The sequence below is a fragment of the Lissotriton vulgaris genome, chromosome 7, assembly GCF_964263255.1.
Source record: "Lissotriton vulgaris chromosome 7, aLisVul1.2, whole genome shotgun sequence".
Taxonomy (NCBI): domain Eukaryota; kingdom Metazoa; phylum Chordata; class Amphibia; order Caudata; family Salamandridae; genus Lissotriton; species Lissotriton vulgaris.
Window position 1 is genome coordinate 676,541,194 of NC_141695.1, and position 72,089 is coordinate 676,613,282.

The 72,089-nt window shown below is 44.2% G+C and overlaps 1 non-coding gene across 1 annotated transcript; it reads left to right on the forward strand.

The window, feature by feature from the left end:
• Positions 1 to 41,066: 41,066 nt before the first annotated feature.
• Positions 41,067 to 41,138, forward strand: TRNAT-CGU (transfer RNA threonine (anticodon CGU)). The gene has a single exon. It is a non-coding gene; the product is annotated as a tRNA-Thr (tRNA).
• Positions 41,139 to 72,089: the final 30,951 nt, after the last annotated feature.

Consider the following 72,089-nt stretch of genomic DNA (forward strand, 5'->3'; position numbering starts at 1 on the left):
CTCTCCATGACCTCATCATCGAATGAGTCCAACTCAGAAGAGCAGGAGATAACAATGTCTCCACTACTACAGGACTCATCATAGGCAATCGCTCTGTGATCTCCTTTTGTGGCCTTTATAGCCTTTCCATACAACTTCTTTGAGGCAAGCCTTTCTTTGCTTTTCTAAGAAAAGGCCCCTTTTTCTTTGCTGAGTTTGTCATTACTCAAGTGATTCCTTTTCTGCGTTGCCTTTTTACCATTACCACTAACAGGCGGTACCGCCTCCAACGACCAGGACTAATCTTCATCAATCTTCCTTGCAAATGTCCCCTCTAATCTATCCATACAATTATCTAATTTCTTGCCTAACTGAGAAGCCAGGACAGAAACAGTCTTATCCACACATTCCTGGACTCTCCCTTTAACGTCTCCCTCAAGTATCCTATCTTTCTCCTTTTTATAAAAATGGTATTATTAAAATAATAATATATTTCTAAATCTAAAAGTGCCTAAACACAAGAAACAACATTGTTAAACCCTTCTCGCTGCCTAAAATAGCCCAAAGATACAAATGTTACCTTCCTCAGAGAAAAAAAACAACTACCTCGAACTGTCACACAAAGTTAACTGACTCCTGAGGAGAAAAAACAAATCAGAGCACAAATCAAAGTCAAAACAAGCTTTAGTTGGTATATAAAAGAATATCCATAAAAACATTCTACATAGTAAAAACAAATTGTCAGGAATTATAAAGCAGTCAATGGTTATTTCATTGAAGTACATTCTCCTATAACCTAATTTCTCCCCTGATAATTTTTTTTTAAAAGACGTACATATTTCAACAATAATATATAAACACCGTAGCAGTCAATTAATTGTTCATAGAGCACATAAAACTTAAAAAAACCTTAAAAATACATGATATGTTTAGAGAGGTTAGTGATTTTTATAAACTATTCAGATTCATAGACAAGTGATTACAGATATGAGAGCTTTTTCCTTCGCTTGATGGCTAGTCGGGTGAAGGCAATTACCGAGTTACAAACCGAAACATGTTCTAGGTTACAAATAAAGTAAAATGCGGTTTTATAGGAGTATAAACTATTGGAAATAAAGGGTGGACGTAAAAATTAATTTCCTTAAATCCCTATAAAAATTACAGAATAGTACAAAGTGGAATGTGCTTTGGGCAGATTTACCCTCACACAGGCACATTGGAAGGTTTACGTTCCATTTACCCATCTTTGGGAATGCTATCTGATAACGCAGCGTTCTCAGCCTTAATCTAATCAAACAAAATCTATGTTGCGTATTTCTAATAAGAATAAGATAAGGCTGGGTGCCCAGTGATAAAGGCCCTTCACAGTATAATCTAACATTTGATTTAGTACACAACCTGGCTTCCCTTATTGTTTTTTCCTAGATCTAAGGAGTCTCGGTTTCAGCTGCCCCTTACTAAAATTCTCGATACTCGTTGGATCTCTAAAATCAGGTTTGACATCACACTCAATAAGGAAATCATGTATATATTTTAACCATGGTATTTTCTTCGAGTGATCAAGAGTTAAAGAGTCACGTATTATTTCCTTAGTGTAATGGGTTTCTTCCTTTATCCAAATTCGATGCCATAAACTTATAGTAGATATGCTAATTAGGTCACTTAGAAAAGGAACATCTGTTTCTCTGTGGAAAATATAGGTAGCAGTGGAATTAGGGACTGATCTCACTCTACGTAAGAATTTATTTTCCAATGTTTGTAATATAGAGGTGTCTGCCATCCCCCATAATACTCCACCATAGCATACCCCTGATATACATTTACTCCCGTATAATTTTAAAATCTCTCGCACTGGCTTGTTACCTATTTTTTGTGAAAATCTAAAAGTAGCCTCACTTGCCGTTAAAAAATTTTAAGTTAATATGTGCATTCCAGGTACCTTTACAGTTAAAAAGTAATCCTAAATAAGAAAAGGTTGAAGTCCTTTAAATTGGTGCACCATCAATGAAATGGGTACAGATTTTAGTTTTACTTTTCCCAAATGTCATGACCAGGGCTTTGGACAAATTAATCGCTAGGTCTTTATCAGTCATAAACTTTGTAAAATTGTCGATCAGGAGTTGAAGACCGTTGGCAGTCCTGGAAATCAGGACTGCATCGTCAGCATATAATAGGACAGGTGTTGCACGTTCACCTACAGTAGGGGCATCAGCCTTTAAACCCTGCAGTAAAAAATCAACTCCATTAATGTATAATGAATATAAAAGTAGAGCAAGAACTCAACCTTGTCTGATCCCTTGGGTAACTCTAAAGTGCGTTGTGCATTCCCCATTCTGTCCGTATCGTATCTTTGATATTAAATGGGCGTAGATTTGGGACAAGAGACTAATGATGTCATGTGGGGCACCCATCCCTTCCAGCGTTTCCCATAACATAGTATGGTTTTCTAGATCGAACGCGCTGGAAAGGTCAACAAAGCAAAGGCGGAGTAAGCCCACCTTTGCACGGGTATACTTCCCTATAAGCAAGTCTAAATTAATACACTGTTCAACCGTACCGATTCCCTTTCTGAAGCCTTATTGTGCTTCAGTTAATATATTCCCATTCTTGACCCAAGATTCCAATCTGGCTAGCAGAATTCTACCCATGAGTTTAAATGTGGAGTCAAGGAGGGAAATCAGATGGTACATTTGGCACTAGCTCTATTACCTTTTTTGAAAATCGGGACGATCACACTTTCGACCCAGGTTGGGACACCCCATCAGTAACAGCGTTTAAAAAATTTACTAAAATGGGGGACCAAAAATCAGTATTATGTTTAAAAATGTCTTTCGGGACCCCATCCGGGCCAGCAGCCTTCCCACTGGCACTATCTTGTGAGGCAATTCCAATCTCATCTGCAGTAATAGTATTGATTTTGCTAATTTTTAATAAGATGATATTGCCATTGTTATCCTTTTTATTACAACATTAAGTGGGATTAAAGATTTCCTCAAAATGCAGTAGCCAATCTTCTGGTGTTACTACAGTGTCAACCCCTGCTGCATCCTTAAACAGGGGTTGGTCTATAGTTTTCCAGAAGAGAGTGGAGTTCTTAGCCTAGGCTGCCTGAACCAGGTTTTCCCAAGCGATCTCTCTAATCTCTATTTTCCTTGCTTGTTTATATTATCTTCTAAGGTTTCTAATTTTGTCCCAATTTCTGGGTTTACTTTCAACGCGTCCTTCAAATCTCTATTCAGTTTCGAGCATTCTTGGTTAAACCATCGTGGGCAATAATCCCTTTTATTTTTATGGTTCTTATTTTTTATCTCAGATCCTTATCTATACCTATAGAGATATTATTAAAAGCAGTAACAGCCTCAGAGGATCCATCTAGGCAGATTTCTATATACTTGCAATTAAATTTTCCATAAAATTAACGGGATTAACACCAGAGCACTTATAAATATCCAATTTTCTCCTTGGGTTCTTATATTAGCTGATGAAACACATATTTTTTCAATAGAATATAAGCTGGATTTTAACGTCAACAGAAGAGGATGGTGATCACTAAGTAAGCTATGCGGTATAATATAGTCATTCACAAAAGGCCTACCATTACTTGACATCAGGAAGTGGTCGATACATGAAGAATATCTAGCCCCCTCATAGGTATATAAGTTAACAGCCCCATTGTTGGCACCCAACTTCATTACTTACAGGCCATATTTATACATGACACAGTTAAGTGATTCACCATAAGCATTATGTAAAAAGAGAGTAATATGGTCCCCAAAATCATCTATGTGGCCACATTTATCCGTTGTCGTTGACTTATACAATTCAATGGTAAAATCACCACCCCATATAACTATGTACTCATCTCCCAGCCTTTTCAGAAAGGTATTAAGTTCCTCCTCCAACGTAGTGATTACTCCTTAACTTGTGTTATTAAAAATATGATTAGCTTTCTGTTAACACTGAGTAGTAAGAACTGAAAGGGCTGTGAATTAGTAAAAGTTTTCTTTAGGATCAGCGGGGAAGTTACAGTGAGTAATAGAGCCAGGCCTCCACTCCCTCTTCCAGCCTTGGATCGAATTGCTTTAGTAAAAATGGTTTTGAGCCATTTACATAGAAAGGTTCTACAAGCCAGGTTTCCTGCATTAAAATCAAATTACGGTTCTGTATGCAGTCAAGCCATGATGGGTCAGACAGTTTGTTTTAACCCCTGCAACATTCCACGAAAGAAATTGCTGTGATCCGACTGGCTGACTACCTACTGAATCGATACCAGAGCAGTTGCTAAAAGAGATGGGTTCATAATTGGTGCAAAACGGTATGCCTTCTGTTACTGGCATAACTTCAAAGCTAATAGAATGAGGGGGAGAGTTGCATTTGGCTGATATAATCTTAATATCATTGGGAAGAAGACAGATTGCTTCATCCGAATAGGGTACATCTGGATAGGTTGTTTCTATAGGGCTACTCAAAGGTCTTCTAATTGGCTGACAGTCATCCATTAGTGTTGTTTTTATGTTCAGTCAATTCACCTTGCTACAACTTCTCAAAAGTTCAAAACTGTTTAGCATGGGTGGAATTGTTTTATTAGTAGTGCTATATCGTACTCTGCTGGATTTAATATGTTGCTCAATTTCAGGTCTATAAACGTACCCAAGTAATGGCAACATATTCATGTTGACCATCCTTGTTTTGTTAAAACCTCATCTAATAAGCGAGCCACCAGATCTTGATGTCGAACGTTTACAAAAATACAGTCCCTCTCACAACTTTTATCCATGCTACCCACCCAGCTCACTCTCCTTAGCATTATTATTTCATGAGTCAGGAGCCCAGTGTTGCAATGAGTATTGACAGCAAACTAAAGAACCACACGATTTTTCAGTGATTCCCATGTTTCTGTGCGGTTTTCAGGCAATTTGGGAACATTTTTTAAAACAATGACATAGGGGGTGGCCTGTGGGGGCAAGTTTAAGGAGACACCATGATACTTCTTAGGCTGTCGATAGATTTCAAAACCAATCTCATTGATAGAGCGTTTTGTAAGCTTCCATTTATCCCTGTATCAGTAGTACTCAAAACAGATGAACCAGATTACCCCACCTCATGATTCACAGAGTGCTTCTCAGGGGCCACCTTCCCTATTTCAATGTCAATTACTTTACTTTTGTTAGGTAGGGTTCGCTTAACAGTGTCTCTCTTTGGGAGGGTTTCTGTACATGATCTGGGGGTATTTTGTTGCCTCAAGTCTGTAATCAGTTCTGTCAATTGGCAGATATCTTTTTGTACAGATTTTATTTCAGACATGATACACATTTCAATAGTGTCAATTTTTCCATGAAGTTTCTTAAAGAGGATATCAATAGCAGGCATGTTTAACGGTAAATCCCCGTCTCCAGTCCCTATGCTCCTTCCATCATGATTTGTGCTTTTCCCTTTTTTAAATTTATTTTTCTTAGGGCAAGTCTTTACCGGTGCAGTGTGTTTGCTTCTTTTGGCCAGTGGTGAGGCCTGATCAATTGCGTCAGATACTGTTGAAATTTTCAAAGGGGAATGTAACACACATGGCCCCGAAATTTCTGTGGGGTTGCCTTAGGGGTATTGGGAGTATTGCTCTGTTCACTACTATTCCTTTGAACATGGTCCTGTGCCACACCCCCGAGCTCTCTGGGCCATGTTTTAGAAAAAAGAACCTGTCAATCCAAGCAATAACTGCAAGGCTTACTTACCTTTCTGATTGAGCACCAGAACAGACTATTGTGGTGAAGTGCAGGGTGAACATGGATAATATTCATCATTGGTAAGGGGGCTCTCTTTTGCAGAGATAATTGTCACTCAGACCTTATGGGCTTTCATACAGGCGCATCATGCACAAGGATGTCAGGAATAAAGTTCTCTCTATAGCTTTGTGAAACAATATCACCCTGCTGTTTTATGATTTTGGACAGACTGTGTTTTCCTCCAGTGATCTTGACAGTCATCAAAGCCACTGGTAGTTCTCCTTTCATGTACATTTTTATCTTTCCCCAAACTGTGCCCTTATTGCATGAGGGCGGCTACTACCCATACTATACTATAACTGATGGTGGCTTTACGGGTTATTTATGGGCTTGGGCATTTCTACACTTGCACCTGTAAGGAAACTGCCTACAAACTCTTCGATGGTGAAGGTCTGTGCAGTCTGCCATGACGGGGATCCTTCGCCTTCATCATATCCAGGACATAGATGAAGATAGGCTGTAAACTGTGACGTATCTGTGTATTACTGGACTGGTGAGTACTGAGGTCCTTGAGACAGTACATTATGTAGCCTGCACAAGATGGTAGTCTCCTTTGTGCTGTTCTGCTTATGTGCAAACGTACACACTTAACTTTGCCCCTATATGAAGCTGGTGCACCTGGTGAGTGAATAGGTAATCGCTCATCTCTTATTACAGGTTAATACTGAATGAATGAAGCCCATCTCTTTCTTTTTCCTGTCTTGTGGTCAGCTGTCCTGACAAAAGCACTCCATTTGAAGGCTAATCCAGAAAACACTCACGCCCACCCAAACTACCCTATATTAATAATAGAATGTATTGCCCTGTCTGTGCTATTGAGCACCTTCAACTGGGTTTGGTGGGCGTAGACTGGTCAGTGTGGCCCTAATACAATCCATGTGCTCTCCGCAGTGCATCTGCAAATTTGTGCGTGTCCTTGGGAGTACACATTGTTGAAAGAAGGTATGGCTGTTTGAAGCCTTCAGTCACAGTACCACTGTGCAGGCAGCAACTTGGCATACATTATAAAGAGGGGTGTCTAAGGGGATGGTGGGTTGATTGTACTTACATTCCGTCCTTTAATGGGGTGCCCTAGGAGGGATGGGCTCACTGATTATGAGCTTCAATGTGCACTCTGACCGCTCCTTTGCATCTGTGCCTGCAAAATGGTGTGGGCTAAAAGCCAAAATGGTTCCTCTTTTGCATGTGGTCACATCCTCATTCAAATGAGGGAGCACCTCTTTCAGATCACACCAGTGCATATCTAGTGCTGGCGAAATATGTATTACAAAAGGAGCCAGCAAACATCTGCGACCTCTTCTGTAATACCCAAGTTTCCTGGGTGTGCAGAAGGCGGGCACAAACATCACTTACATTTCTGTAGTACTTACTGTAATATGGCCCCTTGACTCAATGTCAACACAAGGATTGAAGGAGTCTTTTTGTAGCTGAGCTTGATATGGGGTACCTTTTAGCTGAAGAGAGGTAATAGAATTCCTCCTACCAGGTAATCACCATTTGAATATAATTGTTCTTCTGCGATATGTATGTCGTGCTCTGTTGGGGGATGAGTCTATATTGCACACAAATGGTGACAAGATAATAAGTGGTTTATGATTTTTGTTTATATTACAGATGAGATGGTGTATTCATCACCCACCATATGAACGGACTACAAACCTTTGACAGCCAGTATAATCATCTGTGAAGAGCTATGTATGTTTTTGTTTGATCACTTTCACTTTTGCAGAGTGACTAGTTTTCGTTTTGGTCCTGAGGAATGCCCATGAACTCCGGCTGGAGTCAAGCTATGGCAGAAACATGTTGACCTCTAGTAGGGGTATATTTGTTGTTAACTCCAGTCCTCTTTGTTTTGAATCCTGTATTAGGGTACCATTGAATAAAGTTATTGGGTCCCCTTAAGAAAGTTTTAACATCCTTTCACTTCATTCGCACGCTGCCCCACACTCACCGCCTTCTTCAGTCTCCCCTATTGAAAACACCTTAGCTCCTCTTCACAGACATTTTTTGAAGAGTTATAGCCCACACCTGGGACCTTGTAGCCCTGGTGTAAGGAGGGAGCCCTATGATGAAGCATGTCACCCTTGGGTGAGTGAGGGTTCTCGTCCCTAAAGATAAGGTCTTCCTTCCTTCATCCCTCATTTTCTGACATTTCTTAGAAGGCGGTTACTATTTAACAGCTACTTTCACAATATTTTTTTTTAGAGAGAACGTATCTTTTGTGGTTTTCTATATTGATAGGGAGTGATATCAATATCAATATAGAAACCCACAAAAGATACTTTCTAAAAAAATATATTGTGAAAGTAGCTGCTAAATAGCAATCGCCTTCTAAGAAGTGTCAGAAAAATGGGGGCTGAAGGAAGGAAGACCCTATCTGTAAGTCCTTCAGACTATCCAGATGGATATTTAAAGGTGAACACCAACAAAGGCAATGATTGTGCAGACACATGTAAAAAATCTCAGGGTTAGGAATAAGTCCTAGGACGGCAAGGGGAAACGGCCGCTCCGTCATACCGGGAGGAACAACATCAACCGCAAGAGTATACTCCGGACGAGTTGGAGCGAGAAGAGCTTTTAAAGACATCGGAAAGTCGGCCGCAGACGCTGAGATCAATTTTGTGAGGCCCTCATAAAAAATAAAGGAGAAACTGGCCGAAATCGTCAGAACCTGGTGCGGCAGGGAAGAAAGGAAAATGCCGCCACAAAGTGAAACTCAACAAAGTGAAACTCTACCAAGTGGAGCTGGGGACCGGAGCAGAGCCGGAGAGACGTAGTGGAACCTTACCCCACCAGGTACCGCCAGATTGCTACCAGACCTGTTAATACCGCAGCAGCATTTTTGACAAAAAAAGCTGGCAGAGCTAAGAGGGGCAAAACCCAGCGAGCGAAGAAAATATGGACGGGCGAAACGTGGCGAGTGGAAGGTCAACATGAGGACAGACCCTAGAGTAGCCGCTGTCATGCTAGATCGGTACAAAAGGGGGTGGTGATGGACGGAGCATCTGAATCAATCAAACACTCACACCCAGTCAAAAGATCTGGGTTTAATCCATCACTGTTCTTTAGCCCACTCTGCCACCCCAGTTCAGACATGGCTATATGCAAATCCGTCTCACCCTGTGCCTCATGGGAACTGTCCAGCCCGAACTGCCAAGCCATGTCTTCCCTGGACCGGAAACAAGCTTCCGGGGACCGGTTTCTGGCATTCCAGCCATCTTCAGCCCGGCTTGCTTGAATCCAGTTGCAAAGTGAGCAAGGGAATCACGTCTGAGCATACCCTGCCACACTTATGGCGGCCAAAAGCGGTACAAAAGGGGGTGGTGATGGACGGAGCATCTGAATCAATCAAACACTCACACCCAGTCAAAAGATCTGGGTTTAATCCATCGCCGTTCTTTAGCCCACTCTGCCACCCCAGTTCAGACATGGCTATATGCAAATCAGTCTGACCCTGTGCCTCATGGGAACAGTCCAGCCCGAACTGCCAAGCCATGTCTTCCTTGGACCGGAAACAAGCTTCCGGGGACCGGTTTCTGGCATTCCAGCCGTCTTCAGCCCGGCTTGCTTTAATCTAGTGGCAAAGTGAGCAAGGGACTCACGTCTGAGCATACCCTGCCACACTTATGGCGGCCAAAAGCGGTACAAAAGGGGGTGGTGATGGATGGAGCATCTGAATCAATCAAACACTCACACCCAGTCAAAAGATCTGGGTTTAATCAATCACTGTTCTTTAGCCCACTCTGCCACCCCAGTTCAGACATGGCTATATGCAAATCAGTCTGACCCTGTGCCTCATGGGAACTGTCCAGCCCGAACTGCCAAGCCATGTCTTCCCTGGACCGGAAACAAGCTTCCGGGGACCGGTTTCTGGCATTCCAGCCATCTTCAGCCCGGCTTGCTTGAATCCAGTTGCAAAGTGAGCAAGGGAATCACGTCTGAGCATACCCTGCCACACTTATGGCGGCCAAAAGCGGTACAAAAGGGGGTGGTGATGGACGGAGCATCTGAATCAATCAAACACTCACACCCAGTCAAAAGATCTGGGTTTAATCCATCGCCGTTCTTTAGCCCACTCTGCCACCCCAGTTCAGACATGGCTATATGCAAATCAGTCTGACCCTGTGCCTCATGGGAACAGTCCAGCCCGAACTGCCAAGCCATGTCTTCCTTGGACCGGAAACAAGCTTCCGGGGACCGGTTTCTGGCATTCCAGCCGTCTTCAGCCCGGCTTGCTTTAATCTAGTGGCAAAGTGAGCAAGGGACTCACGTCTGAGCATACCCTGCCACACTTATGGCGGCCAAAAGCGGTACAAAAGGGGGTGGTGATGGATGGAGCATCTGAATCAATCAAACACTCACACCCAGTCAAAAGATCTGGGTTTAATCAATCACTGTTCTTTAGCCCACTCTGCCACCCCAGTTCAGACATGGCTATATGCAAATCAGTCTGACCCTGTGCCTCATGGGAACAGTCCAGCCCAAACTGCCAAGCCATGTCTTCCCTGGACCGGAAACAAGCTTCCGGGGACCGGTTTCTGGCACTCCAGCCGTCTTCAGCCCGGCTTGCTTGAATCCAGTGGCAAAGTGAGCAAGGGACTCACGTATGAGCATACCCTGCCACACTTATGGCGGCCAAAAGCGGTACAAAAGGGGGTGGTGATGGACGGAGCATCTGAATCAATCAAACACTCACACCCAGTCAAAAGATCTGGGTTTAATCCATCACCGTTCTTTAGCCCACTCTGCCACCCCAGTTCAGACATGGCTATATGCAAATCAGTCTGACCCTGTGCCTCATGGGAACAGTCCAGCCCGAACTGCCAAGCCATGTCTTCCCTGGACCGGAAACAAGCTTCCGGGGACCGGTTTCTGGCATTCCAGCCATTTTCAGCCCGGCTTGCTTGAATCCAGTGGCAAAGTGAGCAAGGGACTCACGTCTGAGCATACCCTGCCACACTTATGGCGGCCAAAAGCGGTACAAAAGGGGGTGGTGATGGACGGAGCATCTGAATCAATCAAACACTCACACCCAGTCAAAAGATCTGGGTTTAATCCATCACCGTTCTTTAGCCCACTCTGCCACCCCAGTTCAGACATGGCTATATGCAAATCAGTCTGACCCTGTGCCTCATGGGAACAGTCCAGCCCGAACTGCCAAGCCATGTCTTCCCTGGACCGGAAACAAGCTTCCGGGGACCGGTTTCTGGCACTCCAGCCGTCTTCAGCCCGGCTTGCTTGAATCCAGTGGCAAAGTGAGCAAGGGACTCACGTATGAGCATACCCTGCCACACTTATGGCGGCCAAAAGCGGTACAAAAGGGGGTGGTGATGGACGGAGCATCTGAATCAATCAAACACTCACACCCAGTCAAAAGATCTGGGTTTAATCCATCACCGTTCTTTAGCCCACTCTGCCACCCCAGTTCAGACATGGCTATATGCAAATCAGTCTGACCCTGTGCCTCATGGGAACAGTCCAGCCCGAACTGCCAAGCCATGTCTTCCCTGGACCGGAAACAAGCTTCCGGGGACCGGTTTCTGGCATTCCAGCCGTCTTCAGCCCGGCTTGCTTGAATCCAGTGGCAAAGTGAGCAAGGGACTCACGTCTGAGCATACCCTGCCACACTTATGGCGGCCAAAAGCGGTACAAAAGGGGGTGGTGATGGATGGAGCATCTGAATCAATCAAACACTCACACCCAGTCAAAAGATCTGGGTTTAATCAATCACTGTTCTTTAGCCCACTCTGCCACCCCAGTTCAGACATGGCTATATGCAAATCAGTCTGACCCTGTGCCTCATGGGAACAGTCCAGCCCAAACTGCCAAGCCATGTCTTCCCTGGACCGGAAACAAGCTTCCGGGGACCGGTTTCTGGCACTCCAGCCGTCTTCAGCCCGGCTTGCTTGAATCCAGTGGCAAAGTGAGCAAGGGACTCACGTCTGAGCATACCCTGCCACACTTATGGCGGCCAAAAGCGGTACAAAAGGGGGTGGTGATGGACGGAGCATCTGAATCAATCAAACACTCACACCCAGTCAAAAGATCTGGGTTTAATCCATCACCGTTCTTTAGCCCACTCTGCCACCCCAGTTCAGACATGGCTATATGCAAATCAGTCTGACCCTGTGCCTCATGGGAACAGTCCAGCCCGAACTGCCAAGCCATGTCTTCCCTGGACCGGAAACAAGCTTCCGGGGACCGGTTTCTGGCATTCCAGCCATTTTCAGCCGGGCTTGCTTGAATCCAGTGGCAAAGTGAGCAAGGGACTCACGTCTGAGCATACCCTGCCACACTTATGGCGGCCAAAAGCGGTACAAAAGGGGGTGGTGATGGACGGAGCATCTGAATCAATCAAACACTCACACCCAGTCAAAAGATCTGGGTTTAATCCATCACCGTTCTTTAGCCCACTCTGCCACCCCAGTTCAGACATGGCTATATGCAAATCAGTCTGACCCTGTGCCTCATGGGAACAGTCCAGCCCGAACTGCCAAGCCATGTCTTCCCTGGACCGGAAACAAGCTTCCGGGGACCGGTTTCTGGCATTCCAGCGGTCTTCAGCCTGGCTTGCTTGAATCCAGTGGCAAAGTGAGCAAGGGACTCACGTCTGAGCATACCCTGCCACACTTATGGCGGCCAAAAGCGTTACAAAAGGGGGTGGTGATGGACGGAGCATCTGAATCAATCAAACACTCACACCCAGTCAAAAGATCTGGGTTTAATCCATCACCGTTCTTTAGCCCACTCTGCCACCCCAGTTCAGACATGGCTATATGCAAATCAGTCTGACCCTGTGCCTCATGGGAACAGTCCAGCCCGAACTGCCAAGCCATGTCTTCCCTGGACCGGAAACAAGCTTCCGGGGACCGGTTTCTGGCATTCCAGCCGTCTTCAGCCCGGCTTGCTTGAATCCAGTGGCAAAGTGAGCAAGGGACTCACGTCTGAGCATACCCTGCCACATTTATGGCGGCCAAAAGCGGTACAAAAGGGGCTGGTGATGGACGGAGCATCTGAATCAATCAAACACTCACACCCAGTCAAAAGATCTGGGTTTAATCCATCACCGTTCTTTAGCCCACTCTGCCACCCCAGTTCAGACATGGCTATATGCAAATCAGTCAGTGCTAGATCGAGCGGGCGGTGAAGATATAGATGAGCCAGCGAGAGAAACAAAAAAGAGAGCGCTGCACGCTGATTCATCCCAAGCAAACGACCATCAAGGAACTGCCAGGACAAGGGGGAAGGCACTGAAAGCGATGGTGTCATGAGCAAAAAGAGATAAAAATCAGCCTATGCATGAAAAAAACAACAAACTAACTGCGTTGTTCTGGTGGTTAATGGGGGTGTAAATGAAACTGAAACCCGGAAAGGGCATTCGGATCGACGGCTGCCGTCTTAGGTGGGTGTGTTAGATCAGAGGGAACAGACTCCTTCGTAGCTGAGAAACCAGGTGGTGTGTGACACCCACGCAGCAGAGGGAGTGTATCGCTGCGAGGAGGCAACCCCTCCGCCCAAGTTTTGCCCCCACACAAATGGTGAGAGCTGAGGAGATCTCAGAACGGAGCTGGCGTGGTGAGCTGGACAGGCCAGGCACAGCGCTCATTGAACTTACCTTCCGCCAAATCTTCCCTTGAGAGCACCCACAAAGCACCCATAAGCTGGCGAGGTCCCTTCACATGAACAAAAGGTCCGGGCCACACGTAGGAACACCAGCTTGTAAAGGAGCAAGAGTGCCTGAAGAGCAGACACAACATTGAGAAAACGGAGACCAGAGAGTAAAACCGCCAGATTACAGCCCATGCGACCTACCCTCCCCCGGTACAGCGCACCACAGTATCATGGAGAGAATCGCGGAGAGGGGCACCACGGAAGCACAGCCAGATTTCGAACCAACTACACAAGTTGGTGATGGAGGGGAGCGCACTCCACAAATGCGACATAAGAAGGGGGAGGGATATACCACAACAGTGCAGAGCACCTACACAGCGCCAAAGAACAGTGGCGAGAGTAGAGAAGGAAAAGCCTAACAGAGCTGTGAGCCAAGGAGGAAGAATTGCCACTGCCACCTGGTGAGCAAAAAAGTATGGATACAGATCCCCCCTCCCCGAAAGACAACAGCCAGCAGAACCAACAATGTGGATCAGACAGACCCTCCATCCACAACAGGGGATAACTCACGATCCTTAAGGATTGCCCGCATCACCAAGAAGAGAGGGAAGATTTGAGCTGCAACAGGAGAAGAGAGGACAAACAAACATGGCGAGGAGCGAAACGTCACTAACAGCAATTAAAAAAGAACAAGGGTGAACCCGCACTAACAGACTCACTAATCAAACAGAAGCCGGGCATGAATAGCACACTAGAGACGATCCTAAAAAAGCTAGCAGATGTTCACGACCTGGTCAAAACTACAAAACAGACTACTGATGCAATTCAGCTAGAACTAGCGGCAGTAACAGCTGATATGCACGCTGCAAACAACAGACTTATAGCAGACTTATAGCTGCAGTTAAGCAAAGTCCTAAAAGCTCTAACCAAAGCTATAGCAGCACTCCAAAAACAAACAGCGGAGTTGGACGACCGGAACAGAAGGGGCAACATAAGAATCCTAGGCATGCAGGAGGGAGCATAAGATAAAGCAGGGTCCTGCCTGTCCTTCATCGAGGACATGATACCTAAAATCCCAAACCTCAAATTTGACCAGCCCTTCAAGCTAGACAGACCCTATAGAGTCCCCACATTCAGGTCAGCTACAAAGTCTGGGGCTCGTCTAATAATATGCAAACCACTAAGATCACAACACACAGATGAAATCTTTACCTATGCGTGGAAAAACCAGCTCATCACGTGGAATGGCCAAAGGATAATACTAACGCAGGACTACTCAAAGCCAACAGTGGACGTCAGAAAGGGCTTCCTGGCCCTACGCGTCAAGATGAGGAAGAAAAACATCCTCTTCTCTTTCACCGGCCCGACAAGATTTCGGATAAGTGACAATGGACGAACACAAATCTTCGAAGACCTAAGAGAACTAAGCAGATACCTGGATGGCCCAGCACAACAAGAAATGGAGACCTCACAAACAGGCGCCAGCAAGAGAAGTGCATCACCGGAACTGAGGGTGGAATGAGCGAACTGCAAGACCCTTGCAGGACAACGTTGATAACGTACTATAACAACCATAACTACCTCATAACCATAATGACCTCATAACTACCTCACAAGCTAGGTGTAGGTGTGCTTGTACATAGCCCTACGCGGCTGCACTGGTCCCACTCAGCGCTCATCACGAAGGAGAAGAATGCCATATCCCTTTTTCCTTACCCAGCTGGATTTACACAGGGTGGCGGGGTGGGGAGGAGGCGTACACAGTCGCTTATTACTGTACGTAAAGTGTTATCAAAGTGCCTATATATATACATATATATATGTATATATATATATATATATATATATATATATATATATATATATATATATATATATTCCTAAGGACTGTAGAGGAGTACTCAAGAGAAGGACAAATCATAGAACAGTAATAGCAAACTCCCGGGGAGATGGAAAGGCGATCCTGTCGTCGCACGTTTAGCATACAATGTTTTTAAGCAGGGGGTGGGGAGGGGGGTGAGTGGTTCAACTGTCTTGTCTTCTTTTACCTTTCCTCTAGCTACCATTCTTTTTGTACCTTTTTACTTATATATCTCTGCACAAGAAGCTACACTATGACCAATGCAGGAATGGAAAGCGGTAGGCCTAACTCTGGGACAGGAAAAGGACAGGCACCAGCAATACACCAGGCAATAAAGCATAGTGGGAGGGGCTAGTGCGCATTACACAAGAGCTGGAGACACAGAATAGACATAACAGCGCCTACCCACGACAGTCAATGACTCCCACCAACAAGCTTAACCGGTTATCTGACCTAAAGATAGTCTCCCTGAATGTAAAGGGCGGGCCTCAACCACCCAGTAAAGAGGAAAAAGATAGTTGACTATTTAGCTAAAAGTAAAGGGGATGTGGTATTGCTACAAGAAACCAAATTATCCCTAGAGGATATCAAACTAGTGAAAGCCAACTGGAAATCCCAGGCGGCGTGCACACCAGCAGAAGGGAAAAAGCAAGGGGTAATTACGTTGATAAATAAGAGCTCCAATCTAACTGTACCATGATGAGACAGGCAGATTACTAATAACACACTTTAGAAGGGGGAGGAGCTAATCCACGTTGTAAACATGTACAGCCCTAACACAGACAACACCACGTTTTGGGAGGGGGTATCACACAGGCTAGACGATATACTGCAGAACGACCTCACTGTGGTGGCGGGAGACTTCAACATAGCTCTTGACCACATACTCAACAGACAATCACACTGCCACTCCCAACCCCCAAGCGCACATGCCACACTAAAGCACATCTGTGCCAGATTCAACCTCAAAGACCCATGGCGACTTCAACACCCGGACACTAGAGATTACACCTTTTACTCCAACCCGCACAACTCGTACAGCAGGATAGACTGCATACTTATCACGGGACCACACACACATTTAATTGAACACACAGACATAGCCCCGAGGCTACTCTCAGACCACTCGTGCATCAGCCCAAAGTTGAGCGGGTGCCACAATGAAGACATCCCCAGAAGTTGGCGCTTAAACAGAGACGTCTTGACCGACCCAGTAAACAAAGCAAAGATAGAGGAGGCCATAAAAGAGTACTTTAGATACAATGACATACAAGAGATGGACCCCACTACATTATGGGATGCACTCAAGGCGACAGTCAGGGGCACAATGATCAACATCAAGTCCAAAATCCACAAAAGCGCAAACCAGCGACTGACCCAACTCGAACAGGACATCAAAAGGCTAGAATCTGCACTCGCCAGTGCAATACAGGCCTCTAGCTTCCTAACAGACATCACCAGGAAAAAGTATGAGTATAACAAAATACTGAGTGAGAGGGCCGGACTGTTGGTTAACAAGTACCCCCTTTATATGACTTCCTGGGATCCCAAGAGTGGAACTGGACAGATGAATGTATGATAAGCAGCCTAACAATTGCACAAAGCCCTTGTTGAAGCGCCCTACAGTGGCAAGCCCAGAAGTCACATTGCCAGTCTATGTTTCGTTTATGATCACAGAAAATTCAATTGCATACATTCTGTTCCAGATGTTTGGAAACAAAGCATTAATGTAGTCTTTGCCTCACAGTTGCTCAAAATGGTTGAACTGAAATACTCTTCGGTGAAAAAACTGTGTTGTGTCTTTACTGGGAAATCCAGAAATTCTAATACTTGATTGCTGGATCAGACATTATCATCAAAACACACTATATGCCACTCAAAGTGTTGTTTAATTGCGCTATTCCTTTGGGAAATGTTAGAAGTGTGTGCAGCGGCGGCACCTTCTTTTAAGGTAGAGGAGCGTCCCTCCCCCCCCCCCCCCCCCCCCCCCCGACACAACCCTCAAATAAAACTATAATACAACTGGTTTTAATCTGATTTTATCATTGTTTTATTTTAATTCCCTGGAGGACCCACCCCCAGGGCTCCGACAAGTTTTGGGGGTGGGTCCAGGGGCAATGACACTGCTGGTGGAGGACTGGTAGTGCACTCCCTTCTCTGCACATGAGGGTTTGGCCGGCCGTCTCCGGCTGGCCAAACCCTCATGCGCAGTGAAGCTCTCTCCAGCCACAGCTGTGTTGCTCCAGCTGGAGAGAGCAGGCACAGGCTGCCAGTCTACCTGGGTGCGCAAGTTGCCTGTGCTCAGGCCAATCGTGATGCTGCTTTCATGCAGCGTCAGAAAGCAGCGGTAGGATTGGCTGCAGTGTAGTTGGAAGCCTGTGCCCCAGATGCAGGAAGAGAATAATGCGTGGGCGATGGCGGTGTTCAGGTAGGTTTTTATAATTTTTTATTTGTTTTTGTCCATAAAACCCCGCCACCCAATTTCCATCCCCACCTAGCTCCTCTGTCCGCCACGCATCTTTGCCTGAGGGATGGGCCGCTACTGAGTGTGTGTATAGCCAAATAGATAGTCACCCTTAGTAATAACACCATTAGATAGAACATTTTCTAGATAGTGGCACCCCAGGAATACGTATGTTGAGCCAGAGAGAAGTCTGTCGTTGAAGCAAAGTGTTTAAAAGATACCGGTGTTTAAAAGCTACCCCGAAGACAAAGGAACTCCAGGCCTCCCATGTTTGCCTGACTCATTCAATACCAAGGAGGTTTCGGATTATAGGTTCAATATCCCAGCACCCTCAATGGAACTGAAATCACACACACACCATACAGAGAGAAACTGGTAACGGATCAGTTCAAGTGCAGAAGTGGTAGCAATGTTACTCGCCCAAGAACCTGCCAACCAGCATTTACCAGCGTGTGTTCCATCACTGTTGATTCTGATTTTGTATTCCCAGGGGGCGTGTTTTACCTGAAATGGTGAGAACAACAAGTTTAGGGAAATGGCTGCTTCTATTGTGACATTTTCAAATTTATGGTAGAAAATTATTAACTGGGTTTGTTCTCTTACACAAGTAAATATGGTAAAATTCAGAGCATGCACGTAAACAGGCCTTTATATACACAGAAAAACAACCTCTACCTTTGGGAATAATGGCACCTGTGGCACCTGTGTCACATGCCAAGGCATGGATGATAAATGCCAACTATCAACACCTCAGGATTGCATAAGAACACGATTCAGTCCTGAGACTCATGTTAGACCAACCACGTACACAAGAGATAAAGACAATTTACGGGTATGGTTCTTGCATTTTTTTTGGGCAAATTGCATAATATGACAAAGACAACGATTTCCTGATGCTGTAAACGAGGAACGTGCAGCTAAGGAAGATGTCTAATGGAAAGTGAAAGATGTGCAAAATATGGTACCTAATAAACTGAAAACCCTATTTCTACATTGGACTTATGGACAGTTGGCACATTTTAAAAGCAACGCCACCGAAGATGCACTACTGCCACTTGGTTGGTGACAATCATAAAGGAAAAAATGTGCATGCACATATTTATTGACTGATGCATGCATTGCCATGGACATTACAAACAGTTAAAATTGAAGACAGAAGAATTTTGAATAAACCCGCTCCATGGAGCACAATCTACATAGACAATGTGAGACACCGACTCAGGAAAAAAGGAAGGGAATAAATATATTCTCGTGGCTGTGGACTCATTTTCACAATAGCCAGAAGCCTTTCCAACATGGAAGACTACAGCGCTCACAACATGCAAAATGTAGGTGTGCGATATTTCCTTTGACTGGCGGCTAGTATTAACAAGAGAAGGGGGCGTTGCACTACCAGCATTGGGCACAGTGGCGTAACAAAACTTGAGGGGGGCCCCCTGCAAACTACATGGAGGCCCCCCCCCATTCTCCGTGCCAGTCTAGAGCTCTCAGGCCAGCGACCCGCCATACTGCAGGGGATGCGGGCTATTGTTACGCCACTGTCACCAATACAGCCGTGATAAGTAACACTGGATGGTGGAGTTAAAGGTTGGGCTTAGTCTGTCCGCAGGCTATCATAGGTGGTGGTCCAATCATTACAGGGTCCCTGCCATCAGTAGGCCGGGGAAGTTTGCTCAATTTTAGGTGGGTTTCCTGAAGCAGACTCCTGTCATGATATACAACATCGACAAAAGTGCATCCACTGCTCCTTCTCCTTTCCGTTTTAAAACATTAGACAATGCGACAATGCAGTATTTCAAAAGCAGATGTAACTACAAAGAGCACATTTTGATAATACATTTTTATTAGTAGACAATAGCAATCTTAAGAGGCATTGCATAGCTTCATACACACTTTGACCCCAATTCCATCACAGTCTCTCTCTCTCTCTCTCTCTCTCTCTCTCTCTCTCTCTCTCTCTCACTCTCTCTCTCTCTGTCAGTCTCTCTCTCTTAGTCAGTCAGTCTCTCTCTCTCAGTCAGTCAGTCTATCTCTCTCTGTCATTCAGTCTCTCTCTGTCATTCAGTCTCTCTCTGTCATTCAGTCTCTCTCAGTCAGTCAGTCTCTCTCAGACAGTCAGTCAATCAGTCTCTCTCTCTCTCTCTCTCTGTGAGTCTGTCATTCAGTCGGTCTCTCTCTGTCAGTCTCTCTGTCAGTCTCTCTCCCTGTCAGTCCCTCTGTCTGTCAGTCTCTCTATCTCTCTTTTTCTGTCAGTCTCTCTCAGTCAGTCAGTTTCTCTCTTAGTCAGTCTCTCTCTTTCTGTCAGTCAGTCTCTCCCTTTCTGTCAGTCAGTTTTTCACAGTCTCTCTCTGTCAGTTTCTCTCAGTTAGCCAGTCTCTCTCTCTCAGTCAGCCAGTCTCTGTCTCTCATTCAGCCAGTCTCTCTCTCTGTCAGAGTCCCAGTCTCTCTCTCTCTCTCTGTCAGTCTCTCTCTCTGTCAATCTCTCTCTCAATCAGTCTCTCTCAATCAGTCACTCTCAGTCAGTCAGTCTCAGTCAGTCAGTATCTCTCTCTTAGTCTCTCTCTCAGTCAGTCTCTCTCTCTCAGTCAGTACCTCTCTCTGTCAGTCTCTCTCTCTGTCAGTCTCTCTCTCTCTCAGTCTCTCTCTCTCTCAGTCTCTCTCTCTCAGTCAGTCAGTCTTCCAGACAGTCTCACTCTCCCTCTGTCAGTCTCTCTCAGTCAGTCATTCTCTCTCTCTCTCGGTCAGCCAGTCTCTCTCAGTCAGTCTCTCTCTATCTCAGTCAGTGACTCTCTCTGTCAGTCTCGCTCTCTGTCAGTCAGTCTCTCTCTCTGTCAGTCAGTCTCTCTCTCTGTCAGTCAGTCTCTCCTCTGTGAGTCTCTCTCAGTCAGTCTCTCTCTCTGTCGGTCAGTCAGTCTCTCTTTCTCTGTCAGTCTCTCAGTCTCTCTCTGTCAGTCAGTCTCTCAGTCTCTCTCTGTCAGTCAGTCTCTCTGTCTCTCTGTCAGTCTCTCTCTCTGTCAGTCTCTCTCTCAGCCAGTCAGTCTCTCAGTCTCTCTCGCTCTCACTCTTAGTCTCTCTCTCTGTCAGTCAGTCAGTCTCTCTCTCTCCCAGTCAGTCAGTCTCTCTTAGTCAGTCAGTCTCTCTCTACATCAATCAGTCTCTCTCTCTCTCTCTGTCAGTCTCTCTCCCTGTCAATCTCTCTCTCTGTCAATCTCTCTCTCAGTCAGTCTCTCACGCAGTCAATCAGTCTATTTCTCTCAGTCAGTCAGTCTCTGCCTCTCTCTCTCTCAGTCTCTCTCGGTCAGTCAGTATCTCTCTACCTCAGTCAGTCGGTCTCTGTCAGTCAGTCAGCCTCTCTCGAACTGTCAGTCAGTCTCACTCTCAATCATTCTCTCTCTCTCTGTCAGTCAGTAAGTCACTCTATCAGTCAGCCAGTCTCTCTCTCTCTGTCAGTTTCTCAGCCAGTCAGTCTCTCGGTCAGTCAGTATTCAGTCTCTGAGTCAGTCAGTCTCTACTCTCTCTCCACTGTGTCTCCACTGTGTCTCCACGGTCTCTCTCGCCACTTTCTCTCTCTCTACTCTTTCTCTACTCTCTCACTCTCTCTCTCACTCTCCACTCTCTCTCCACTGCCTCCCTCCACTGTCCTCCTCCACTGTCTCCACCCTCTCTCCCTTCTCTCCCTCTCTACTCTCTCTCCACTCTCTCTTTCTCTGTCCACTCTCTCTCCACTCTCTCTTTCTCTGTCCACTCTCTCTCCACTCTCTCTTTCTCTGTCCACTCTCTCTCCACTCTTTCTCTCTCCACTCTTTCTCTCTCCACTCTTTCTCTCTCCACTCTTTCTCTCTCCACTCTTTCTCTCTCCACTCTCTCTCTCTCCACTCTCTCTCCACTCTCTCTATCTCCACTCTCTCTCTCCACTCTCTCTCTCCACTCTCTCTCTCCACTCTCTCTCTCCACTCTCTCCCTCCACTCTCTCCCTCCACTCTCTCCCTCCACTCTCTCTCCACTATCTCTCTCTCTCTCCACTCTCTCTCTCCACTCTCTCTCTCCACTCTCTCTCTCCACTCTCTCTCCACTCTCTCTCCACTCTCTATCTCTCTCTCCACTCTCTCTCGCTCACTCTCTCTCCACTCTCTCTCTCTACTCTCTCTCTCTCTACTCTCTCTCTCTACTCTCTCTCTCTCTCTCTCTCTCTCTCTCTCTCTCTCTACTCTCTCTCTCTCTCCACTCTCTCGCACTCACTCTCTCCACTGTCTCTCCACGCTCTCTCCACTGTCTCTCTCTCCACTGTCTATCTCCACTCTCTCTCTCTCTACTCTCTCTCCACTTTCTCTCTCTCCACTGTCTCTCTCTCCACTGTCTCTCTCTTCACTGTCTATCTCCTCTCTCTCCCTCTACTCTCTCTCCACTTTCTATCTCTCCACTCTCTCTCCACTGTCTCTCTCTCCACTCTCTACTCTCTCTCTCTCTACTCTCTCTCCACTCCCTCTCTCCACTCTCTCTCTCTACTCGCTCTCCCCACTCTCTCTCCCCACTCTCTCTCTCCACTCTCTCTCTCCACTCTCTCTCTCCACTCTCTCTCTCCACTCTCTCTCTCTCTACTCTCTCTCTCTCTACTCTCTCTCTCTCCACTCTCTCTCTCTCTCCACGCTCTCAGCACTGTCTCCCTCCACTCTCTCTACTCTCTCTCCACTGTCTCTCTCTCCACTCTCTACTCTCTCTCTCTCCACTCTCTCCCCACTGTCACTCCAGCTGCAGCATTTTATTTCATCACATCTAGATTTATTATAAATATCCTAAATGAATTTATATTTATATTTTATATTTCAATATTTTCATTTTTTTTAATTAAAAATAAGCTTTAATAATTTCCCTATACTTCCTCATAGGAACATCTCCACTACAGTGGTGGAAATCACTACCTACGAGTGAAAAGTTACTAGTAGTTAGACTCATAAATCCTATTGAAGGAAAGTTCACTAGTGGGTGTAAACATGTAAGTTTACACTTCGGTGTAAATCTACAGTAGGAAATCCTGGACGGCAAAAAGGTTTAGATTTACACCTAGGTGCAGGGGTTTACAGGATTAAATGCAGAGTTCGAGTCGGGGTACCATGCGGGTGGACGGTGTCCCCCCACTTATTTTACCGGGATCTCGATAACTGGAGCAAATGGAGCCACACATTCACTTTTTGGCCTCTCTGGGGCGAGATCGGAGATCATTCAGAACGCTGCTCACGCGCTGGCTTCTCTGATGCAATCGCATCTAAGGGGTGAGCGAGGGGAGGCAATGAGTCTGATTGTGCAAGCCACCTTTCGTGATGTCACTTTCGTGTCGTGACGACAGCACCCTCCACTTCTTTTTTTAGGACTTGTGCCCTGAGTAAATGTACATGTGTAAACTTACCTTTGCGAAGAGGCCCCAATGAATTTCACACCGTGTGCCTAATTGTGCCTACTTAATGGAGATAATTGCTTTGGCTTTTGTGTAGTGAGAAGTTTATGGAATGAAGTAGGCATCTTAAGTTATAGCGCTTTGACTGTACCTTTTCAAATACATTCTGGGCACGGAGTTAAGGGGATTTCATGTGAAAACGTAGGCTAAAAAGATAAGCTGCGAGACAGTGAATAAATATTAGTGCTGGCCAAGGAGTCTGAACCTTTCCATCAACTACTTGAGGGGGACAGACGTACACACGAGGGCAGTGCACGGAGCTGGCACTGCTGGGCATTGGTGCACCGTGTGGTATAGGTGGCATCACTGTACAGGAACTGGCACTGGGCAGGAGTGTAGCAAACATGGGCAGTGTGAGCAGCTGTCACTGGTGGTGTAAGAGGCTGTCACTGGTGGCAGAGTGTGAGGCTGGCACAAGTGGGTAGTGACTGAAGCTGGCACTGGTGGGTAGTCGGAGGAGCTCAGCTGCCACAGGTGGCAGTGTGAGAGGCTGGCACTGGTGGGTAGTGGCTGAAGCTGGCACTGGTTGTAGTGTGAGAGGCTGGCACTGGTGACAGAGTGAGAGGCTGGCACTGGTGATAGTGTGAGAGGGTGGCACTGGTGGCAGAGTGAGAGGCTGGCACTAGTGGCAGAGTAAGCGGCAGGCACTGGTGGCAGTGTGAGAGGCTGGCACTGGTGGCAGAGCGAGAGGCTGGCACTGGTGGCAGAGCGAGAGGTTAGCACTGGTGGTAGAGTGAGAGGCTGGCACTGGTGCAGAGTGAGCAGCTGGCACTGGTGGCAGTGTGAGGGGCTGGCACTGGTGGCAGAGTGAGAGGCTGGCACTGGTGGCAGACTGAGCGGCAGGCACTGGTAGCAGTATGAGAGGCTGGCACTGGTGGCAGAGTAAGAGGCTGTCACTTGTGGGAGTGTGAGAGGCTGGCACTGGTGCAGAGTGAGCGGCTGGCACTGGTGGGAAGTGGGAGGGTCTGACACTGGTGGCAGTATGAGAGGCTGGCACTGGTGGCAGAGTGAGAGGTTGGCACTGGTGGGAAGTGTGAGAGGCTGGCACTGGTGGTAGAGTGAGAGACTGCCAATGGTGGGAGTGTGCGAGGCTGGCACTGGTGGGAAGTGGGAGTAGCTGATACTAGTGGCAGTGTGAGAAGCTGACACTGGTGGCAGAGTGAGTGGCTGCCAATGGTGGGAGTGTGAGAGGCTGGCACTGGTGGCAGTGTGAGTGGCAGAGTGAGTGGCTGCCAATGGTGGGAGTGTGAGAGGCTGGCACTGGTGGCAGTGTGAGAAGCTGGCATGGGTGGGCAGTGGCTGAAGCTGGCACTGTTGGCAGTGTGAGAGGCTGGCACTGGTGGCAGACTGAGAGGTTGGCACTGGTGGCAGAGTGAGCGGTAGGCACTGGTGGCAGTGTGAGAGGCTGGCACTGGTGGCAGAGTGAGCGGCAGGCACTGGTGGCAGAGTGAGAGGCTGGCACTGGTGGCAGAGTGAGAGGCTGGCACTGGTGGCAGAGTGAGAGGCTGGCACTAGTGAGAAGTGGGAGGAGCTGGCACTGGTGACAGTGTGAGATTGGCACTGGTGGGAAGTGGGAGTAGCTGATACGTCTCAGAGGAGCAGAGCCCTGTGGGGAATACTGTCTCTGGGGCCCCCACCCCACCCTTGTTCGGGCCTGGCTCTGACTGAAGAGAAACAATGTCAGTTGAAACATTGTTTCTCTTCAGTCAGAGGGAGGGGGCGAGGGGCTCAGAGCAGGCTGCAGACAGCCTGCACGGCTTTGGAGGGAGAGAGGCTTGCTTCAGCGCAAGCCTCTCTCACAGAAGAGCTGAGGGGACCGGGGCCCCCTTCATTTACTGAAGAGAGTGGGGCTCCCCCACCACGGTGGCTGTGGGGGCGTTTGTTACGCCCCCAATCGGGCAGGAGCCAAAAGGGTGAAGAATGAACACCATGGAGACACTTTAAAAGAAGTGCTCACTGCTTGATGCTTCCCCGTGAAACGATTTAAAATCTTCTTTTGTGCTCGAAGTCCTCCTGCGCATGTTCTGGCTGGGCGAGGACCATTCCTCGCCCTCGAGGCACAAGCCAGGAGGGTGACATCAGCCTTGTGGGAGTGGCTACATAAAGCGGCAGTGCATGGATTTCAAATGAGGTGCTTAGGAAATGGCCCAGCGAGTGGTCAGTAGAGTGTCAATGGGAAGGTGCAGGGCTGACACAAAGTGCAGGGGGTGGTAACAATTGCAGCACTCCTTTCGGCTCCATGAATTAGGCTTCCTAATTGGATAATGCAAGCTGGGGGAGTGTGGTATGCATGAGTTTGGCAGCTCCTATTTCCGGGACACTACACATACCAGTTGTTGGGAAAAGAAAGGCACCTGCAGCCGTGGTAACAAACGAGCACACAGCAGGTTTGTTTTTTCTAGTTACCGAGAGCTGAATTGGAGATCGGGCTGCTATCAATTATAAAAAACGTGCTGAGTCTTCCTGCTTGCCATATTCTATATGTACAAATAAACCAACCATGGCCCATTTAGGCGACAGTGAGCTATCCAGGCACACAAAATTCACCCTGTGATGAAGCCTGGTGCAGGTTACGTGTTTGGGGCGAATACAACATTACAGCAGCACACAGGGTCAAATGTGTCATTCCGCAATGGTTAATGTAAAGGTAGTTTGAATGTGGGAGTGTCACACATTACATTTACGCCTCGCCACTTCCAAAAGTCACAGGCCGCCACTTTCTTTCATTTTACAAAACCGCATTCTATTTATATCGACAATATCCAACATTTGTGGTGGACATAAACAGATACATGTACCAACATTTAGGCATTTATCAGAGAGACCACATTCCTTACAGGCCTCAAAGTGCAGGGAAAGTGGGACGATTGAATGCTGAGTTGAAAAAGGAGGAGTATTGGATGTGCATGTGCACTATGTACTTCAAGAGGTATGTGCACAAAACACTCAGGAATAGGCACAAGCCTCTGTCACTGACTTTTTGGGAGATGAGTGCAAGGGTGAGTTTATTTTGGCAGTCCTACAGTTGTATATGCGCCACAAGAATGGAAAGTTGTGTCAGAAGCATTTGTGCAGGAAATGATTAACAGACTAGCCGCATGCAGCCATAGCCTCCGCAGACCAACAGGTAAGAGAAGAGCTCAGACTCCGACATGACATTCATTCACACATCTGAGAGATGAATATTGGAGATAAATGTATAGTTAGCTGTTCTGATAAATGCACCCCCTTTCCGCTTTTCTGAATTACAGAATACCAAGCATGTTTCCACGTTTACCATAATTTTCTTTTTTACACATTACTTCAATAGGCACATATGGTATTACTATCTACCCACTAAAGGGAGCTCATTTTTGACCTTGAGTAAATGCAAGGGAGGATATGTGACCTAATGGCCATAATGGCTGATCTTAGACCTCAGGATGCAGGTGCGAGTCCTGGCCTGTGTCCTGTGTAGGGGGCTCAAAGAAACCCCATTGAGTTTGAGAGTAAGAAAGATTGAAGCAGACCTGCCTACATTGCAAACATTCATAGAGTTTGATCCTCTAACAGTTGTGCAGGGTGTTGTGGGAGAAAATTAATGTAATGCTTACAATAACAGTGGGTCATCCCCCAAAAAACTGCTACAAATGGGGAGCACATCACACTATTTTCTAAATGTGTTAGTTTAAAAACACTGTTTTTAGAAGGTGTTCTGCACTGGAGTTCCTAAAATATTCCAACACTACCTGCGCTGCCATAGTACCCAAAAACACAAATTTTCTGTAGAATCGCATCCATCTGTAGGCTGGAAGGATAGTTCAGTGAGCTGAATGCTCGCCTTATAAACTGAGCACTATTAAATTAGGTAATAGTAACGCCTCTTCCATATACTGCTTAGGAATGGCAGGTGTGGTATGATATCCAATATAAGAAATGCATTGTTACTTTGTGTCAATTTGAAAATCAAACACACTTTTTTCTAGGAGTTTTGACCAAGTATTAAAACGTGCCACGTCTATTTTCAGTTTCTTGTCCTGATCTTTCAATTTAGTATTGCTTGACATCTGATGTAAAGCATATATGTTATAACCAGATGTGCGAAGTTCCTGGAATTCGGTTTCCGAAGGACTGGGGCAATTCTCTCACACTCCTTCATATGTATTTCCACTGAATGTGTACCAAACTTGAATTTCTACATTACATTTGTTTCATGCTCATAGCTTTGTTAGTTTGTTATGGGTAAGGAGTGACAGCTCTTTTTACAATCATCCTTTCATTTGTCCAGCTTTGCTTAGTTCCAAGTGACAAGGCAACACATTTCAATTGAAGCACATTGAAAAGTTCAGTGTTATTTTCCCTGATCGTTATTTCCCATAGCCTCACTATCACAGCTGCGCCCTCTGGGCACACCCAGAGATTCAGGGAGCCAGGCTGCTGGATTTGTCAACATGAGTACATTTGAGGCTGGGTGCCACACTGCACAGCATTTGTTTATCTGATGAGTGTCATGGTGCACAAAAGTAACAAACAACAAGAAATAGGCAAAGCCAATAGGTCAGACTTATCAATGCACTGTCAAGCCAGACCTAAAAATCACTGTGGGTTAATGACTGCCCTCCTCATATATCTGCTGCCAGAGAGAAACACCATCAATTATCCTGTTATATAAGACACCTAATAGCATCACAGTGTTATGCATTAGCCCCTGAAAATTCAATCTCAGGCAGCAGGATAAATAAACAAAACACAGCTGTGTGAAGGGCAAGCACTTTTTTTGACGCATGTGACCCAATAGAATGCACGCCTGGCTCCTAACATGTAGGAGGAGCCAAAGCCCCTTTCTAGTGAAGCTCTCATACCTGTCTGGTGACAGCTGCACTGTCAAGCCAGACCATACAAATGCATCTGCTAACTCGGCCAACCGTTTCTACAACGTCACAGTGAATACTTGCTACCTCTCCATGGCATCTGGGCTGTTTAAAAGTCCCAGAAGCACATGGGAGCCTCCAGGATTTTGGTGACCGTACCACAAGGCACATCTGGTGAGGGTTGTGAGGAAGTGTCATTGGTACAGGGTGGTAGCCGGTCAGACATTGGGCAAACTGCTGACTGACATTGTACTGGGATTGTTTTTACCCAATATATGAAGCTGAGAAGGCATACATAGTGCTGGGTCCTATTCATCTCACTAGCCAGGGGGCAACTTGTTCTGAAGCATGTGTGAACGGTACCAAGTGTGCAGTTCTCACCCCTGAGTCTACCACGAGCTCATTTTCAGGCAAAGCAGTCACTATGTGTGGATGAAGTGATCTCAGAGCTTGTGCTGGGAATTTTGCAGGAAAGCCAATAGGCTTATGGCGCCACCTCCCATGACTCATTCAGAGGGGGTATAACCTATCCGCAGCCACTGTAATTATGTGACAGGGGAGGACCAAATTATGCTGCAGTGCAATCAAACTATGCAGCAAAAAAGGCACATTATACAGCATAATGTGGCACATTTTGTGATAGTACTACCTTATTATTTTGCAATTTTTTCACCTTTCAACCCTCTGTGGGCAACAGTTTCAACTTAATAGTACCGGCTTGACACCACAATACAGAAATAATTAACAGAAAGGTGACCAGTCAACCTTTATGAAGAGCCTACCACTGCACTGCAAATCGTGCAGCCATATATTAAGTAACGTTTTATTAATTTCAGCTACAAACTTTTTAAAAAAAATCTGACTCATCAATCCATTCACCCTCTGACAGAACCATAAAAAAAACATAGAAACTCAACAACATTCGCCCAATAAATTAAGAGAACAAAAGTAGAAAAAAAAAGGAAAAACATGCTGCTTTCTAAACACAGTGGGCCTATTTTTTAAATAACAAAACTAAATATAGCAGCAGGTGCATAAGGTATTGTACATAATTTATCCCTGTTTTAAAGTTCAAGCATGGCCCCAACATTTAGAAACAAGGTGTTGGCCATTTTGTAATAGTAATACAATGATACACTCTGAACAACAGCATTCCACAGTCATCTCCTGGTTTAGAGGACGTGGCCACATGGAATGTGGCAAACTGCAGATGAAATGCGCTGCAATCTGTTAGAACAGCCTGGCATACTGTAGTATCCTCTTAAAAAACATTAAGATAAAAAGAGAAGCAAAGAAATGAAATGGGAACTATAAAAGGAGTAAAATCTAAACTAAAGGTCTGGCCCATCAGACTTGATGCTGAAGTACATTCATTTTCTGGTGGCTGTACACACGAGATCAGAAAATGCAATCATTAACAGGAAAAAAAGCTACTGACTGATGCAAAAGGAACCATTACTCCATGCAGTTCTGTTAAAACTGTAAGGTGCTCTTCCCCCACGTTCTTTGCATTTATTTAATTTTTGTTGGCTCTAGTACTCCGTGCACTTTACCGCTGATAACCAGTGTTAAAGTGTTTGTGCTCTCGCCTTTAAACATGGTAAACCTGGCTTACACCTGATTGGCATATTTAATTTATTTATAAGTCTCTTGTAGAGTGGAATGCCATATAACAGGGGTCTGTAAATTAAATGCTACTGATAGACCTGCATCCCTTATTGGGACACCCATTTAAATAGCTCCTTAAAAGATGCCCCAGGTCTACCATTTTAGTCTGAATGCCGTTTTAAACTGCCAATTCGACTTGGTAATAGAAATTTTGCATGACAAAATACCTAGCTGTAGGCTTTAATACAAAGAAATATCAATCTACACATAAATGCCTATTAACTTTAACATATGCTATTCACAATAAATATGCCAAGCCTACTGCATTTATTATAACTTTCCATAATAAACAGATCAGACCTATGGCACTGGAAATATTTTTTCTAGTGAACCAATAAAGCCTCTAGCTGTTATCACTGGCTTGTTGTTATGCATAACTCAGACCAACTGTGTAGTTTTGCAATCCTTTCCAGAATGCAACCATCAGGTACACCATACTAAAACTACAAATATGTACAAAATACAGTTCTCCAAAGAATTCAAAATCCCTGCTAATAAGAGCCTGATATGGTTTACAATGTTGCTAATATTTTAGCGCAATGGTTTCTTCAGGTGGGTCACCAACATCAAAATCCGCCCCTATGAAGTAATCTGGAAGAGTCCATGTAACAAACTGCCTGCCCACAGGTTTTAACGAAATGTAACTATCCACCTGTAACATCTATTTATCTTTAACACAAGCTTTTAACAATATGTAAATAAGGCCTATTAGCTTTCTTATAACTTGTATAATAAACAGATCACTCCAAAAGTATCTGACATCACTCTTCACAATTAACTGATAATGCCTCTAACATTCAGCAATGGCTAGAAACGATATAAAACTCAGGCCTACAGAAGCACACAGAAGCTAGCAAACATAAAGCATACATTTCCAACATTATAAATATGTACAGAAATACAGTTTGCAAAGCAATATACATCCCCTCTCAATAAGGCCCAACAAGAATTCTCACAGGGAAATTCTACTCCCAGGGTTTGATTTGTCAGAGTCGGTTCCCAACACCATAACCCTTGCCCTCTAAGGTAATCTATGAGATTCCATGTTACAAAAACCCTATATGCAGTCTTGAAAATGCTAACAACAACCTTTAAATGCCTATTGATTTTAATATATGCTTTTCACAATCAATGGTTGGCCTACTGCCTTTAGTGAAACTTTTCATAAAAAACAATTAGGCATGTTGCCTTTATCATACAGTCCTACGCCAACTCCAAACCATCCAGAACGCCACCACCAGACCCATCCTGAACATTCAACTATAACCACAACCAAAAGAGGTAAGTTCAAGGTACTCACCCACGCCTGCAAAACTCTCCTCAACACCAGTCCAGCTTACCTCAACCACTGCCTCAACTTCTACCAACCCACCCAACACTTTCAGTCTGAGTCCCAGGAAAAAGCACACCTGCTCGCATCAAGAAGACCAGAAGCAGAGAATGCTCATTCTCAAACCTTGCAGCCAAGACCTTGACCAACCTCCCAAAACACCTCAGAACCTCCCCCTCCCTCATGGACTTCTGAAAGGAACTTCAAGAAATGGCTCTTCCAGACAAAACAGGCATGATCTCCTCCCCCCTGAGGCCTGCCCTTTTCAGCACCTGGACGCGCTCCTGGATGATTAACCATGCACTACATATTCACATAACACAACATCTAGTGTCACCATAACCATCTTAAGCCAATTGTACTGAGCATAAGCTTTCCACAATGCAACCATCTGGCATTCAGTCATAACAGTACAAATGTATATAAAAATATATTTGGGAAAACAAAATATTATCTCTTCCAAGAGATCCTAGTAAGGATTATTGCAGTGTGTATTTTCTTTACCCACATTTTCTTTGGGTAGATCACCATCACCAAAAACCCATACCTATTAGAGTAAACTGTGAAAATTAAGGGTAGCAATGTCCCTGCCTATATGCTTTCACACAGTGTTATACCAATCAATGTATAAAAGTATATTGACATGAATGCATGCTTTTCACAATAAATAAGTCAGGCCTGCTAGATTTATAACACTCTTCCATAAAAAAACAGATCAAACCTATGAAATCTGGCATAATTTTCTCAATGACATGTTGAAGTTTTTACCCCTTTGGCTTTGGCTTTACACTTTACCCAACACAGGCCTGTTCAAGTGCACATAAATTGCCAACCATCATGCGTATAGTTATAAAACTATAAATATGTAGAAAAATACAGCTTGCAAAACAATATAGAACTCCTCTTAACAGGGCCCCCAACGAATCATAACAGTGAAACCCACCATGATCTGCATAATTGGTGGTCAATGTCAAAATCCTTGCCTACTACTGTATCTTTGAGATTCCATGCAACAAAATACCTATCTGTAGGCTTTACTATATAGAAATAATTCACACCTAAATGTTTATTGGTTTTGGAAGTACTTTTCACAATAAATACCTCAGACCTAGTGCAAGGGTGTCTGCGTTGAGGGGAAGATTGTTTAAATGCAGAAGGGTCTCCCTCCCTGCACATAAACAATCTTTAAATACTGTTTAGTAACTTCTATGTGTGCTGCTTAATTCAGCAAACAAGGACACATCAATATGTCCGCACAGGGAACAAGACTGACGGTCAGTGGGTCTGGTTGCCTCATATTCAGAAGCCCAATTCGGAGGGGGTGAGGGGTAGTTTTGGATTGAATCAGGAGAAGACCTCAAATCTTACGCAACAGCATTTTTCTGTTAATAGTGTGCAGAAGAATAATTTTGGGCTGGCCCAGAAGGCGGGCCACGGAGTTTCTGCTCTTCCTCAAACGGCACATTGTACGGTTGCCAACAAACATCACTTGGTGGTTGGCGGGTCAAGTGCGGATTCTCTTGAAGCGGGCAGACCTAAGGAGCGGAGGTCTGTTATGGATTGGCGCCATTTTGACGGTGGTATAGGCGACGGTGCTTGCCCTGGTAGTAGTAATCAACAGTTTACTTGGTGTAACGAGGACGTCATGTTTGGCGTAGAAGACAATGCTATGGAGTGTGGTTCTGTGAAAACGGGCCTCGTTACGTAAGGTTATGGTTCAGTCAGGATTTTGGTGATGTCGAACCGTATTTAGTGAGTGCGGCTAATGTGTAGTGAATTCGTCACCTTAGCTAGCGAGTACATTACGTATTTGGAAATTTCGTCCCGAACATGGGTTCCATTTTGTTTGAGCCTCCATTTTGTCTTGCCATCACGCAGGCCGACAAGTGTGGTCGAATGAACGAAGCGGCCTGGCCTTCATGTATTGGTATACATTAACAGGGTCTTTCTTGATTCCGAGGTGAATTGCAAGGATCTGATTCCTTCACCTAAAGCTGACCCTGCCGAGTCAATTTCCCTGGTTTGATCGTTGTCTGAGATTGTCAAACACTGTTCAGGACATCGTTAACTTTTAGTCTCCTTACACATGCCTTATCTTGCTCACTATCAGACATTGTTTCCTTTTCTATGCTCTTCATTACATGCATTGTGCTTTTCAATTATGGGTTTGTCCTGCTTGTGAAGATTGGATTTGGGACATTCCCAATGATTAACTTTGGGTTGGGATATTGCAAACTGAGCTTTTCGTCTTGTGATACTTTGTTTGAGAATGTACCCCATTGGTTGGAATTTTGCGCAGTGGGTGTATGTTCTAAATGTGAATATTGTGTATAAAAGGAGATGTCTTGCTCTACGAATTTGAGCAGTCTCCGGAAATACCCCCATGCTGTATTTCTAGGATCACTGTTACTGGCTGCAGCTAATAAACTTGGTCTCTGACGCCACCCAGAAGTATTCCGTGTCTCTGTAAACCAAGACAGGTGAATCCGAAGACTTTGGGCGTGCCCCTGGCGCCACTGGGTTCTAAAAAGCCCAGTTCTTCAGGAGGAAGGGGAATTGTGTGATTTATCTGGTGATGTTGAGTGGGTTGTTGAAGGGAGAGATTTGTGTGGGTTTTGGAGGGGGCATCCTGTTCTTCTCATTCATTGCAAAAGTCAAGAGCGGACCTGTCAATCATAGACCAGCTGCCTCAACTACGACAAGAGCGGAATGTCCTGCGAGAATTTCAGGAAAGAGCGGATCAAATTCCTAAAGGTAGGCAGCAATGGTGGGCGGCTTGGTATGCTAATTTTCAATCTGTACTTATACAAAAAATTACCATCTGCACATTTCTTTTATGTCTCGAATTTGAGCACTACAAACCGATATCCATTTAAGTTTGTAAGGTACACTTTATTCATACCTATTTTATTTCATTATTTTTCATTGTTTCCGTTTTTTTCATATCTAAGAAAAACACTATACATATTTATTTACAAATGTACAAAACAAATCAACATATATATTCAAAAACATTCAACAATATATAGAGACAATTTCATCACATAGAAACAATTTCATCAACAGACATCAATTACTGGGAGGTGCCCTATAGTGACACCAAATAACAAAGCTACGTCACATTTCACTAGCTATTTCATCCATAACAAACTAATGCAGGAAAAAAGTAAGAAATACTCAAAGCTAAATTATTCTGAAAGACCACACATGAATTGATTAGTCTATTGGACTTCCAAGTCAATTGCTTCTAAATGTGCCGACGCGTTTCGAACCCTATAACGTCAATTTTCGGGTTCTCATCAGGGCTCTGTTTTTTCTACTTGTCTGTGAAAGATACATAAAAACGACATTGTTTTAGTTCACTACTCTTCCTAATAGTGTCAAATATATGTGCTTTTCACATTATAGTTTTACCTGTTTTTCCAGCTAAAAGCGGTCCACAGAGTCACTTTATTTTCTATGAGGGAGAGGTGTCCTTCTACTCTGCTACCTACAATAAAAGTGTTAGTTATCATTACTATATGTAGGGGCCAGCAGCTAAGTGTCTTAGATGCCGAAGCTTTTTCTTGGACGTACCTGCCTTTGGTGTCTTTTGCACAGGCAGGCCTCTTAGTGCATGTGCATGTGCTTACACCTTTTATTTCTTTTTCAGGAATTTTCTTCCTGGAAATAACAAATTATGTTTTGAGTGTCTTATCAGAATTTGCGTTCCTAACACGGTCACGCTGGTCAAAGCATACCTGTTTATTCTTTAATCGGATGCTCAATGATCCTCTCGTAGTTGTTCGGCCCGTTTAGACAATCTTTTCGACAATTGGCCACTAGTTTTACCAACTCCTGGATTAAAAAACAACAAGGTGAAGTAATTTTTAGAGGAACTAATCTGTTTTTAGACAAATTACATTTTACTCGCACTTGCCCGGATTACGGTGCATACTTGGCGGTGGGCTCGCGGAAGCCGCCCAATCTTCGTGTTGCTCAACGCTCGCTTGTCCGCGTCTTATTCAGGGGGCCATTGTCACTACTGTATCTCTACAAAGAGGGTGTTCTTTTTAGAAAACGGGTCAACGCGCTACGTATTTTCAATAGATTTAGACAAATCTGGCAGCAGCTTACCTATTTCTTCAGCTAACCGGAACTCTCTGAATCTGTCTCTGGGCACGGCGGCCATCTTTTAGTGTCTATTTATACTCTCAGATTTACTGTCATGTGTGTCGGCCATCTTTGAACGTGGTCCGTTTTACATGATTAATGCAAAAGGGGGGTTTACCCGTACCTCAAATGGACACAGTCTGCGCTTACAGTCGTGAAATTTCAGACAGGGCATTGAGGCCACTCATTGCACTGTCGAACTTCAGGATTAGATACGCTTCTTTTTTTAAAAGTGTTTTTTCGACATCGGCAGAGCTTTGTTGGTGATTTATTGTGAACAATACTGTCCACTTAAACTCATTATCTCCATGCTGTTTTTCCCTAAAATGGTCAACAGCATGGAGATAATGAGTTTAAGTGGACAGTATTGTTCACAATAAATCACCAACAAAGCTCTGCCGATGTCGAAAAAACACTTTTAAAAAAAGAAGCGTATCTAATCCTGAAGTTCGACAGTGCAATGAGTGGCCTCAATACCCTGTCTGAAATTTCACGACTGTAAGCGCAGACTGTGTCCATTTGAGGTACAGGTAAAACCCCTTTTGCATTAATCATGTAAAACGGAGCACGTTCAAAGATGGCCGACACACATGACAGTAAATCTGAGAGTATAAATAGACACTAAAAGATGGCCGCCGTTCCCAGAGACAGATTCAGAGAGTCCCGGTTAGCTGAAGAAATAGGTAAACTGCTGCCAGATTTGTCTAAATCTATTGAAAATACGTAGCGCGTAGACCCGTTTTCTAAAAAGAACACCCTCTTTGTAGAGATACAGTAGTGACAATGGCCCCCTGAATAAGACGCGGACAAGCGAGCGTTGAGCAACACGAAGATTGGGCGGCTTCCGCGAACCCACCTCCAGGTATGCACCGTAATCCGGGCAAGTGCGAGTAAAATGTAATTTGTCTAAAAACAGATTAGTTCCTCTAAAAATTACTTCGCCTTGTTGTTTTTTAATCCAGGAGTTGTTAAAACTAGTCACCATTTGTCGAAAAGATTGTTTAAACGGGCCGAACAACTACGAGAGGATCATTGAGCATCCGATTAAAGAATAAACAGGTATGCTTTGACCAGCGTGACCGTGTTAGGAACGCAAAATTCGGATAAGACACTCAAAACATAATTTGTTGCTTCCAGGAAGAAAATTCCAGAAAAAGAAATAAAAGGTGTAAGCACATGCACATGCACTAAGAGGCCTGCCTGTGCAAAAGACACCGAAGGCAGGTACGTCCAAGAAAAAGCTTCGGCATCTAAGACACTTAGCTGCTGGCCCCTACATATAGCGATGATAACTCACACTTTTATTGTAGATAGCAGAGTAGAAGGACACCTCTCCCTCATAGAAAATAAAGCGACTCTGTGGACCGCTATTAGCTGGGAAAACAGGATAAACTATAATGTGAAAAGCAAATATATGGGACACTATTAGTAAGAGTAGTAAACTAAAACAATGTCGTTTTTATGTACATTTCACAGACAAGTAGAAAAAACAGAGCCCTGGTGAGAACCCGAAAAGTGACATTATAGGGTTTGAAACGCGTCGGCACATTTAGAAGCAATTGACTTGGAAGTCCAATAGACTAATCAATTCATGTTTGGTCTTTCAGAATAATTTTGCTTTGAGTATTTCTTACTTTTTTCCTGCATTACTTTGTTATGGATGAAATATCTAATGAAATGTGACGCAGCTTTGTTATTTGGTGTCACTATAGGGCACCTCCTAGTAATTGATGTCTGTTGATGAAATTGTTTCTATGTGATGAAATTGTCTCTATATATTGTTGAATGTTTTTGAAAATATATGTTGATTTGTTTTGTACATTTGTAAATAAATATGTATTGTGTTTTTCTTAGATATGAAAAAAAGGAAACAATGAAAAATAATGAAATAAAATAGGTATGAATAAAGCGTACCTTACAAACTTAAATGGATATTGGTTTGTAGTGCTCAAATTCGAGACATAAAAGAAATGTGCAGATGGTAATTTTTTGTATAAGTATTCAATAATGGTCATCCAACTGCACGTCCCACGACCTAACTCCTTAAAATGAAATTTTCAATCTGTAGGCACACCAAATAGTGAGCTGTTAGAGGGTTGAGACGAGCAGGTAAGGTCAGGTGCTAAGAAAATTGGTAATTTGGGTAATGACAAAGATGTAGTGTCCATTGCCACTGTTGGAGAAGGGGGTGATGTGGTGGGCAAGCAAGCTGAGTTGCAGCCACTAACTAGTACACCCAAGTCAGAAGTGTCTATTCACAAAGGGCTTCCATACATGGGTTTGGATATGCCGCAGGGAACCCATTTATCTTTGAGGACGAAACAGAGAATTTGGGACCATGAATACGTTGATGTTTTTAAGCTGTTGCATAGGGAGGTGCAAGCTAAGGAAGGGTCAAAAGAAGAAGAGTGGGAGTTAGCGCGACGTCCCAGAGTCCCTCGTAATATTTAGAATTGGACATCGGCATTCCTTATTTTTGCGAGTATTTACTCAGAAAAATATCCTGAGAGGGCAGTGTCTCTTTTTAATTACATGGATATAGTTCGTAAAGCCCAGATGCACTTTGGAGGCTTTTCATGGCTCAATTACGAGGAGGAATTTCGGGCCAGAATGGGTTTATGTAAGGAAAAACCTTGGGGGTCATTGATGCAGAGTTGTGGCTGCAATGGATGTCCTCTTCACATCCACTGGCAACAACCCATACTGCTATTGGTTTACCGGTTACATATCGGCCCTTTCTGCCGCGTCCCGCCCAAGCAGGGGCGGGTGCCACAGGTAGAGGTCAGATGGCGGGATTTGGAACATGCTGGAATTTTAATAGAGGATACTGCAATAGACCAGTTTGCCGTTTCAAACACACATGTTCCCAATGCGGGGGCCGTCATGCCATTACCCAATGCTTCACAAATCAGTCAGCGGCGGGAGGGCAAAGATTGCAGGACTCCAGCTTCGCCACTAGAGCTAGGTGAGCCACATTTCCAATGGTTTAAAAGGGCGGATACACCAATTAAGTTAGAAGCGATGGTACCCCGACTGGCAAGCAGCAAATAAATTGTATTGGGGATTTCTGGTAGGATTAGTTATCAGGGACCTAGGGTTAGACGTTGGGCGGATAACGTAAAGTCAACTAAGGAATTTCCAGAAATAGTTCGAGAGAAATTGACTGAGGAAGTAGCGTTGGGCAGAGTTACGGGCCCTTTCCAGCAGTGTCCATTGCCTAATTTGATTGTCTCTCCGTTGGGCGTTATCCCAAAGAAAACGCCTGGTGATTTTAGACTTATCCAAAACTTGTCTTGGCCAGATGGACAGTCAGTCAATGATTTTATTTCTCCTGTCGATACCATGGTCTCGTATGCGTCTGTTGACGAGGCTTTAAAAATGGTTCAATGATTTAGGAAAAGGCACAGAGTTAGCCAAGTGCGATGTTAAATCAGCTTTTAGGTTGTTGCCAATCCACCCGGCAGATTTTGAATTGCTAGGAATGTTTTTTGATGAGGCCTATTATGTGGATAAAATGCTCCCCATGGGTTGTGCGGTGTCGTGTGCACTATTTGAGTTATTCGGCACCTTTCTACACTGGGTGTTTTCTCAGATATGGCAACAAGGGGCTACTTGTCACTACTTAGATGATTTTCTTTTCATGGGAAAAGCACGGACACAAGATTGTCAGAAGACATTGCAAAAATTTCAAGAATTGACTAGCGAGTTGGGTGTACCACTAGCGACGGAAAAAACTGTGGGCCCTGGTACGATGTTAACCTTCTTGGGCATCGAAATAGACACAGTTGAAATTATAGCCCGTTTGCCACAGGACAAGCGGCAGGAGATTGCAGCTTGTGTAGCTAGTGCTTTGGGTACTTGAGCTGAGACAGGTGCAACAATTGTTGGGTTACTTAAATTTTGCATGCCGAGTCATTAGAGCAGGATGTACTTTTTGTACAACATTAGGCATGGCTAGGTCAGGTACTTACCTGCCACACCACAGGATTCGCATTTCTGGCAAGTGAGGGAGGATTTGAAGGTTTGGTTGCTTTTTCTTCATGAGTTTAATGGAGTTCCAATGCATTTCATAGACAAGCAGTTTGTGTGGTAGGGGCAGCTGTATTCTGATGCAGCAGGTTCCAAAGGTTTTGGCATTTTTTGGGACGGGCGGTGGTGCGCCGAACGTTGGCCTGAGAATTGGAACATACAAGGGAGGAGTATCGCCTTTTTAGAGTTTTTAATTGTGGCACTCATAGTTTGGGGCAGGGAATTTCAGAATAGGTCGGTACTTTTCCACGTTGATAACATGGCAGTAGTGAATCAAGTCAACCATCAAAAAGCTAAAGACTTAAGGGTTTTGCGCCTGCTTAGGGAGTTCATGTTATTTAGTCTGCGATGCAACATTGTTTTGAAGGCAAAATACATCCCGGGAGTTAATAACTGCATTGCTGATGCCCTGTCTCGTTTTAATTGGCAGCGATTTCATGCTTTGGCGCCAGGGGCAGAGGCAAGCAAAACACCAATTCCAGACGAAATTTGGGCCTTAGGGTATTGAGAATTACTCAGCTGATAGAAAACTCCTTGGCCGACACCACTAAGAGGACATACAGACAGGCATGGTCGGATTTCATCAGTTATGTACAGACTGTTCACCCCAGGAGCCACACACAAGTACCGACTCCTATTATAATGGTTTGAAGGAATGGTTACAATTTATGGTTGATGGTTTCAGTCAGAAATGCTAAAGTTTTAAAAGTATGAGAATTTTAAAGGTTTTGGCCCAATTTTACTAAATTTTTGATGAATTGCCTGAATTTGAGTTTACCTGATCTAAAAGAAAGGTGGCCTTTTTTGCTATTTGAAACAAGTGTCTGGGTCTGTTTATTTTGGGCGAATGTCTTCTTCAGCATCAGCAGGCTGCCACCGAGAGGTGATAATGAATGTTCACCTGGCACCCGTGTGGTATTTGTCAGGACTACAGCAGCGGAATAGGTATTATTTATTTATTTAATTATACCTATTCCATTGCATTATATGTCAGCTTCCCCGCCCACCCCACAGCGTTTACCTGTGCCAGTTGTCGCTGGTTTTCCGGAATCACAAATGTGGTTCACACGAGTTCAGACTACAAACTGAAACTGCAAGTAGGTGAAACCACAAAACGCACGGCAAATGGACTACCTCCTAAAAAAATAATCAAAAATATTGTTAATAATTAGTTTTGGGATGCAGCTCTACTTGTTTCTGTAAGCTGGGAAAATGGTGACCCTAATATACAGCAAACCATTTGTTTTGACGTTTTGCTGAAAAGAAAAAAAACCGAGGGAAAGCCTAGAAGTCACGTTGTTAATTATAAAACTTATTTTAAGTTAAAACTAATGAAAAATGTTAATTTAAGAAAGCCTTTTGAAGTAAATTACAACTTGCCTCTTTTAATTTAACTCCCCGCCTCCAATTTCCAGCTCCTCCAACAAGCAATGATCTTTTGGCGCCACCTCGTGGAAAAAGGAAACTCGTCCTTTTATACTTAACAAAACATGTACGTCACGGCAGCAAGAAATTCGGAGAAAAAACATAATCCGTCGAAAAACAACAGATTCCGACGCACTCCGTAAATCCTAAACGGGAAAAAACCTAATATCGATGGCGCAAGCAGGTAATTTGTTTATTGAACCATTGTGTGGCGTTCTACGCAGCCTGCTGTTGATGTTACTCCTTTCTGTTTTAAAGTCCGCGCTACTGCATGCTGACGTTTTCTTTTTGGTTGCGAATATGCTCTTCTCTGTATTTTCTGTACCGTACTTTTTCATGAGGTATTTTTACTTTTTGTTTTCGCTTTTATGTGTGTGCTATTTTATTTCCATCTGTGTACCACATCTGAGCTGTGACACGGACGCAGTGCACTTCCAGTGACTAACCCAGCCTCCTGCTAGCCCGTCAGGCGCGGTGGCCAAGTGGTAAGGCGTCGGTCTCGTAAACCGAAGATCGCGGGTTCGAACCCCGTCCGTGCCTACAAACCGCGGGAGTGGATCCTGGCCTCTTTTTAAAAATAAATGCTATTTTATGCGGCTGACACACTAAAATAATGTATGTAAAAAAATTATAAGAATAAATATGAATGCTGGAGTTTGTTTCCCCGGACACGGTGGTGCCGTTGTTTACTTCCTGATCCTGCAGACTCTTCCTTCGAATGAACGTCCGTAAACCGTGCGTTATTTGAATTAGTGTGTAGAGGAGTTTACATAAATCTTTAGTAAGAACTAATCAGCACAGTATAGCTGTACTCACTGTGGAATTGTCACATTTTTATGTTTAGGCAGAAAACAATATATGCGAATTCATCACGTGTTTTGGGGCTCTAAGGCCCTCCTTTGGATTTAGCTCAGAAAATTTAGCGGTAATATACTGCAAATCAGTAATAAAGTTAAAGCAGATTTAGCGTTAAATTGGGACTGACTTGGAGAAACTCAAGCATATTCTGTGGTCGAAGTTCATTAAAAAACAGTATGGGATTGGAACTGTGATGCTGCACGAAATGGAGGCGGGGTTAGTGAGCGTGGGGGCGGAGTCAAGGAGTGGCTAACAAAACATTCTATTACTTTTTTGGTATTTCACCTTCACGTAAATATATATAAAATAAGGCAGAGATTACATTAAAACAAATGCACGTTAATTTAAACATTGATAAATGTACTATCGTACATTATGAACCTCTGTTAGATAATGCATTGCAGAGAGCCGTCTGAAACAAGAAAACCTCATACTTGAATCATGGTTGATCGAGTGGAGAATAGAGACTTGCATATGTTTAGTGCTACGTACAAGTCTGTGACGAAATGCAGTAGGAATATGTTTCATTATTTAAAACATGCATCCCACAATATAGGATAGGCTGATACCAAATGTGCAAAAAGGTTGAATAGAAAGTGCTTCCGAAAAAATATAGATTTTAGTAGTTATACCCCATATTGTACAAATTGATATTTTTTTAAACTGTCCAATAAAAACACACACTTCAAAGCTCAGTGCTGTGCTGCTGGGGCGATTGTTTATGTGCAGGAAAGGACTCCGCCCTACACATAAACAATCAATAATGGCAAGTTTCTATTTGTGCTGCAGAATGCAGCATACATGGAAAGAGCAAAAAACGAGGAGAAATTAATAATATCTCCTTGCATCACCATTCTAAAGCCTGGTAATCCATGGTGTTAGAATGGTGCTGTTTTTGGCGCTGCCTCTGTCTTGTAAATCTGGGGCAGTGTCAAAATGCAATGGGTGTTGCGGTGGAACACCCACAATAACACCCATTGCACACCCATTTGCTACAGAGGACTGCAGTGGAAAAGGGCACATTTACAAGGTGGCACTGAGCCGCAGTAAGTGACTTAGTGCCACCTTGTAAATATGGGCAATGGCGCTATGCCAACGGAATGTCAAAAAAACTGATGTCCCGGTGGCGAAAGGGGCTTGAAAATATGCATCAATGGGTGTTGCGGTGGAACGCCCACAGTAACACACATTGCACGCCCCTTTGCCACAGAGGACTGCAACAGAAAGGGGCATATTTCCAAGGTGGAGGTAAGCCACGTGATTTGGCTTAGCGACACCTTGTAAATATAGGAAATGGCACTATGCCACTGGAGTGTCAAAAAAGTGACGCTCCAGTGGCGATAGGGGCTTGTAAATATGCCCCATATCTAAATGTTTACAATGCCATACATCTTAGCTGCTAAGTGGACCAATATCTTATGTGACTTCACCAGCAAGCCCTTTTTTGTTAAATACAGTCATATTTTTAACTTTCAAATTTTGATTTGGGGATCCAACATCACAGCAGGCTAAGTCCATTTGGTTGTAATTTAAGAACTGTGTTGTATCTTGAGTCCCATGTTATGTTTGCCCTCTTTGTGGAATCTTGATGTGATGTCACCTTACAGAATGTTGGGAGTCAAGTAGTCACAGTTGGTTTGCTGAGCAGCATGCTGGCTGCTCCTGGTGGGGTCTCGCTGTGATCTTGTACCATCTTGAATAAACCTCTTTGAAACACCTGAACCTGTGTGGACTTGATCACTACAACTTTTGGCGACGATCCTGAAGCGAACCTGCGTCTGTCACCTCTTCAAACCTCAAGTAACTCCAAGTGCAGACTCTACAGTAACTAAAGCTAGCATCTATCTCAACTGGCATCCTTGATCCCACCAGTGACCTCCCATCGGTCGCCCACATCAGCATGCCAGCTGTTCCTGTGCGTCTGGGGAAGTGCCACTACAGGGGCTGCCCATTCAAGCTTGGGCGTCTACTCCCCACTAACTCTACGCATCTTGTGCTGTGCCTGCATCCTGTGCTGTGCCTTCAGTGAGGAGCCTGCTTGCCAACTTCTACGTTTTGTGCTGTGCTTCAGTGAGGGTAAGCCTGCCATTCACAAACTTCTGCACTCTACTTGTCTTGTGCTGTGCCTTCAATTACCACACAAGAACGCCTATACTGTCTGGTAAAGAAGTGTGGTATTATATGTGTGCGCTAGCCATGCCATTTTGTCTGCACCTCTCCTGACATTAACCTCTCTCAGTTTCTCAACCTGTGTGGGAGAGTCGTGGTCTGACAGCTTGAATTTTTCCTCATTCTTACGTGGGACTGTATCGTCGTTTGTACTAATTGGGGCAAGAGGAGTGCTACTGGCTCAAATCTACATTGTCTGCCTTTTCCAAGTGGTGATGCTGCGTGACTAATCTTCTACCACTGGATTAAGCTCAAGATTTTATTTTTGCTCTACCTGCTTGGTTTATGCTGCCTACATGTTGCTTATGTCCCCACAGCCCCCGTGTGAAAGTGCGCAGTCTGCCTATCTATTTCACTGTACCAGAAACTGTCTTTCTACGTTTTCCGTTGATTGCAGGAATTTTTGATACCAAAAGGTGTTACCTCTGCACTCTAACAGGTACAGCAGGTAGCATTGTAGAGACAGACTTGGGGCACATGCATCCGTGCTGTTTGACAAGTGCATGTGAAGAAACGGGATTTAAACCCAGCGGCGCCAGGGACACGCCCAAAGTCTTCGGGTTCACCTGTCTTAGAATACAGAGACACGGGATACTTCTTGGTGGCGTCAAAGATCAAATTTATTAGCTGCAGCCAGTAACAGAGGTCCTAGAAGTACCACACGGTGTATGTTCTCAGGAGACTGCTCAACTTTACAAAGCAAGCCATCCCTTTTTATACAAAAAAAGTGCTTCAGGCAAACATTCCTTATTTACAGTTTGACCACTCACATGTTTCCTCGACAAAAAGCATTGCATGATGACAAACCCATTTTTCAGTTTGTCCAGCCCATAATTAATCATCAAACAAACCCATAATAAACATTCTTCTTTAGACGAGCCGGACAAACCCATAATAAAAAGGACCACAACCCACATCATAAATAGACCATAAAGGAAAGAAACAGAAACAGATAGAAGTAGGATAAGGCATGTTAGTGTGTGGTAAAACTTAACAATGTCCTGTGCTCTGATCCTTAATCTTGATCAGCTAAAGGGCAAGAACTGGTTTGGCAAGGTCAGCTTCAGGCAACAGGGTCAGTTCACTCAGGTCAAACAGAAGTCAGCACAAACTCAAGCTAAGGTGTACGTGTCCTAAAGACGCGTTTGGCCACAGTCATCAGCCTATGTGAGGACAACCACAAAATGGCTGCCATGCACAAAATGGAACCTGAGGGTACAGAACGAAATCTTCAAATACACAGGGAATCCATTGGTGTAACATGACGAAAACACTCATACTTGCTGAACTCACTGTTTACGGTTCGCTGTTACCAAAATCGTAACAGAACCACGACCTTTATGACCCAGGTTCAGAATTCACGGAACCTCAGACCCTCCTTTTGCCCTTACATAGGCAATCACTCAGTCTATATCTGAATCGATGTCAATATTCATCAGGTCATGAAGGTGTTGTTGGAGCATCATCCTATCTCTCTGTACTTCTCTTGAGACAGGCGGTCTCCTTTCACATGTAGTAGCACAAAGGCCACATATGGCGGGACCACACTGTACACAAAGACAACACGAGAAAAGAATCGCTAAAGCCACACCAATGACCTTCAGAGTCTTTCATCCCCACGCGGATAACAGTTCCCAAAACCATCCAGTTAACGACCAATCTCCTTTGTCCACATGTATTGACTCGGAGATCTTATGTAACCTGTAAATGGCCTGGTACACTGTCGGAGCATTATCTGGAATGAAAATGCAGCAACTTGATTGGATCACTTTACATACTCCACCTCGATCCGCAAGTATGACATCTAAAACCATACGATTCTGTAATATCATAAGGCGATCCGCTTGAAGCTCAGCTGTCAAATTACTAAGGGCACCGGCAGTTTCGTTTACAGTGGACTCAACCACTCTTGTCAATTGCCGCAGATTTCTACTGTTAACCATAGGCCCCCAAAACGGTAGGAAACCCTTAAAGAAGTCTCCCACTTCTTGTCCAGCGGTATCTTCCTGATCGAAGACACCTCTAACAACTCTCGTCTTGTGGTAATCTGCTGCAGCAGTATACGTAGGAGGCAACAGATATCCAACATAACATGTTCCCGAAAAATCAGGGGGCAACCATGTATATGCTCTGTTGTAGCAAACAAAATACGTACCCTTAGCTGCCAAAAAGGGCGGGGAAGACTGAGACACAAAAACGTACTTCTGAGTACAAACACTCTTCCCTAACTGAGCTTTCGGATTCTTGCCATTACCTTGCAGACAAAAATGACCTCGGTGGGGTACGATCCAAATTGGAGGTGACCTCTTTCGTCTCTGCTTCTCACTCAGACTAATACTATATCCGGTCGCTTTCCAACCAACATAAGCTAACAACTCATCCTTGGGAATGGTCTTATACGTATTAATATCTCTACTCATATTCGTAATTCCCTTCACCAAGGCTTTATTACTTGAGTTATCTCTCGTGGAACGCAGGGGATAGAATTCGAAGGCATAAATGGACATTGTCTGGAAAGCCCATAAAGACCCATTCTGATTATGGCAGAACCAGATAGGGAATACCTCTATCCGTAGTATGTGGCATAAGACCACACACCCAACAATAAGTGGTGTTCACTACCAACTGGTGTTGATGCAGGACCTGTACAAAAGAATTGTTTACGAATTCTGATCTTCTAACCTGCTCATGTTCAGGAAAAGGGTGAAAAGAATGCAAAGAAGCAGTAGTAGGAAAATACATAGGTTGGGAAGTGGGTGCAGAAGTCAATTGGGTAGCAAAAACAATCCCACCCACCAAAGCTAACGCCATACTAAGGCACATCAGAATACATGTGATCAGGAAACATTTGCTATGCATTATACTACGCATTTTCATTTTCAAGTTCATATTCTCAACAGCTCTCTCAATCTCAAAAAACTCCATCCTCTAACCGTGCTGTTCGCGGCGGTTGGGTCTTCCGTGCTAAGGAATGCGTCTGTCAGTCCAGGGAACACCCTAAGACCAACCAGAACCTTGACCTTGTGTCTTCGGCTGGCACTCCCAAGTCTTTACACCGCGACCCTACAGCTGAACCCGGATGGCGGTTCGAAAAATAAAAATAGGTCAAAACAGTTTCTTGGCTGAGAGAGTGCAGTTATCAAAAGGAAAAAGGAAAGATTATTTATTTACTTGTCCATTTTTCTCTATCTCAAGTTATAACGATCTTTGCCAGGTACTGTATGATCTCGGAACAAAGTTTCCGGCTCAGTGGTGTCCAGTCTCAAAGATGAAGACACAGCTGCTTGCAAGACATCATTATCCTCTTTCTCAGACCTCGTCCATATCAAGTGTGCATCATTAAAAGGCATAAACTTCGGCACACGCTCTGTTTCTGAATCACCAATTCCTTTCTGGACCCACTGGTCGTACGGCAGAGGTAAAGGTACCCTCTTACAGTGTACGTCGTGGATCCAGTTTCTTTTACCGAAGACCTTCACAGATGTTCTCGTGGACAAAAGCACTTGATGAGGGCCTGTCCAACGGGGCTGATCATTCTTGGTCTGCTGAAAATTGCGCGTTAACACCCAGTCACCTGGATTGATGGTGTGACCTGGGTCCACAGACGCGGGTGGGAGGCTATCATGAACCTGTTGATGTAAGACACGCAATTTAGCCGTCAGGTCATACAGATAGTCCGCCAACACAGGATACTCAATGTCACTAAATTTTGTTGGTCTCGGCACTCCCCACACATTTGCCGGGCGACCGAACACAATTTCATATGGGCTAAGCCCAATTCGGGAATGCACTATGGTTCTAGTTGACAAAAGTGCCAACGGCAAAGCATCGGGCCATTGGAGACCAGAACTCGCCTGAATCTTAGCCAGCTTCAGCTTTAGGGTGCCATTATAGCATTCCACCAAACCAGCTGATTGGGGATGATTAGCAGCATGACATTTCTGTCATATGCCCAAACCCTCACACACTCTCTTCATGATCTTCCCCACAAACTCACTTCCGTTATCACTCCACACCATCCGTGGCAAACCAAATCTGAGGAAGTACTCCTTGAGCAAGACTTTTGCTGTGGACAGGGCAGTATTATCTTTTAGGGGATATGCCTCTACCCATCTAGAAAAGGCACAGACAACTACAAGGACGTATTTCAAATTGTTACACCTTTCCATGTGGATAAAATCCAATTGCAAAACCTCAAACGGATACGTCGGAGGTGCAAAATGACCAGCTGGAGTTGGGGTTCCCTTGCCAGGATTATGCATCAAACAAACCATACAATTCTTAACCACATTCTCCGCACATTTAGGAATCCCATCATTCTCCCACACTGGAGCCAACAACTTACAAATCCCTTTCACACTAATGTGAGACATTCCATGTGCCATCGTAACCACTGCAAGCACATACGCATCAGGTAACATCCATCTTTGGTGTTCCGACAACTCAACCCAAACACCATTTGGATCCAATCTTCCCGTAGTCTCTCTCTACACATTCTTCTCCCTCTCAGTAGCTTCAGCTTGAATTGATTTCACACTCTCGATCGTATCCTCACACATTCCAGCTGCACCAATCCATCTTGCAGGGCCTGCAATATACATTCAACCCAACACATTCCTCGCTGTTTCTTTCGCAATTTCATCCGCAAACGCATTACCACGGCCAGCATCATCCGTAACCTTCCGGTGAGCACTACATTTCACAATCCCAACTTGCTTCGGCAAAGTAAGTGATTCAAGAAGCTCATTCACCAACTGTCCATGCTGAATCTTAGTGCCATGGGATGTGAGGAATCCCCTTTCTTTCCACAAGTGTCCAAAACTATGGGCAACACCAAACACATACTGACTATCGGTATACACATTTACTCTTTTTCCCTCAGACAAAACACACGCTCTTGTTAATGCAATCAATTCCGCTGCTTGCGCAGAATTGGGACTAATTCGTGCAGTTTTCACAATCGTACTCAATGTCGTCTCCGCATATGCTGCAGTCACATCACCATTCGGAAGCTTATAGCATGAATCGTCAACCCATAGCGTACCATCCGGATCTGAAAGAGGAGTGTCCTAAGAAAGCAATCATGCTGTTGCTGACCATCTGTATCTACAGAAATCGGCAACAATGTCGCAGGATTCAATACATTGCACTGCTTTATATACACATGACTAGCTAAAAGCGTCAATTCATAACCCGACAACCTCGCACTAGTAAGATGCTGAGTCTTTGTTCTATTCAATAAGATATCCACTGCATGTGGAACCGTTACAACCTGCTAATTATCCGTCACCAAACCAGCAGACTGTCGGATAGAAACAGCCGCTGCCGCTGTAGCTCTCAAGCAACTCTGCAACGCTCTAGCTACCGGATCCAAAGTCGACGAGAAATAAGCACATGGACGCTGCTTTTCGCCGAATGTTTGTGTCAAAACTGACAATGCGCAACCCTCTCTTTCGTGAACACAGAGTGTAAATGGCTTACTGTAGTCAGGAGTACCCAACACCGGAGCAGAACACTATGCATCACGCAATTCAGAAAAACTTTTCTGACAATCGTCAGACCAAGGAAGAGGATTTGGTGTATCCTTACATGTCAAAGCCAACAAAGGCTTCGCCCACAGAGAAATATTTGGGATCCATTGTCTACAGTGCGATGTGATACCCAAGAAAGCACGCACTTCTCTCTGTGTGCTTGGCACAGTCATTTGAGCAATCGCTCGAATTCGTTCTGCAGTCAACCTTCTTCCCTCCTTCGACAAGAGATGACCTAAATAGGTCACTTCTTGGCGACAATACTGCAACTTCGAAGGTGACACTTTATGATGCAAGTCAGACAAATGTCGCAACTAAGAAAGAGTAGCTTCTTTACAAGTTTCCTCATCATCAGCAGCAACTAACAGATCATCCACATACTGAATAAGAGCAGCACCAGCTGGCAACACAAGAGTATCAAGCTGAGTTTTCAAAGCCTGACTATAGATAGAGGGACTTTCGCAGTACCCCTGAGGAGCGCGCTTAAATCGGAAGCTTCGTCCTCCTAAAGAGAAGCCAAAAATGTCTCTACTTTCTTCGGCAATCGGAATGCTAAAGAAAGCATTCTTTAAGTCTATAACTGAAAACCAGGCTGCTGAAGCAGGAATCAAAGTCAAGAAAGCAGTAATGTCCGGAACAACAGGAAACTGTGGCACGACAATCTTATTAACCTCTCGAAGATCGATCACAAACCTATACACAGGCGGCTGAGAAGAATCTGTACACTTCAAGACAGGCAGAACGGGACTGTTACACACGTTACCTCTCGTTTCTTCAATCACACCTTTCTCAATCAGATCATAGATGATCGCTAGAAGCGCTTGTTCACCATCACTCGAAATCCAATATTGGGGAATACGTGGCAATTTAACATTCGATTTGAGCGTCACAACATATGGTGGAATCTCCAAAAGACCCACGTCGTTAGGACCAGTAGCCCAAAGAGTATCAGGGAGAGAATGCAATTCCAGTGGAAGCCGATCTTTAGACAGATACATCGGAGAGATCACTTTCTTACCCAATGTAAGATGTACTCCCGAAGGAGAACAATACAATGTCGCGTGCAATCTCTTTAACAAATCCAGACCCAAAAAATTCTCACCACAACCTGTCGTCAGAATGAGGGGTGCTTCCAATTCACAAGGTCCAATAGAAAGAGACAAGGGACTAGAAACTGGGTTACGAACTGGGGCGCCAGACAATCCTACTGAAACATTCGTTAAGCCAGAAAAAGGTGCGCCAGGGAGTTTAGAGTGCATGATAGAACTCTTCGCTACACCAGTATCCAAAAGAAAAGGCTCTACCACACCCGATGTAACTACTGCAACATAAGGTCCACTCTGATCTACTGGAACTGACACTACTCCCTCTCTTCGTCCTTGGCTGTGCTAGTAATCACTATAATCAATACTCTCACTCTCAACATGGTAATCATCAGCGTAATACTGTGGAGATCTACCAGTCTGTACATTCTGTTGATCAAAATAATTCATTGAATTCTGTGGGGGAAAAGAACGTTCGTTCTGAGGAAACGCACCACGTCCTCTACCCCTAGACACTTGCTGGAAACCACCACGACCTCGCGGAACCGACATACCACTCGCACGTTGGCGCAAAGCAGGACACTCATTCTTGTAATGACCTTCCTCTCTACAATACGCACACTGATTCAAACCTAACGGAGGCCGTGGACGTTGCTGTGACTCCTGCTGAGTCGAGCGGGATGGATACTCCTGCTGTAAAAGAACCTTAGTCTTTAAATCTTTTGTCTTTTTCTCTACTCTCTCTTTCTCGTCCTTATCCCTATTCTCGTAGAACTGAGCAGTCGCTAGTATCTGGGCCGACGAAGAAACAGCCCAAGAACTCTCAGAATCTTTCAAGTTATTACACGGTTCAGGAAGTAAGTTAAAGACAAACTTATCCACGAACAATCTTTGGCCACCTTCCGTACTCATATCCTGACCACTGTGATCTACAAATGTTTCTTCAAACCTAGTGAAGAAATCAGACACGCTTTCGTCCTTTTTCTGCTTACATGCTGACAACTTGTCCCAATTTACTCGCAACGCTGGCATCATCGTTTTCATATGATCTATAATTCTGACAGGTAAATTTGCCACTAAAGGCTCAGGTTTAGAACCACCAACTTGTCTAGCATCTGCAGCAGTAATATTGTCCCATGAGTCGCCTAATTCTATCGCATGATCCTCATGACGAATCTTAGCCCACAAAGGTTGAGGAACTACATTACCCAACAGCATATCTATGTCGGCTAAATTCATGATGCATGCACCAACTGTCTGGGACAATTCCTTGTAATAGCCAGCTGGATTCTTACGGGGATCAGGTAAAGACTGTTTAAGAGGCAAAACCTCAGCTCTCTTCCACGGAACATGTACCCATACCCTCTGAAAATGTGGCAGAATAGGTGGATTAGCGGCTGCATCTCCTTCTCTCCAAACTGGGGGAACCTCTGTGGAAATGCCCGGTGCCCGCAACGGCCAGGCCTGCCCTGGGTATCACACATGGCACGCGCTAGATAGGAACTATGTACAATGGACTACATCATGGTTATGAGGTAGCCCCAATTCTAGGATACAGGTGTGTCAAAAGTTTTTTTTTCTAAGTTAAAACAAGAATATTCAAAGCCAATGAGTCTGGCTATGGCACGCTAGTGCAGTTGTTTTTTTATTTTTTATTGCAGGCATATGCAAAAAAAAGTAAAAGAAGAATAAAGTAAAAATGTTATGGCACCTAAGCATGGTGGCCACATGCTTACAGTAAAACTTTCAGATGTAATAAACAATAACCATTGCATATCATTGTAATGGACGAGTAAGGATGTTTTCTAACAGGCGGGTGTACTTAGAACAGGTGTGGAAACCCTTTTTAGTTCAAATGCATATTATAGGACTCTTATTGGCATACAAATGTACTGTTGGTGTTGAATTATTGTAATCAGAAGGTATAGTTTAAACTTGCAAGTGCGATTCATAATTAAAAAATAAGGAATGGAAAGAAAAAAAACATTAGCAAAATAAAGTGTGGGTCGACCAGGCTTGGCACTGAAGGGCACTCATTTTAGGTCCAAAGCAAAATGTGAATAACAGTTCAATAAACCAATGGGTGAAGAGGGCTGACCCAAAGCCTTTCTAGGTATGAAAATATTTAAGCAGGTTTCTTTTATTTATTGTTTTTTTGTGTGAGGCCAGTAGTATAGCTAACACAATCTCTAACCAACACATAAGAAGTGGCTGCATTTGAGAAATCTAATCTGAAAAGGGAAAAAGGCGGTGGGGTGTAACCTGTTGCACAGTCTCAGCAACTGTGCAGCAGGTTACAACAAGCATTTCTTGCTTGTCTAACTATAGTGCAGTGAATCACATATACTCAACATTTCTTGGTTTACGGATAGAATCCATTCTATAAATAAAGAGGAGCCACTGCACAGCACTTGTGAGTCCACGTTCTTATCGATGGCTGTTCAGAAGATGCAAAATTCCTATTCTGGAAAGCTATATGTTGGGGTAATGTAGTTTTCATGTTGGACAACACATAAGGAAGGCCATTTTAAAGTCACAAGTTTTTAATAAAACATTGACAATCCTGATAAAACAAAAAAACAAAAATGATTTCTTTCTGCATACAGTGTGTGGATGAGATAAAGTATTCAAAGTGTAATTATTGTTTGTACGTTTATTATAGTTCCTTAAGAATTCCTAAGAATTCCTAAGAAGAAAATGCATAGGAGGTGGAATAATGCAACAAACCGCCAACAGCATGAGGTGAAAGAGTAATGCTATTATCTGTGTATACATTTCAATATTGTTAACTGTATGTCATTATACAACACCCTCCAGTGAGTGAGCCATTTACAAACTTGCAATAAAATTAGCTCCAAGCCAGTTACACATTTAACCCACTGTGCCCAATGAACATAGGCCCCAGAATTGGGCTGAGCAAGACTAGTTGCAGGGCTTTGTTTGGCCAGAGTATTGGGTTGCCTATGGTGCGATATTGGTGCCTGGCAATAGCGATAGCGATAAACATTTTATTTTGTCTCCTCTTCAAGTTTTTTATTTTTTATGTTTGGTATATCTCATGACGAGAAGATCACATTGTCAGTGTTAAAATTGTCAGACTTTTGGTGATCTTCTCCCAAATTGTTTGCCTACTTGCCTCCAGTTTTTGCTAAAATTCTATTTTATTGACCATAGGAATCTGTGCATGTTACCACTGCTAACCAGTGCGTAAGTGTTTGTGCTCACTCCCCTAAACATGGTTAGATTGGCATACACCTAATTGGCATATTTAATTTGCTTATAAGTCCCATGTAGGGTGGTATACCATATACCCAGGGCCTGTAAATTAAATGCTACCAGAGGGACTGTACCACTTATTGTGCCACACTATTAAGTAGCACTCTAAAACATGTCCCACGTCTGCCTTTGCAGCCTGAGTGACTGCCATGTTGACTTGGCATTTAAACCCGCTTGCCAAGCCTTAAACTTCCATTTTATTACATTTATCAGCCCTAACGTAGGCCCTAGGCAGCCTCCCATAGGGCAGGGTGCTGTGTAATTAAAAGGGTGGACATGTACCTTTAAGTTTTACATGTCCTGGTAGTAAAAAACTCATACATTTGTTTTTCATTACTGTGGGGCCTACCCCTCACATAGGATAGCATTGGGGATTCCGTATTATTTTTAATAAGCTGTTATTCCTTATTGGGAGCAGGTGGATATGTTATGTTTGGTACCTATGAAATTGTAATGATAAACGCTCTTTCATGATAAAGTCGAATTTTTCATTACAATTTTGAAAATGCCACTTTTAGATAGTTGCCATTTTCCCATACTTGGCCCTTTGTGCTTGCAGCCTGTCTTGGGTCACATTACTGGATGTTGCTGACAGACTTTGTGAGATGTGCCTCAATGGGCCATCTACTTGCAGGATGGGGGTGGGGAGGTGGCGCTGACCACAGCCCGCTTACATCTGAATAGCCTGTGCTCTACCTTAATTAAAGACACTGCATTGTCACTGCAGACTGCTTGTAGTCAGTTCAGGGAAGCCAGGAAATTCAATGTACTTCAAATAACCTTTCCAGAAGCTTCTCCCATCTTCCAGAAGAAGGGCACCAGTGTATAAAAATAGGACTTTCAGACCCACTCTTCATTTCACTACTGGACATGCGGAAGGACTCTCAGAGGACTGCCTGCTGCTGTGGCCTGCCATGCACTCTGCCAGGCTGCTGCTGTACCAGGAAGTACTGCTTTGCTTCCTGGAGCCTGCCTTGAACCCTCAGAGGCCTGCCTTGCTATTGAGCCCTACAACTTCACCTGCACCTAGGACTACCAGAAGTGATTCCAAAGGCTAGTTTGCTGAACTCCTGTTCAAGCCATAGGGACATAAAAGGCTCCTACCATCTTGAACCCGTACCTTGACCCAGACTGAGTGAGTCCTGACTCACCAGCCTTGGGCCCTTGGTTGTGGTGCTAAAGATGCCCAGATGGCCAATTGCCAAAAAGTGTGGCTAAAAACTGCTATGAGAACTAGGAGTAGACCGGGACCAACCTGCTCGCCTATCTGCCCGAGATGCATTGCTGGTCGGATTGACTTTGCTGTTTCTCCCGCTACGTTCTTCTCTGCAGCAATAAACTTCCCAGTAGTCCTTCCCCAGAGTGGTATCTGACTTCATGGATCTGTCTTTGGCTACCCTTCTGCCACCTCCTGCTGGAGATTTTCTAATTCCATCACGGCGACTAAGTCAGAACATAGAAATCTTCACTGCGGCTTTGACCGAAGACCGTCCTATGCGGATAACTCCTGCAACCTTGACCCACTGAACTTTGCCTTCTCAGACACCTTTTAGCTGACAGAGCCCAATCCACTTCTTGTATCCGAACCGCGCTCCATTGCAGTGGGCCATCTTTTTTTACTTTGACCAATCTTATGTGACTAGATGTCTGCTGTTGGCGCTTTGATCTTTTAGGAACTACTTTTTACTAAAAACGTTAAAAAATCCGTACTCCGGTTCTACTGATTGAATGTTTGTCAATTTGGTGTCAAATAATTTATTAACATTTATTCAATTTTACTAAATTTGTTTGCGATTATTCTTGTGTTTTCACTTTAATAATGTTTGTGTGCTGCATAAATACTTTATACATTGCCTCCAAGTTAAGCCTGATTGCTTTTTGGCGCAAGCTACGCATGGTTAAACACAGGTTAATTTAGTGACTTTTTATGGTTCACCCTGGATTGTGGCTGTTACTTGATCAAGGCTCACACCACAGTCAACCAGCAACCAACTTTCTTACAAACAGTGTAGCTTCAGAACTGGCTTGTCTCAGTAAGATTAAAACATGGGAACCATGTGTGATACACAGAATTCAGCAGTAGGTGGAGCAATCCCTTCAGCTTTCTCACTGTGAGTAAAACCTGTGACTGCAGAAGACAAAACAGTGCCTGAGGTAGATAAAATAAATCAATGAGCTATGCGCTAGTCTTGAAATTGGTATTCTGCAGATTATTTATAGGTGTCGGACACCCAAGTACTGCACATTAAATATGGATGTCTGCAGGGGACTGTATTGCACTTCTATTTTAACGTGTAACATGCAAAATGTTTATTTTTCAATCACTTTTTCCCCCTTAAATTCAAAACTTTTAAATCTGTGATCGTCTTTGCTTATATTCTCCCAGTTGATCCCCTTTCATTTTTGGGTGTGGCATTAGCCAAGATTTTTTGTTTTTACTAAAATTATATAAATAATATGCCTACTTCTTATAGGTACTTACATCCAGCCTTCTCCATCCATTGATCTGTTACCGTGTCATTCACACTTTCCTCCTGCCCAATACTGCAAACAGCTCGGACAGTGGGTCAACCCATCAGAGCCAGAAGCTGTAATCAGTAATGAGTGAGATATTTTGCTCCTTGACAAGGAGCACATCTGTGCAAACAGTAGTTCTCTTTATAGCCATGGACTATTATGGCAGTGGGTGCTTTTTTTAGATAAAAACAAACCCAAAATATTGTTTTCCTTTTAACCAATTTTTTAATATATGATTGAGGGGTTGCAGCTCCAATAACAATACAAAATCCAGAATAAAACAAAAGAAAATTCGACAAAGCCAGAAGGCTGACAGCCAGCGCCAGAACAATTAGCTTTGCCATTGCTTATTTTTCCTCTGATTTCCTTATTTTTTCATTCTTTTACTTTTTATCCCAGTTTATCCCAGTTTGTGTTCATCAAGTCTAGATCTGTTCCAATTCTCTGTATTGTTTATCTCTTTAGTTCTTTTGATCTCTAGTTTGTTGTAGGGAAGTGCTCCTTTTGGCATGGTTACCCCCCATTTTTTGCCTGACTCTCAATGCAACTTTGACTGAATGTGCACTGGGTCCCTGCTAATCAGGTTCCCAGTGCCTGTGTTCTGGTGCCCTATACCTCTGGTGAGGGCATAACTGCATGAACAGATATCCCCATATAGTGTCTAAGTCTATTCATAGCCATTACATGTGCATGGTGAAGCCATACCGAGTACATGGGCTGGGAGCTTGTCAATACGTGTTCCACAGCTCCATGATGGCTTCACTGAATCCCAAAATGTTTGGTACCAAAAACCTCAGATTAATGAGCCCACTCTGATGCCAGTGTTAGATTAATTATTAAATGCACCCAGACAGCACCTCAGAGGTGCTCCCTGAAAACCTAACTAACCGCTAGTGTGTAGCTGACTGGTCTGCACCAGCCTGCCACTTCCAGACATGTTTCTGCCCCAAGAGGTAGGAGCCTTGTGCTCTTGTGGGTCAGAAACAACGCCTTCTCTGGGTGGAGGTACTTCAAACCTACCCCAAGCAGGAACAGAATTCAAGGGCGGTGAACCTCAAAGGCTTCCTTCCTTTTGTTATGCTAGCAAGGGCCTGTTGGCCAAAAGGTTTGGGGATAACCTTTGCAGGGTTATCTCCAAATATTTTGCTTCATCCTCCTATTTTTTATAACCTGTTGTTGTTGGCTTTTGGGCTCTGGGCACTTTACCACTGCTAGTCAGTACTAAAGTGCATATGCTCTTTGTGTAAATTGTTCTTACAATTGGTTTTTCCTGATTGGCATATTTGATTTACTGGTAAGTCCCTAGTAAAGTGCACTGAGTGTGTCAGGGCCTGTGAATCAAATGCTACTAGTGGGCCTGTCATACTGATTGTGCTACCCACACGAGTAGCCCTGAAAAGGTATCTCAGACTTGCCACAGCAGTGTCTGTGCACAGTTCTGAACTGCCATGTCGACCTGGCAAGTGCACCCACTTGCCAGGCCCTAACCTTTCCTTTTCTTACATGTGAGATACCCCTCAGGTAGGCCCAGGATAACCCCAGGGGCAGGGTGCAGTTTATGTGGAAGGTAGGACTAATATTGGTGTGTGTGACAGGTCCTGATAGTGAAATACTGCCAATTTCGTTTGTCACTATTGAAAGACTATCTGTACCATAGGATAGCTAGGGGGATACTTTGTAATAACTTACAAGTATAACTTCATAGTGGGACAAGTTGGAGAAATAAAGTTTAAACTCTCTTAATAACACATTTTTAGTAAAGATTTTTTTAAAATTGTGTGTTGGAAAATGCCGCTCTTAGAAAGTAGGCATTTTCTTGTGCAACCATTTTGTGTGCCTCTGCCTGTTTGTGGATTGACTGTCTGGTTTTGGAGTGACAGGTGCCGGGGATGTGCATTCACTGTAGACAGCCACTGGGGGGTTGTGGTGTGCCTGGCCCTTCCTGCATGACTCCGAGCTGAGCTGATTAGTCCTTGGCTGCAATTAGAGTAGTGGGACGAGTTGTTCTTGCACCTGAATGGGGCCCGTCTCCCTTGCACAATACTGTCTCCACCCCCAGTGATCATACTGCACTAGTGAGGACAGAACTGGTTTGGACTGGGCTCAGAGACCCTTGCACAAAGAAGAACACAGGCAAAATGGGGTATAAGTAGTGGACCTTAAACCCCAGAACCTTAGATCACTTTTGGACTGAAGAGGAACCTTTGCCAAGGGAAGAGCTGGAGAGGTGCGAGAAGGAGAACTGCCACTTTGCTGTGCGGGGTTGGCCTGCAGTTGTTGCTTCTACTAAGGAAAAGAGAAAGACTAGAACTTTGCTGTGAACCTGCTTGAAGAAGAATCTCCAATGGACTTTTTGTGCTGGCCTCCTTTTCTGAAGTTTCAGGGACACAAAGACTACATCCTCAGCGTTCCTGAACTCTATTGCTGAGAGTTGGGAACTGCCAGGAGGTGCCTATTCCAGTTTTAGGCCCCTGGAGGTTGTTCCTGCTGTTGGGAGCTGGAAGCAACCTAAAAAAAGCAAGAAGACCCGTCACTAATGCCGGCAGTTACGCAGCTGTGACATCGCGACCTGCACCGAGGCCAGGGGCACTACTCATGAAGTGCACGACACAGTGCCCGGCCTGCATCCCGGCTTCGATGCCCTTCGACACCTGCAGTTATCAGGATTTCCTGACGCCAGAGCTCGCACCAACTCCATCATTGCTAGTGCCTGCATCGTGTTATAGCAGTGCCGATAATCGCAGAGGGTGACTCCATAAACTTGCCCTGTCACCGGAACCGATGCCTCACCCCCTACGCAACCGACTACCCCTGTCCAAGATTTGACACATCGCCTCCTCGCTGACATTACGCCTTGCCTCCCCCGTGGCAGCCAGATAGCTGTCCTTGGCACCGAAGCCTCACCTCCACAATGCCTTGCACCGTCATAGACTTTGTTACCTAAAGGTACTGTTTGCCCGATGACGCACACCTCGCGGTCGGCGTCGTACTTTGGATTTATTGCTGTCACGACATCGTAATAACCCCAGGTGGAGATATTTGTGTTCTACAAGCTTTATTTTGGAACTTACTGCTTTTAAGTACAATTTTACTACCTGTCTGTTAGATGTTTGTTATTTTAGTCTTGTTGAGTTTATTTAAAGATACTTTATTTTTTCTAAACTGGTGTGGTGTCCATTTGTTGTGTTATCACTGTATTACTAAGGGTTTGGATTACAAATACTTTACACTATTGCCCTTGGAATAAGCCTGTCTGCTCATGCCAAGCTACAAGGGGGTGAGAAGGGGTTATCTAAAGTGTGTATCCCCCTTACCCTGACTAGAAGCAAGGCCCCCTAATTCGACAATGGTACCTACCTTTGCCAACTAGAGACTCCCATTTCTAACAGGGCCTCTGCAGCTAATGGAGATGCCCACCCCCCTGACCAAGTCCCAATTTTGGTAGCAAGGTAGGCGGGAAAATTACTAATCAGGAGAGGTGGGTCATCCCGCTGCCAAGATCAACCCTAAGATGTCCTGAGCTGAAATGACCCCGTCTTTTGAAAATCCTCCATATTTGTTGTAAGGATTTTAACCAATAGGATTAGGGGTATGCCCCCTCTCCAAAGGGAGTGAACATACAAAAGGTGTAGTCACCCTAAAGGTAAGTAGCCCATTGGCTACTACCTGCCAGTACCTGTAACAATTGATTATTTAGAGGCACCCCTGAACCTTGATCCTCAGATTCCTGGTGACCTAAAGAAAAAGATGAACCAAAGAGCTGTGCAGCAGTGAAGACTCCTGAAAAAAACTGACTTGGCCCCAGCCCTGTCAGCATGTCTGCAGCCCTTCGTAGAAACCTGCTCCATAAAGAGACTTGTCCTGCAGGCCCAGTGATCTCCACAACATTGGGAGAACTGCTTTCCTTCCCTAAAGACCAAGAACTCCCAAGGACATCGGCCCTGTCCACAAAGAAACCCTCAAGAAGAGCTCCAGTGCCCTGCTGAACTGCCCAACCAGGCCTCTGGACCTACCTCTGCACCCAATTCCTCTGGCCCAAGTCCTAGTGGCCCACTGGTTCTAAGAAGGTTTCCCAGCAGTCCTGAACTCGTGTCCACCCCAGAGAGACCTCCCCTGTTCTCCACAACGACGCATGCAGTCTCAACATGAAGGACCCCCTAATCGCGACCTGCTCTGATATCAGAGGACACCCCTGCACCTGCAGCCCCCGGGACTTGGAGATCCTGACCGACGGTGCTCAGGTAACCTTCAACATCCCAACTTACCTCCAGAGCCACTGGTTCCCTTCATCCGCCTCCTGGTCCGAAGCTGCAGCCTTTGTTCACAATTTTCCATCTCATGTGTTTTCCAGTGGGTGCCTGCAGCTGTGTTGGTACTCTGCACCTGGCTGCCTCTGTGCTGCTGAGGGTGTGTGTTTGGTGCTGCCTTGTGCCCCCCCCCCCCACAGTGCTGGTCCTAACCCACAAACATTTACCCCCAACTCCGATTTACCTACCTGTACCCAGCACTTCTTTCCGTGCTCCCAGTCTCCATTTACTAAAATTTGTCCCAGTGACCGAATTTGACCTCTGTCCAGCCGCCCCAGTGCGACTGGTGGTGCAGTCTTTACATTTACCTGATCCTCGCCCAGTGTTGATCCTGAACCCAAAGACTGGATTTGTGAGTCGTGTGCTTACCTGTTAAATTGCATGATTTTTTCCTTCAATAGGTTAACATTGAACTGTTTGAAAAATGCAGTGTTCACTTTTTATACTTAAAAACTGCGATTTCTCAAAACGTATTTTACTGCAATAAAGTATCTTTATTCTAAGTAATAAACATTCAAAAGAATATTTTTACGAACAATAGGTCTCAGATTATGTAATTGAGCGTGTGTAATCATTTCTTGCCTGATTGTGTACAACACATGCTTAACACTGCCCTCTGCGAAGCCTAACTGCTCGACCACACTGCCACAAAAGAGAGCATTTAGTAATATTTACTTTAGACTCTGTAAAGCTTATGGGAACCCACTGGACTCTCTGCATTCTGTTCCTTACTTTGGTAAAGTATATACAGAGGCAGCTTCCTACATTTGTGCTCTCTGCTGTTTATTTTTTTTTTTAATTTCCTTTTCTATTTTCTTTCATTTCCCTGCCTTTTTTATTTAGTTCTGTTTTTCCTGTTGTTTCTTTTCATTTCCATTTAGGCGGGTGGCTATTTATGACTTTATCATCTGACAAGATGTTACAGACATTACGTTTTCCTGTAAAATAATCTATTTGTCTTATGTGGTATCACTTGGGCCCATAATACGTCAATATTTTCATTATATAAGAACTATGATAATAGCAGAATCTGATTATTCCAGGGCTCATAATACAGCTGGGGGCATATTTACAAAGAATTCGTGCAACGCAGTGCAGTAAGACACAGATATGGTGCTCTTCAGCTTGTTCCCAGTGTTAGCACACTTGTGGCTGCCTAGCTCCAACGCATACACCCTTATGCCATGCCGAAAGGGTGCCTGCATCACAGGCAGGCTATAGGCATTACAGGAATTTTAAGGGATACCTTCTTGAATAAAAATAATCCAGAGAAGCATTTTCCTCTTAAGCACGATGCAGAATGCACCACGCAAAGAAAGAGGAAATTAACATAGGTATAGCAATTTTGCGCTATTCCAGCTTTACATAGCTTAGTAAATCTGGAATTGTGTGAAATCCTTGGGTGTATGCACGGAAATGCCCTTAATCCACCTATGGAACCCCTCCCACTTAGAAATGTAGCGCAATGCAGCACGATCCTCTTTTGTGCATGATACTAAGTGCATAAATACAAGGTCAATACATTTAACCTGGGAAAATATATATTTTTTTCTGCTGAAAAGTTCACATGAGCACAACGCCAAATGGCTTTGTGGCGGGTAGAAGCAACGCCCTGAAAAATGAATCCAATGGACGTACAACAAGATGGAAACAGCGCAAACACCCATTGGATTAATGTCACTCACTTTGACATATACTGCATGGGTTTGCAAGGAGGCCTTCTGTTTGCAGGTCCCTTACATCCCCTTATGGTATAAAAGGTTTTGCTGGGTTCGAGGTAAGCACAGGCACTTTCAGAATCTGACAAATAATGTTCCTTTGGTTGTCCTCCATGTTGGTCAATCCAGTTTTGGAACCCTTCTGGCTTCATCAACCCCTCTCAAATACCATGCTGGCATGGATTTTATTTTTTTATTTATTTTGTGTCTTATAGAGCGCGAACTTGACCCGTTAGGGTATCAGAACGCTTTACAGAATTATCAAGTTGTATACAAAAGACTTAGGAGGGGGAGTGGAGACATTTGGGATAAAAACAATACATACATTTTACAAGAGCAAGAAGTTCAAGAGCCTAAGGGTAGGATGCCTGGAGGTGCTGGGTGGATAGCATCCAGTTAACCCAAGGTGTTGCAGTAGTAGGATATAAAACTAAGTCGCTGAGGTGAATGCAATGCATGAATTAGGAGAGGAATTTGCCCATTAGGAAGGATTTGGCCTCTTTTTTAAAGCGTGCCAGAGATGGAATTCTTCTAGTGGTGGGCGGGAGTGGGTTCCACATTCTTGGTGTGGCCCCAGAGAAAGCCAGATTGTACATTTTTTTTCTTTCTCAGGCGCGGAAGCTGGAGCAAGAGATCTCTGGTGGACCGGTAGTTTCTGGCTCCTCCGGATACCATGAGTTTCAGGGATAGAAATGTAGGGGATTTTGTGTATACAACCTTGTGAGTGATACAAGCCAGTTTAAGTTGGATTCTAGCCTCAAGGGGAAGCCAGTTCAGAGCTTTCAGATGTGCTGAGATGTGATCAAATTTCTTGGAACCTGTTAGGAGTCTGGCGGCAGCGTTGAGGCAGGATTTTAAGGGGGCCAGGGAGATCTTGGGTAGACCCAAGAGGGTAGAGCATCCATATTCAAGTCTGGAGATGACTAGTGCCTGGACTGCCATTTTTAGGTCGGGGGTGTCAAGGAAAGGTTTCAGTTTTCTTAGATAGCTCAGGTGAAATCTTGTGGTTTTGGCCATCGAATTGATGATGTCATGCATATTCAAGCTGCAGTTTAGGGTTATTCCAAGGGAGTCCACTATGGTCGGTTGGCAGTTTAAAGCTGTGATCGCCATAGTCCATTTCTGAATGTCAGGGTTGGATTTGGGTGGGGAGATTAGAAGGAATTCTGTTTTTTTTTGCATTATATTTGAGCTGGTTAGAGGTGAGCCATTGGATTGTCAGCTTCAGGACCTCATTCAGGGAAAGAATAGCCTTAGGAGAAGAGATTTTGATGTAGATCTGTGTGTCGTAGGCATACATGTTAGGAGATCTTGGGGGTGCGTAGTACTTTTGCTAGGGAAGTGTGTTTGATGTACATTGAGAGGAGGGTGACCTTTCATATTTATCTCTGCAGCTCCTTATTGTTAGAACACATCCCTGTGTACCATGTCTACAAGCACTGCAAGAGGCATAGGTAAGTCACCCCTACAGCAGGACTTACACCCATATCGCAGGGTGCCCTATACCTCATATGAGGGCATCACTGCATTAGCAGATATTCCCCTGAGGTGTCTAAGTCCATTCTTGGACATTATAAGTGCACAATGAAGCTATACTGAGTACATGGGCTGGGAGCTTATCACTGCGAGTTCCACAGCTCCATGATGGCTTCACCGAATTCCAAGATGTTTGGTACCAAACATCAGATCAATGAGCCCACACTGATGCACGTGTTGGATTCATTAATAAATGCACTCAGAAGGCACCTCAGAGGTGCCCCGAGCAAACCTACCAAAGTACTAGTGTGTGCCTGACTGGTCTGTATCAGCCTGCCTTCTATAGACATGTTTCTGACCCCCTGAAGTGGGAGCCTTTCACTCTCGCGGGTCAGAACCAAAGCCTGCTCTGGGTGGAGGTGCTTCACACCTACCCTTTAGCAGGAAAAGCAAAGAATGGCAGTGACGCTCAAAGGCTTCTTGCCCTTTGTTATACTGACCAGAACCTCTACTTTTTGTGGCAAGGTCATCTGAAAAAAATAGTAAGCAAGAGAGGTGTGCCCCTTCTCAGCCAGGACCACTCCTAAGGTGCCCTGAGCTGAAGTGATCCCCTCTGAAAATCCTTCATATTGTTTTGAAGGTTTCTAGCCAATAGGGTTAGGAATTTTCCCCTTGCCGAGAAGGAGTGGAGATAAAAAGGGTGTAGGCACCCTAAATGTATGCAGACCATTGGTTAGTACCTTCTAACTAAATTGAGTATTTAGGGGCACTTTTGAACCTTAATCCTCAGATTACCGATGACCTACGAAGAAGAGGACAAAGAAGAGCTGTGCAGCTGCAAAGACTGAAAACACCAACTGACCTGGCCCTAGCACTACCAGCCTGTCTGCAGCCCTCAGAGACCCTGCTACAGAAGAGTGGCTTGTCCAACAGCCCAGCAACCTCCAGAACCCTGGGAGGATTGCCTGCCTTCTAAAAAGATTCCTAATCTCCTGAGGGCAGCAGACCTGTCCAGAAGAAGAATAACTTTAAAGACCTAGTGCTAAATCGCAAAGATGACCCCCTCTGCACCCGATGCCCACAGCCCCAGTTCAAGAGGCTCACTGGTCCAGAAAGGGTTCCCCAGCAATCCTGAGCAAGAGTCCCTCAAGGGTTGACACCTGCCCGACCCCAAGTCGACATCTGCACCCTCTGCAAGATGACTCCTCCAACCGCAACCTGCACCAGTATGCTGACTTCTGATGCCAATGGCCACCCCTACCCCCAGAGCCCCTGGGCCTTAGGAGGATCTACTGATGGTGTCCTGACATTCCAGCACATCTCAATTTACCTGTGCAGCTGTACATTTCTTTTTGTCCAGCCTCCTGGCCTGAGCCTGCAGCCCTTTTCTGATTCCAAGATTCTCCATTTGTTTGCATTGAACGCTCAACGCTGTGTTGGCACTCTGCACAAGGCCGCTAATGTGCCGCTGAGGGTGTAAGTTTGGCACTGCCTTGTGACCCCTTCCCTTGTGCTTACCTTAATCCCTGGAGACTGTGTTCCAAAACCATGCTACTCACCTGCAAGTAGTACCACTTTGATTGCCCCTTTTCTTCACTGGATAACATTGGCATCAGGTCTTCCTCTTGACCTCTGCACCCAGCCGCTACAGTGCCGCTGGTGGTGCAGTTTCTTCACTAATCTGAACCTTACCTGCTACTGATCCTTTATGCAGGAACTTAACATTGCAGATCGTTTACTTACCTGCATATTGCTGATCTAGTTTCCTCCCCTTAGGATAACGTATTAAAGGAAAAAAGCAACGTGCCACTTTTTACATTGTAATGCAGTGTTATTGAAAAAACAATTTTACTGCAACTAAGTATCATTGGTTCTATAACATAAATATACTAAAAGTAATATTTTTACAAACAATTGGTCTCAGTTTAAGTCATTGAGCGTGTGTGTAATCATTTTTTGACTGTTTGTGTACAACAAATGCTTAGCACTTCCCTCTGATAAGCCTAACTGTTCGACTACACTACCACAAAAGAGAGCATCAGTATTATCTACTTTAGCCTCTGTAAACCCTCTGGGGATCCCCTGAACTCTGTGCACACTATACATTACTTTGGTATTGTATATACAGAGCCAGCTTACTACAAGGAAACATGTAAATAAGTACCAGGTGACTTGCCTACTGAGCAAGAGGTTCTTAAATATTTGTTCTTTCCAGCAAGAACGATAATCTAGTAACAATAATAGTCTTACTTTAGCTCGTGTGTGAGAAGTCTTTGCATTTACATAGAATTCTAAACATGATCAGGGGCAGCATAATGTACAAGAGTACGTTATACTGTCTTTTTTCAGCTTATTTTGCCCTGAGTACCTGTCAAAACAAGGAAGAGTTTATACTTACAGGCTGTAACCCAGGGTATAAACAACAATGGGAAAATAAAAGAAACCACAGTTTTAGTATCAACATTACTAAATAGGTAGAAAACAGAGATGTAAAAATTGTTTGTTGTGGCTGAGCCAGCAATAACCAGAAGGGCAGGGCCTTCACCAGCACATTTATGAAAAGGACAATGGTTCAGGGGAGGCCTGACTAGGTCCAGTAACACAAGGTTAAATATTATTTTGTCTAATGAATAAATTAATTGGGGAGCAGGCTTCATAGGGCAACATGTATATATTTAATCATAGCAATATGCAGATTAGTATTTACACAAGTACGTTCAGGTGCTCACAAAAGTGACAAGGGTGCGTAACGTAACTTAGTGAAAGTGGCAGTATACGAAATATCACACGGCTAGAAAAAGAAATCCAGAACAATATGTACAAATGGGGGGGATTTTCAACAGGAGGTCGACGATGTTTCGATCTTTAGTGAGTCATCAGGACAGAGTGAGCGTTCTGAAACTAATTTGAGAGATGAGCATGTATTAGCGCTGTGCCCTACTGGACAGTTATTAGTTTCATACAGTGCCAATGAGCTCCCAGTGCTTAGTCATATACCAATTAATGTTGGTTTCAGTAGTCATCCCATGCGACTGGCTGGGAGAGCAGTTAACGCATGCGGGGGCGCTTGCACAGTGCTACGAGCCTCTACTAGCTGTAGTAGGAGTTCAATGATATGAGGGTATGTAACATTCGTAAATTCTAACATGGTGCCAACGTGCTAACCGTGATAAATCAAAACCAGTTATTAAGTTATAACACATAAGTCAGGGTAGCTATCTTCCAGAACGGGAGCTAGGACACGCGGGGGTGCTAGCGGCGCTTACTTACTGATTAAAGGGTCAAGGGATTGTCTCGTGTCTTGGTCTAGTTTGGAAAGGGATCTCTACGTAGTCTTTTTGGAGGAGATCTGGGGTGAACAGAATAGGAGTTAAGCCTACTGGGACACTGCCACACTAATCTGATTAGGTATAAGGAAGTGTTGGTGTCTTACTTCTCTCTTTGTGGAGTCAATCTTAACATCTAGAGTCTGAATCCATGCGTATGTCGAAGTTTAGTATAGGGAAGATTGAAACAGCATGCGTGGAAGCTTGGTCTAGGAGGAATAAGAATAATGTATATAATAATGGCCCATTACAAACTCAGTGGTAATACTATGGCAATAGCATAAATTGGCAGCTAACTTCGCTCTTTAATTCTTTAATCTCTCCAGTCACCAGCTAAACTCAACAGACAAAGCTCTACTGAGCAGAGGTTTGTCCTTTGTGATTACAGAGGAGCCCAATTGGTTTGCCATTCATGCAGAGTTATTGTAATTCTTCAGAAAAGTGAGACTGCAGGTCTTCTTCCAAGACCGCGACACTCCTCCCAGAAATGATACCACAGGACTTCGTCCATTGTCTACAGTCAACCCAGCGAGTGGCACTATGTCCCCATAGGTTATCACATTTGATCATCTTGTACTGAGACCTGGCCAAACTTCAAATGGATTACCGATTCACTTCTTTTAATGTCAGTACAGAAGAAAGAGACAGTCTGGCCAAACTTAAAGACAATGAGGAAATCATATTAATAAGCCATTTTACTTTTTCACCTTTTTTGTTTATAAAACTAACACACCAATAGGTGTTTTATTTTTTTGGGTAGATACACCATTTAGGTTTTTCCATATATGGGATATATGACTGTCATTTGATTAAAAAAACTATTTTTTTTAAATTTTGGGTGAATAAAGTGGAAGGACACTACCTCTTAAGAAAGTGAGGAGTGATAGGTGAAGAAAAGTAATGAAAACTTCCACCTCCACTTATATGAATAGAGAGCCTTGGATGAGCAGGTCTTTGTGTGTTTGATACACAGGGATGTGTGCCAGGTCGACCCTCTCTGGTCACAATGCCCTTAGTACCTTTTACAAGGGACTTATATGTGGAACAGCGGTGTGCCCATTTTGGAAACAAAGGTACAGTTTTGGGGAAGAACACTGGCACTTGGAACCTAGTTAGCAGGAACCCAGTGCACATTCAGTCAACGATGCATCAGAGACAGGCAAAACAGTGGGGGGTAACCATGGAAAAAGAGTACTCTACTATATTCCTTACCCAGGTTTTCATCTTATTTAGACAGATTTCAAACCATGAGTGTAAATGGGAGGTTGGCAGTCTACGACTTAAGCATCAGCACCTTGGACTAATTTTAACTCACAAACTGGACATGAGAGATTTGATTCAACAGAGTGAAAGTTGAATACTCCAGCTTGAAGTTATGAAGATTTCTGAAGAAACAACATGTTTCTAAAAATACACCAATCTTCACTTAGTTCTATTGGAATTCGTTTTAATGAAGAGAGCAAGAATTTATCACGAGTTTCACAGCAGAAGCTATGCTTAAATGATCCTGTAGGTATGTGCATCTTGGAAATACAGCTACATAGATAACTATCATTGAAACGAAGTAACCAAGGCTCAGCCTAATACCTGGCCAAAGAGATTTGTGGGATTCTCTTGTACGCTTATATGCACTTGTGTATGTTTTTATATGTGTATATCAGTGTTTAGGGAGAAGAAACAGACCCATAGTGCAACAGAGCAATGACCATGGTTGAGGCTCCTGAGGTATGATTTAGAATTATTAACAATGAGGCACATTGTTCTCAGGTGTCGATACGTATCGTATAAAAATGTAGGGGCTTTTGAATAGGGAGGTGAGTTTCAGACCCTTTCTGAATTGCTGGAGGGGTAGGTCAATTCTGATGATCATAGGGGTTTTGTTTCAGAACCATGGGATATAGATGGAGAAGGCCTGCCTTGTAGTTTTCTCTTTTTTGTAGTTTTTGCTTCCAGCCTGGATATGCTCTAAATACTGTGTAGTGCTTTCCAAATGAGGTGATTAGTTTCTTAATCAGATATGCATGGGCCTCAACATCTAGTGCTCTTAAATGTAATGGGTCTGTTTTGAATATGATTCTGACTTACAAGGGGAGCCAGTGAGGTGCTTTCATGGTTCAGATGACACGATCGAACAGCTTGGTGTTGCAATATGCAGGATACATTTTAGGGGTGCCAATGTGGTGTGTGGGAGAGGCATAGCAGAGCATTCACACTGTGCGTTCATGTGTGAGAGGAGTAAGGCTTTGACAGTTATGATGCTGGTGTTGGGGAAAAGGGTTTACTTTCTTTAAGAGATGCAGCTGGTACAATCCTGGTTTGCTTTTCTTGGTGGGGTTGGTATTGAGTGGGAATCCTAGTGATTGCTTTGTGATTGTTTGTGGCTGTTGGTGCTAGACATCCAATTCTGAATGAGATCAAGGCTGGTTTTCAGTCACTGAATTTTGTGGGTAATGGAGATTTTCACTAAGAGTTTCATATTGTCAGCACATTGATGGATTTTAATGGTGCTGTCACTGAGCAGGGTTCCATGGTGTTCCATGCAGAGGTTGACTATAACAGGATGAGGTACTCTACAGGGGATGGGGAGCTTCTGAGATCTTGAGGTTCTCATTTGGGTGAATTGGTGGCAGTTAGCTGGGAAGGAGGTGACCCACTGTAGGACGGTCTTGGAAAAGCACTGGCTTCTTTCCAGTTTGTGAACCAGTACTTGATGGTCGACTGTTCCAAAGACTTTGGAGAGGCTCACTAGGATCAGATGGCAGCTGTAGTTCTTGTTGACAATCAGGAGGTCATAATTCTCTAATTCGAGGATAGCTGTCGCTGTGCTGCAGCACGGTGTGAAGGTAGACAGGTAGTCCTGGAGTGACTTGTCTTCACTGATAATATTTCGGAGTGTAACGGAGACTACTTTTGCCATGATTTTTCTAATTAATTAAATGTGTTTGATGGGTCAGTAGCAGCCTAGATCATCTTGGGTCAATGTGGGTTTTTCCAGCATAGTGTTGATCTTTTCTGTTTTCAGTTCATCTGGAAAGGTACCTTGGGTGATGAAGGAATTGACGATGTGTACTATTCCGGGAACACCAGGTTATTTGTAATTCTATGGTTATTGATTAATGTTAGTTATTGGGATGAGTCCTGCACTCTCAAATAAATGTTGCATGCATTTGCACAACATTGGTTCTGGTAGATTAGATTTTTAGGAGTTCGCTGACCATTAGCTGGTGCTATGAAAGTTCTTGTAAATGGTTGGCGTGATGCATATATAGGTAGAGGATATTAGGTACTGTTACGCTTCATGGATGTAGTTTCAAAGAGGAGAGGTTGTTATCAATGAAGTAGGTAGTAGACAATTTGCAGAAATACAATAAATGAAATTAATGTAGATAAGCACAGAACTTAGAGTTGGCAATACTCAAAGAGAGGAGGAGTACAGAGGAAGGAGGGAAGGAGGGGCTTATTCGAAAGAAAGGAGGGAACATGGAAAGTTTGAGGTCCGCTTTTCATGTAGGGTTTTAGAATTCAGTGGGAAGAAGCTGTTTGGGATAGAAAGCAAATTGAAAATGTACTGTGAGATAGTACTAGAAAAAGGTAAACTATCTTTTTGCTGGTAGGATTGATTCCTTTTGGGGCAGGAATATACATTGAGTGGTCTATGGGCAACCACCCTGCCCTGAGTGTCCAACTGCATGTATCTCTGGTAGGCTGGCTTTTATTTTTGGCTCTGGCATCATTAATCTAGCACGTACGATGAGGAGCAGGCCTATTACAGACAATGGAATGCCCAACTGAAGTCTTGTGACCTGGAGTCATGCATCAAGCATACCCTTAGCATAGGCCGATAACGACCTTTCCTGTCTTGGATTTAACAGAGAAGGTGGGGGTGGTAGATATTATGTTTCTTGATATCATACAGGTGACTGGACCTTTTTAACAGTGCCAGCGAGAGTGTGGCCTACTGACCTTCCTCTTGTAAAGTTCCTCCGTTATGTGTAAAAACAAAACTTTGTGTGAACATCATGTGTGTATGTGGAATGCATTTTCATGTGCAGTATGTGTGTAGCACTTGTGTAGTAGTAGGACCCCACGTGTGAGCGAATTTGAGTACTGAAGCCAGTGAGCTCCACCTTGGATGTCCCTGGTGTTAGCATGGCTCAAGACTGAGGATGACAACAGCTTCTCTAGATAGTGGTATTACATGCATTGCTGTGGCTGGAGGGAGGTGATCCAGCCACTAAAGTGAGATGGATGAAGACACAGCTACCTTTACAAATTCCATGAATTCATTGTTGGTAAGGGTCTACTGATTATTTCTTCTGGAGCACTGGCATTTAATAGATGATAGTGGTGAAGGGTGGAACTGCAGACAGACGTCAATCTTTTGATGGATTGGTTGATCTCTGTACACAACCCCTCAACCCTAATGGACCTGTAATAAATGTTTTCATATACTACACTCAATGGCTTTTTGGCCTTCTAAAGAACCAGTGAGTCCCACAATTCTTTGCAGTCCCAGAGAAACCTGCTATTAGACAGATCCTCTACACAGTACCTATAGGCCAATGGTTCCAGAGGAACATTCTGCAGCCGTACTGTTAACTACGCAATGATTGTCAGGAAGCTGCTGTGTTACCCCAAGGAGCATGCATCATAGTAGACAAAACCCAGAAACACTACTGCCCAGGATGACTGCTCCATATCTCACCATTAGTTTCTCAGTGATGGTGCCTAGAAGCCACAGGTGCCTTAGTAGTCCCCAACCCCCCTTATTTTCACACTTACTGTGAAAATATTCTGCCACGGCTCCCACCACTCACACAGCCTTCTCCTGGCTGTAAGCTCCTCCAAAGCTATTTCCACAGCTATCTGCAGCTCGGCCCAGTATATTGAAAGCTGTCCATGTAAGGGTGGTTCATGTGTGGCTGGAAGCCAGTGTGTGTGTCTCTTTGATGCTACTAATGCAAGTTCTGGTCTTGTTTGAGAAGAAATTATCAATGGCATTTCACTTGTCGATAGAGTGCGGGACTGGAGGGTATGACAGTGTTTGACTACCTTCAAAAATGCTTTGCCTCTATTGCAACATCTAAAGAACAACAACCCCACTGTCATATTTATATATAACTCTTTTTATATGATGTTGTATTAAACCATTGTTTGGTTATATATATATATTTTGATAATGGTGAACTGTGACCATAGGGCCTGTTGTTCTTCAGAAGTTGCTTATTACTCCAGTTCCCGGTAGATAACAGGGTTTCCCTTGTGCTTGA